Source organism: Loxodonta africana, chromosome 3 (genome assembly GCF_030014295.1).
Source record: "Loxodonta africana isolate mLoxAfr1 chromosome 3, mLoxAfr1.hap2, whole genome shotgun sequence".
In the NCBI taxonomy this organism is placed as follows: Eukaryota; Metazoa; Chordata; class Mammalia; order Proboscidea; family Elephantidae; genus Loxodonta; species Loxodonta africana.
Genome location: NC_087344.1, coordinates 135,542,461 through 135,614,549, shown reverse-complemented (window position 1 = coordinate 135,614,549; position 72,089 = coordinate 135,542,461). Strand labels below are relative to the sequence as shown.

General features: G+C 41.8%; 1 protein-coding gene, 1 non-coding gene and 1 pseudogene across 5 annotated transcripts; 2 read left to right on the top strand and 1 right to left on the bottom strand.

Moving 5' to 3' along the window:
* The first annotated feature begins 19,685 nt into the window (after positions 1–19,685).
* LOC111751013 (U1 spliceosomal RNA) lies at positions 19,686–19,847 on the top strand. The gene has a single exon (XR_002786084.2). It is a non-coding gene; the product is annotated as a U1 spliceosomal RNA (small nuclear RNA).
* Positions 19,848–31,644: 11,797 nt separating this feature from the next.
* On the bottom strand, positions 31,645–71,326 carry LOC135230755 (guanylate-binding protein 1-like). 4 transcript variants are annotated; one of them, XM_064282222.1, is made up of 9 exons: positions 71,044–71,326; positions 70,083–70,112; positions 67,319–67,528; positions 66,673–66,800; positions 65,107–65,216; positions 43,414–62,749; positions 42,082–42,357; positions 36,186–36,260; positions 31,645–33,510 (listed from the first exon to the last, which is right to left on the bottom strand). In XM_064282222.1, the coding sequence occupies exons 3-6, from the start codon at positions 67,488–67,490 to the stop codon at positions 62,725–62,727; spliced, it is 435 nt and encodes a 144-aa protein (XP_064138292.1). In that variant the 5' UTR covers positions 67,491–67,528; positions 70,083–70,112; positions 71,044–71,326; the 3' UTR covers positions 31,645–33,510; positions 36,186–36,260; positions 42,082–42,357; positions 43,414–62,724. The 4 variants fall into 4 exon arrangements, with proteins under 4 accessions (XP_064138292.1, XP_064138291.1, XP_064138293.1 ...); XM_064282221.1 differs by lacking the exon at positions 70,083–70,112 and having other exon boundaries at positions 71,044–71,314; XM_064282223.1 differs by lacking the exons at positions 70,083–70,112; positions 71,044–71,326 and having other exon boundaries at positions 62,532–62,749; positions 67,319–69,077.
* LOC111751014 (U1 spliceosomal RNA) lies at positions 51,569–51,716 on the top strand (annotated as a pseudogene).
* Positions 71,327–72,089: the final 763 nt, after the last annotated feature.

Here is a 72,089-nt window from a genome sequence, read left to right as displayed (position 1 = left end):
GAAGAAAGGCTCCAATCTGGATAAAGCCGATGAGCACCAGAGGCTATTGGGCCATCTTGGTAGGGAAAGGAAAAAGGCTTTACAGAAAGGGCTTGCAAGCATTCTTCTAAAGAGATCAGGGAAAAAAAAGAAATCATCAGAGAGAGAAAAATGGGAATTAGCAGATAAAGAGTGAAGCTTTAATCTTGAACCAATCCGTTTTACCCCATGGAGGCCGATATTCTCTAAAGTGACTTCAACATCAGGTTGTATCTTAGGGGAATTTCTAGGAATATGTTCAATAGATAAACTAACAGAATTTTCAAGTGAAAAACTATTAACTTATTGTTTTTAGGTGGTCTCTGTAATCTGATTCATTTCAAATGAGTTTTTAAGGGAAAAAAATTTTTTTAAAACTGTGGTGATAATATACACAACTAAACATATGCCAATCCCATAATTTCTACATATATATTATTGACATTGATTACATTTTTCAGATTTTGCAACCACTCTCACTATCCTTTTCCAAATTATTCCATCACCATTAACGTAAACTCAGTGTCTCCTAAGCAAAAACTCCCCATTTCCTGCTCCCTTCTACCCCTGGTAACTAATAACTTTTGATTTCTATATACTTCCTTCCCACTCATCTGACCGTCTGTCAGTGGAATGAAGGATGCCATTGCTGATATCAGAGGATCTTGGCTGAAAGCAGAGAATAGCAGAAAGATGTTTACCTGTGTTTTATTGACTACACAAAGGCATTTGACTGTGTGGATCATAACAAGCTATGGATAATATTGCGAAGGCTGGGAATTCCAGAACATGCAGTTGTGCTCATGCAAATTCCGTACCTAGACCAAGGGGCAGTCCCGTGAACAGAACAAGGGGATACTGTGTGGTTTAAAATCAGGAAAGGTGTGCATCAGGGTTGTATCCTTTCACCATACATATTCAACCTGTATGCTGAGTAAATATACCGAGACGCTGGACTGTACAAAGAAGAATGCAGCATCAGGATTAGAGGAAGACTCATTAGCAACCTGCCATATGCAGATGACACAGCCTTGCTTGCTGAAAGTGAAGAGGACTTGAAGCACTTAATGATCAGGATCAAAGACTACAGCCTTCAGTATAGATTACATCTGAACATAAAGAAAAGAAAATTCTCATAACTGGACTAATAAGCAACATCATGATAAACAGAGAAAAGATTGAATTGTCAAGAATTTCATTTTATTATTCATTTCCACAATCAATGTCCATGGAAGCAGCAGTCAAGCAATCAAAGGACTTATCTGCTACAGAAGACCTCTTTAAAGCCTTAAAAAGCAAAGAAGTCATTTTGAGGACTAAAGCGTGTTTGAATAAGCCATAGTATTTTCAATTGCCTCATATGCATGTAAAAGCTGGACAATGAATAAGGAAGACTGAAGAATTGATGCCTTTGAATTATGGTGTTGACGAAGAATAATTGATCACAGAACGAACAAATCTGTCTTGGAATAAGTACTGCCAGAATGCTTCTTAGAAGCAAGGATGGCAAAACTTCGCCTCATGTACTTTGGACATGTTATCAGGAGGGACCAGCCCCTGGAGAAAAATATCACGCTTTGTAAATAGAGGGTCAGCAAAAAAGAGCAAGATCCTCAATGAGATGGACTGACACAGTGGCCACAACAGTGGGCTTGAACATAACAATGATTGTGAGGATAGCACAGGAGCAGGCAGTGTTTCGTTATGTTGGACATAGGGTCACTATGATTAAGAACTGACTTGACAGCACCTAACAACAACAACACATATTTCCTTACTTTGTTTCAGTGAGATCATATGGTATTGGTCCTTTTGCAACTGACTTATTTCACTCATCATAATGTTTTCAAGGTTCATCCATGTTGTGGCATGCATCATGACTTCATTTCTCTTTATGGCTGAGTAATATTCCTTTTTGTCTATCCATCATGTTGATGGACATTTCAGTTGTTTCAACATTTTGGCTGTTGTGAAAGTGCTGCAGTCAACTTTGGTGTGCAAGTTTCTGTTTACTTTCGTGCTTTCACTTCTTCTGGGTATATACCTAGAATTGGGACTGACGGGTCATAGGTCATGTGGTAGTTCTATGATCATTTGTTTTAAAAAAAAAAAAACACTGAACTGTTTTTGTTTGTTTTTTAAGTACTTTATGCCATTGTGTTTTTGTTTTTAGTTGCCGTTGAGTGGATTTCAACTCCTAGTGACTCCATGTGACAGAGTAGAACTGCCCCACAAAGGTTTCTCGGCCGTAATCTTTTCAGAAGCAAATGGTCAGGTCTTTCTCCTGTGGAGCAACTGGGTAAGTTTGGAACCGCCAACCTTCAGGTTATAAACTGAGTGCTTAACTGCTTGCACCTATAGATTTCCTTTTACGCCATTGTAGAGAATGGGAAATGTAAATATGTAATATGTTCCCTGAACGTTTAGGTTTTGTTTTTTTTCCTGTTATAGTCTCTTTGGAGCCCTGGGAGCAAAGTAGTTAAGAGTTCAGGCTGCTAATCAAAAGGGTTAGCAGTTTGAATCTACCAGCCACTCCTTGGAAACCCTGTGGGGCTCATCTACTCCGTCCTACAGGGTTCTCTGAGTCAGAATTGACTTGACGGCAGTCAACAACATAGTCTCTTTAGGTAAGTAAGTCCTAAAAGCTCTTTTTTGGGTTTTGTTTAATAAAAAATATTGGTAAAAAGCAAGTTTTTCAAATTGCAATACTGAACCATGAGTAGGTTGTAAAATCAATGTTGTGACTAATTACAGGTTTTATTTAAAGAATCAGAAAGGACAATACTAGGATCCATTACATGTAGTGACCACAAAAATTTTTAAACATATGCTGGGTCACAAAGAATTATATATTTCTTACTGCATCTTGTGATCAAAAAAAGGTGGAGTGACTCTATTCTACGTAGACAGTTATATTTCTAATGTATCCTCTACTTTTTTCTCTTCTCTTTTTTCGATGTTATATAAAAACAAGACTGTTGAGAAAGGAATGCAAATTTCATCAACAGTTGATGTTCAGCCTTTTCTATGAAGTAGCCACACCATTGGAATACTCCAACGCTAGTGACCTGAGACCCTACTAGACCAATCATCTCTCTCATCTCTATCTGCATATTAGAATCACCCAGGGAGGTTTTTAAGAATACCACACCCACCGCCGAGAATAATGATGCCCAAATCCAACTCCACACCATTTAAATCAGAATCTTTAGGTGTGGAGTCAAAGAATTTGCGTTAGTTCAAAGCTGACCAGGTTCTTCCTAGAATCGCCCAAATTCCCACCATTATCTTTGCTTCTCCACCTCTCTTCCACCATAGGCTTCTTTCCCGTTGGACTTAAAGATTTTACTCTTCCTTCTCACAGTCTCAGGTAAATCATTCTCTCATTTGGACCCCCAAGATAAACATTGTACTGATAGCTCTTGTTTTCCTTCTATTTATCCATCTGAATCTTTACAAAGCTGGCCTTTAGATTCTGTTTTCCCAAAGCCAGTTCACGACAAAGGTCTCCTCAAGTCAGGTAGATGGAATTCATACTCCAGCATCTGTCAGTCAGTGTTAAGTGCTTTTCAGGCAGAGAGCAACTGATTGCTGTGGGACTGACATAAACACCCAGGTAATTTCAGGTCCCTGAGCCATCAGGCAAAGTAGTTCCAGTAGTTTTAGTGTAGTCCTCCTCAGAAGGGTCCTTGAAAGCAAGAGGAAATCGTAAGCATGAGAGTGAGAAAGGGATCCAAGGTGGATGCTGTGCAGGGAGAGATAACGAGGTGGATATTCCACAAAGCAGGAACCCAGTAAATATTAAGTCTGGGGGAATAAAGGCAGTTCCAGGATACTTTACGAGCTTATAAACACTTTTACCAATCAAGATATCCTTGCTTTTTTGTTTGTTTGTTTCTCAGTAATAAGAGTTACACACCATAATGCAACTGGGATGTTATACTTTGAATACAACAAATTCAAACTTTGCAAAGGATCAACATGACCTATACTTTCAGTATTTTATCACTTTTATTTTTTATCAGTTTGAAATCCGGGGCTTTTGCCCTTTTTCAGGTTTATATCACCTTTCTGGTCTTCACAGTTCATCAAAGACTACTGACCTGGAATCTAAATTAAAAACACAGGGGCGTGTCTGTTCAGAGACATAAATACTCTACACGTGTGGTCTGGGTGCTCTGAGAAGTATTCCAGGAGCCCTCAGGTTGGTGTTTAGAGAAGTGGCCTGGCATGCCTTCCTGAGCCCCCCTCGTAGAGTGTTCCTGATGTAATGAATCATTGCCATGTCTGCCACCTGAGCCAGGCAAAAAATTAAAATATTTTTTGTTCCCCAGCTGCTGTCTGAACTTCTCCAGTCTTCATTTCCACCACAGAGCTGGTTGCTAGACCATGGTTGTGTGTCCCACTACTATTTTTACACGGAACCTACTCCAGTCTCTGAGGAGAGAACAAACAACCAGGTCCCACCTGTCCTCCAAAGTCAGAGGACTACAAGGGTGCCTCCATGTCTGCCCCTGTTCTGCTTACTCAGGTGTTCTCAGGGGTAATTTTCTCTATAAAAACTGTTTCAGTATAAATCAACTTTACCATCAGCAGGTTCTACTATAACCAGTGTTTCAACTAACCCCAAAACAGTGAGGGACTTTATTCTTTTTTCAGAAACACTCAGGATCATTACTTCATTTGAGGTCTACAGCATTCACAGATTTACAAATGAGGAAATAGAAATCCAGGAAGGACAAATCCCTTGAAGAAAGCTACTAAAGACCAAGCCCAAGCCGAGCCCATTGCTGTTGAGTTGATTCCAACTCATAGCAACCCTATAGGACAGAGTACAACTGCCCATAGGGTTTCCAAGGAGCAGCTGGTGGGTTCGAACTGCTGACCTACTGGTTAGCTGCCGAGCTCTTAACCACTGTGCAACCAAGGCTCCTTAGTAAAGACTGCACTGATAAAAAACAAACAAGCAAAGAAGATGGGATGGCTGCTGCCTCCTGTACCAAAAGCCTGTGATGAAGAAGCCAGTTATAATAATGTCACCTCCAGTTCTATGTGTTTCCTCGCTGTACTCATGCCTTGCCCATCCTGATATTGTCATGGCCCCTAGAGTGTGAGACGAAAAGCAGGACAACTGGTTAAAAAGTCAGTCATAGAGTTGCGGAGGCATAGAATCTTATGTGAGATTAGGACCTTGGTAGGAGCTAAGGGTCTTCAGAGCCTGTGGTCAACTTACCCATAGTGAGTTTGCTCATGAGGCACTCTGCCAGCTGGCTTCCTTGGGCCAGTTGATCACAAAATCTCTGTCTCTGGTAGTTGGAAATGTTAGCATTCCTGATGAAGTCCTTAAAAGACTTGATTGTATTTTTCACATATTGTGTGAAAAGGTTACATCCACCAATCCCTTCTTATATTTTCTGACATAAATGGATCAGTTCTTGAGCCTGAGCCTGAATTAGGGAGTCGTATTTCCTAAGATGGAAAAGAAGAGGAAAATATAAGAGTGAGCAGAGTGAATGATAGGCTATGAGCGTTTCATCAGAGACATCTCTTCGAATACCCCTAAGAACTCTCCAAGTTTAATTCCTACACAAGGTGTTTGACTTTGCTGTGGCAGAAGGAATGAGGAAAGAGCCTTGGGTATATTTGTTTTACTAACTTTGCTTTCAAACGATGCCCCTTCAGTTCATCACTTCAGCAAGCTGACACACAACCTTAACCATCACAGCCCACCTCTTGTCAAATTGGCACCTGTACACATCTCCTGAAACAATATAAGATCGCTAAATAAAGAAAATTACAAAGTCATACTTGTGCCTAACATGATACATCTAACATGCCTACCACCAAAAACATACTAGCCCTGTGTACATCTTATATTTTATCAGTGAAAAAAACAAAAATATTTGATGCAGACACACAAGGAAGACATACTCGTAACAGTTACAGGCTTCTTTTCTGCAACTTGGCACATGGTCATAGCTGGTATTTAGAACTACCTTCTTCCTCCACCCATTCCATATTCCCTTTCCACTCACCAAGCACCTCAGCTGGTCATTGTTCTTTGCCTGCTGAGGTGACCTAAACCTTCATTCCTGAAGGGTCTGGACTATTAGTAGTCATGTTGGAATTGGGTTGCTGTATTTTTCAGTGACTTTAATAATACTAAGAGACACTTTAAGGTATCTCCGTATCGCAGAAGTACTCTTCTTTACCTTCATTATGCAACATCAATCCAATTTCTCCTTCATTCTCAGGGTCAACCACACCAGCCAATGTGGTAAATCCCTTGGTTGCCCATTGATCCAAAGGAATGAGTAGGCCAAATGGCCAGGTGGTGTTCTTAAATTCCAGTTGAGTGGGATCTTTGGTGTTTCTTCATGTGGGACCATTCCTCCCTTTGGAACTAAGATGTCTAGACCTGCAGAGCATAGGGTCATGGGGACAGGGAGCAAAAATTTTGCAAGTGGGTCAATAGAGGTAACAGTGAATGGTGCCAATCCCTTCTCCACCCCTTGATTCCTGGAGCTGTGAATCCTGCCTATGGGAGAAACAGCACCATGTATTGGATGCTGGTTTAGAACATATATAGCCTCCTGGAGAACATTGCCTCAATCCTACAATGTGGTGCCAGTTAGGTGGCACCATAATTGTGTGTTTAGAAGGCCATTCCATTGTTCCATCAAGCCGGCTGCTTCAGGATAATAAGGAACATGGTAAGACCAGTGAATTCCATGAGCATGGGCCCATTGCTATACTTCATTTGCTGTGAAGTAAGTCCCTTGATCCAAGGTGTTGCTCTATGGGATTTCATGACAGTGGATAAGGCATGTTATGAGTCCACTGATCTTAGTTACGTGTGCAGGGAAGCATAATCTCTATCCAGAGTAAGCATCTACCCCAATAAGAACAAAACTCTGTGCTTTCTATGATGGAAGTAGTCCAATGTAATTAACCTGCCACCAGGTTGCTGGCTGATCACCTCGAGGAATGGTGCCATATCGGAGCCTCAAAGTTGATCTCTATTGCTGGTATATTTGGCATTCAGCATTGGCTGTAGCCAAGTCAGCCTTGATGAGTAGAAGGCCATGTTACTGAGCAATACAGAACCTCCATCAATGCCACCATGACCACTTTTTTCATGAACCCATTGGACAATGATGGGAGTGGCTGGGAAAAGAAGATGACTGGTTTCCACAGAATAAGTCATCCTATTCTCTTGATTTTTTTTTTTTTTATTATTCTCTTGATTATTAAAATCCTCCTCTGCAGAGGTCATCCTTGGTGACCATTCACATAAGACACATAAGACTCTTCATTCCTTTGGTCCATTCAGAGAGATCTATCCACATACCTCTTCTCCATACCTCCTTGTCTCCAATTTTCCAGTCACGTCCCTCCCGAGTCCCTGACCATCCAGCCAACCATCGGCCACAGCCCATGAATCAGTATACAATGGCACACCTAGGCATTTTTCCTTCAAGGCGAAGTGAATAAGGAGGTACACTGTTGAAAGTTCTGCCTGTCGGGAAGATTTCCCTTCACCAGAGTCCTTCAGGGAAGTCCCAGAAATGGCTGCTTTGCTGAGGCTGTCCACTTTTGAGGGGTGCTTGCACTTGATGCAGAACCATCTGTCATGGATTGAATTATATCCCCCCAAAAATGTATGCATCAATTTGGCTGGGCCATGATTCCCAGTATTGTGTGATTTTCCTATATGTTGTAAATCCTGCCTTTGTGATGTTAATGAGGGAGAATGGGTGGAAGTTGTGTTAAGGAGGCAGGACTCCATCTACAAGACTGGATTGTGTCTTGAGGCAATCTCTTGATATTAAAAGAGAGAAGCAACCAGAGGGACAAGGGGACCTCGTACCACAAGGAAAGCAGTGCCAGGAGCAGACTGTGTCCTTTGGACATGGGCTTCCTGTGCAGTGAGGTTCCTAGCCTGGGGGAAGATTGATGAAAAGGCCGACAGAGAAAGAAAGCCTTTCCCTGGAGCTCATGCCCTGAATTTGGACTTTTAGCCTACTTTTTTGTGAGGAAATTAACTTCTTTGTTAAATCTGTCTACTTGTAGCATTTCTGTTATAGCAGCACCAGATGACTAAGACACCATCTATAAACCACGGATAAATTTTCTCTTCCTCACTCAACTGATCACAAGGAACTGTCCGTGAGGCTATAGGTGCAGCCTGGGAGAGGCAGGTAATGTGATACAGGTGGAGACAATAGGCATTAGGACCATTTCCTCATGCAGCTTACTTGTACCTTCAGATCCTGCTCAAGGCCGATTTGTATACACCATTTTCATTTAATGATGTCATGTTATGTCTGAGTTTATGGCTCTGTGGGTCAGACAACATCCAGCTCATGATGGTCAACTCCTGCTGCATGGTGACTTGGTGGCTCATTGTTAAGCAGTCTCTACTGAGGCCCAGTAACAAGCCAAAAGCTGTTCCTCGAAATGAAAGTATTGTCTGCAGAGGATGGCAGGGGTTTGCTCCAAAATCCTAAGGGTCTGCACTGTGGTTCACCAATACAGGCCTGCCAAAGACTCCAAACAGCATTTCTATCTGCTACTGACACTTCAAGCTACATTTTAGCAGCCAGATTATATGGCCCAAGAGGTGGAGTAGCTTGAAGGCAGCCTGAAATTTTGTGGGATTAATTTCCCATCCTCCAGCATGCAAAAGTTTTACCAATAAATTCAGAATCACTGACACTTCTTCCTTAATACATCCATTCAGCATAATGTCGTCAGTGTAATGGACCAGTGTGATGTCTTGTGAAAGGGAAAAGCAATCAAGTTTCCTACAAACTAATTTATGACATAGGGCTGGAGAGTTGATATACCTATAAGGTAGGAAAGCGAAGGTGTATTTCTGGCCTTGCCAGCGGAAGGCAAATTTCTTCTGGTGTTCCATCAAAACCGTAATTAAGAAAAAGGCATTGGCCAGATCAATAGCTACGTACCAGGTAATAAGAGATGTATTAACTTGCTCAAGTACTGAAACCACATCTGGAACAGCAGCTACAATTGGAGTCACCACCTGATGAAGTTTATGATAATCCACTGTCATTGTCCAAGATTCATCTGTTTTTTGCATAGGCCAAGTAGGCGAGATGAGTTGGGATGTCATGGGAATCATCACCCCTGCAGTCTTCAAATCCTTGATGGTGGCAGTGGTCTCTCCAATCACCCTCCAGAAATGTGGTATTGCTTTTTGTTTACTATTTTCTTAGGTAGGGGCAGTTCTAATGGCTTCCACTTGGCTTTTCCTATCATAATGGTACTTACTCCAGTTTTCAGAGATCCAATGTGGGGGCTCTACCAGTTGCTGAGTAAAACCATTCCATTATGCATTCTGGAACCGGGGAAATCACTACAGGATGGGTTTGGGGAACCACTGGACACACTATGTGATGAACCTGAGCTAAGTCTCAAATAATAATCTGGCATCCAGATGGCCCTACTCTGACTCGTGGACCACAGTGAAGTTTTGTGTCTCTTTAAATTAGTGTAATTTTAGAGCCAGTATCCAGTAATCCCTCACAAGTCTCATTATTTCCTTTTTCACAATGAACAGTCACTCTCATAAAAGGTCATAGAACACTTTGGGAAGGCTGGGAGAAAGATTAACTGTATAAATTTTTGGCAGTGTAGTGCTGTCCTTCTTCAAGGAAACCAAGCCTCTGCTATATTCAAGGGATTGTAGATCTATAAACTGGTTCAAGTCTGGGAATTGATTGAGGGACTGTGACTCTCTATTCTGGTGATTCAAGTCAGGCTGCAGCTCACTTGGCCTAGAAATCCTCTGCTTATACAGATGAAGTAAATATTTAGTAGATTTCCCATCTATTTCATTGGTAGGGACACCATGACTAAGCAGCCAATACCATAAGTCCATGCAAGTCAGACTAGGGCTAATTAATGCTTTGGCACCACTGTTCATTACAGTAACCAAGCCCACCTTGTCTTTGTCAATCGGGTGCCAGCATTTAGCCCCTACCACCACAGGGTCCAACCAGCCCCACTGTAGTTAGGTGTCTTAATTCAGTTTGGGACGTTCTTTTCTTGAGTTTCATACGTCCTCCTGGGTCACACTTTGTACTTCACCTTTTGTGGCTTGCTGGGACTTAAGTCTAATCTAGAAGCAGTAAAATGGGTGTTGTGGATATGTTCTGAGAATATTCAGCAAAGTCTTGTAAGGCATCTGCCTCAGATGATGCCACAGGTAATGACCCAGATGCTGCCCCGGTTGATATCTCAGAAAAATGCTCTTCAGACACAGCTGGGCTAATCTCATCAGATGGGAGTGGAGGGGGTAATGGTTTTACTGGGGAGGGTGGTTTGCAGACAAAGATGAAATAGTCTCTTCAGATGGGAGTGAAAAGGCTGGTTCTGTTGAGTGATTCAATGGAATTTAAGGGCTCATTGTCCCCAACTTCCTGATTATCTGCCCACATGTCCCCATCTCAAGTTTCAGAATCCAATTTATTCCCAACCAATGCCCCCACTTTAACTTCAGGCACCATTTGAAGTTGGAAATTCAATTGGCATTGTAATTCAGCCACTCTTACAGTAAGACTGTGGGTTTAGTTTTTCAGCAATATCAGCTCTCTTGCTACAAGAAATAAGGTTTTCTTTCAGAGCCTGTGTGACAAAGTTGAGGTCATTTATGTGGTGCTTGAGCAGTGATTCTGAAGCTCTGTACTCATCTCTTTCTTTCACCACTTTGTCTTGCTAAAGTAGAACTAACCAATCAGCCTCCTTATACTTCTCATTCTGACAAAATCGTAGAAAAGTATGAAACATGTGATCACCTAGAGCCTTGCCTCTCACCAAGACATAATCTATTGGTGGTGATATTTTGCGTATTTCTGTTGCCACCTCACTCCATGGATTAACAGTGCCCTCTTTACTACTGGAAAGAAAATCATCAATATTTTTAAGACTAATAAGACTTGAGAACCAATTTAGAAAACTCATCCTTACAATTTTGTTTCTCCGGAATCACTCTAGTATCAAAAGTCTTAGGCTGGATTCTCTAGAGAAGCAAAACCAGTGAAAAGTGTGTGTGTGTATGTATGTATATGTATGTATATATAAAGAGAAGGAGATAAATAGATTTATCTGAAGGAAATGGCTCACGAAGTTGTAGAAGCTGGCAAGTACCAAGTCTATGGGTCAGGTGTCAGACTGGAGGCTTCTCCTGAATCATGCAGCTGCAAGGGGTGACGAGCCCAAGATTGGCAGATCAAACAGCAGTCAGCTGGCTCACAGACCCCAGATGCTGACAAATCCAAGAGGGGCAGGTAAGACGGCAGGCTTCTGGCTCACAGGCTGTGGGAGTTGATGAATCCTGAGATCAACAGGGATTACAGCAGACTGATGGCTCAAGTACCAGATGTCAGATGATGACAACCTGGATGCACAATTCAGAGTGAGCAAAAGCCAGTGAACTTTACCAGAATATCCATATATACTGGGTGCAGGCTACATCCCCGAGGAAACTCCCCTAACAACTGATTGGCTTATCACATCATATTCCATCATGGAGGTGATTACATTATATCACAAAATAGAGTATATATAAGTTCTTACATAACTGCCAAATTACTTCATTACATAACTGCTAAACTACATCATTAGATAACTGCCATGCCACTGAGAATCATGGCCCAGGCTAGTTGGTGCATAACTTTAACCATCACAGGTCTCTATCTTGAATGGGTGCTCTGTGAGATTAAAGACAGTGCCATGTGTTAAGGAACTCACGGCACCCAGTGGAATATAAACACATAACTAAGCATTCAGTTCATAGTTAGAACTGGGTGCTCCTAAAGCTGGACTAGACATTTATACTCATCTACCCTTTCTGATACCTGAATCTTCCCACTTTTGCACTATGAAGAGGTCATCTATAGATCATCTTTAAAATTCTATTCTCTGAGTTCCAGAGGAAGTAAAGACAGACTAGGGAGAAGCGAGGGCTCCACACTTATGGCGCTGTCATACACTGGGTTCTCTAAAGAAGCAAAATCAGTAAAGCATATAAATATACAGAGAGAGAGAGAGATTTATATCAAGGAAATGGCTCACATGGTTGTAGAGGCTGTAATATCCCAAGACCATGAGTCAGGATAGAGGCTTCTTCTGATTCACATAGCCTCAGGGGCTGGGAAACACAAGATCAGCATGTTGGAGAGCAGGGCTCTTGCTCACAGGCTGTGAAGATCAATGAGTCCCAAGACTGGCAGGCAAGACCACAGGTAAGCTGCTAGCTCAAGTCCCAAGAACTAGAGTTCAGGAAAACAGGAGCCAGCTGCAGGATTTAGAATGAGCAAAAGCCCCTGACCCCTGCCAGAACGTTTGCTTACACTCAGTGCAGGCCACATGCCCAAGGAAAGTCCCCTTCAACTGACTGGCTACAGCAGATCCCATAATGGGGGTGATCACATATCAAATCTCAACAGGGAAGTGACCACAACATCACACAAGTGCCAAAAACTCAGAATCATAGCCCAGCCAAGTTGACCCAAATCTTAACCATCACAGGCCCCTTTTATCAAGTAACTGTGTTTTAGTGTGTCTTACACATTTGAGCCTCTGAGATCTCATTTCAACACTGCATTAAAAAAAAAGTTTTGAATGCCACAGTCTACCTTATGTCTGAAACTTTCTGAGCATAGGAAATGCTGGTCCTCAACAAATTAATAAATCATTTTCCCGGCAATATTTTCTCAATTGTCTGTCCACCCAATGGTCCTACCAGTTAATGCCCTATATACTATAATACTTAGAAAAAAATCAAAGTTGGGGAGGAGAAACCTTTTTATCAGGAAAACTTGAAAATTACCTTTTGTAGCAGAAAATGTTAGTCTATTAATGACAACCACCATTCTGACAAAAAAATAAGAGAAAGCATAATAATTATAGCAAATATTGTTTTGAGAAGTTCATATGTGCTGGATATTGTTCTAACCCCTTTACACTGTAATCATGTATTTAACATTCATAACCCTCTGAGGTAGGTAGCGCTGGTATCTTCATTTTACAGATGAGGTAGCCAAGGTAACTGAGACACAGGAAAGTTAGGTAAATTTGCCCAACATTACAAAGCTAGAAGTTAACATTGCTAGTATTCCAACTCAGGCATCTGTCTGCATTTCATTTATATATTATTTAAGTGAGAACCCCAGAGACCTAAATTCTTCCAGCCACTGGACTAGCATCCAATTCCTATAGCCTTCTGGTTGTCTAGTTTTATGCCTTCCTGTACATTTCTGTCCTCCTCTTTGCACAAATTTGCTCTTCATCCTACCAGTACGGGTTGCCCCACTTCAAGCAGAAATTCAAACTTTGCCATAGCCTGCCCTGCACAGATCCCTCCTTACCCAATCCTTGCAACTGGTCTCTCCTCCTCAAACTGGAGCTCCTCTCTGAGCACGGATTCAATGAGGTCCTTGTATTCTTCACACTCTGAGAACAGACAGACACACCTGCCCCAGTGGAAAGCTGGACCTGACACTGACGATCACTCATAATATTCATAACCCCAAGGCTAATCCCAAGGACAAAAATAACCCCAGTTCCAGGGTCTTGCTGGGTTTCCATAACTTTATGTCTCAGTCTCCAAGCTGCAAGGCATTTAATCACCCCCATTTTAGAGGCAATTAAAGAGAAGCTCAAGGAACCCTGGTGGCACAATGGTTGAGTTCAACTCCTAAACAAAAAGCTGGCCATTCCAAATCTCCCAACCGCTCCACGGGAGAAAGATGTGGCAATCTGTTTCTATAAAGATTATATCCTAGGAACCTCTATGGGTCAGTTCTACTCTGTCACCTGGGCTTGCTATGAGTTAGAATCGACTTGAAGACAATTGGTTTTTTTTAAAGCTCAGAGACAGGTAAAGTAATTGTTCAAGATGATTCAACCGGTATTTGGCAGAATCAGAATTCATATCCCCTAAATTCTGACTCTGATACATGGGCCCCTTTACCAAGCCTTGTGGCCTCTTCGGTAAAACACTCACCTGGGGCATGAAGTAGCTATTTCCTGTAAGCTTGGGAAGGCCCTAAGGACTATAGGACTGATGGTTCTCCTCTGCTGATTGTTTCAATAATACCATAATATTCAAAGATTTAAAAGTTTACCTGGATAAAGCTATGTAAAAAAATACCTGAAAGACTTACCTTCGAATGCTAAGAGGTATTAAGTTAGAACTGGTAGAAAGGAGTGTTTCCCATGTGCCAGGCTTTGTTCTAGCAGATTTTCAAGAATTAACTCATATAATTATGCCTGCTACCTGAAGAGGTAGGTACTACTCTTATTACCGTTATAAATGAAGAAACTGAGGCATAGAGATGATAATTTGGATTTGAGCCCAGGAAGTTTTCATTGAGGTACATGCTCTTAATCACTGCACTGCATTACCTCTATCCTAAGATCTTAGGTGATATCTTCTCTAGCTTCAAAAATTTTGTCCTGCATTTTTATTGGGATTGTCATGAATAATGTGAAGGAAAACAAAAAATAAAAACCTTAACCTCCCATCCCCCAAAGCTTATCTTTTCACTTCTTTAATAAGTAGTCTTTATTTTTACTTTTTGTCTATGACAGTAAGTTGATTAACAAATTTTATCCTCCAATGATTTGTTGAAAAATAATTGTATATATTCAAAAGCCAACATTTTAATGTCAGCAAGAATCTTCCTCTAATATCCCTGACCCTCTTGTTCCCATGTTCCCTTTAGTCAGTATACCTCTATCTCTCTCTCTCATTATTAACAGATTTCCCAGTGGGTTTTCAGATGTGAAAGCTAACTGTGGGGAGGGAGGGGCCAGTCTCTACACCAGCCTCCTGGGACTGGTGGTCTCTTCCACTTGGTCTTGTTCTCATTTTGGCCATGTGTCTCATAGCCCAGATGCTGGAGGTCCACCTGGCCTTGCTTGCAGTCTGCAAGGTTCATATTCAGAGAGAGAGAGTGTCATAATATCTCTGAGTTTCCTGGAGATACCATCACCAGAGTATGAGGACTGGCTTCCTTGAACTTATAGGGGAAAAGAATCTTGCTGCAAACATTTGGACTTCCCTCTGTTTCCTGATGATGTTCCCATCTCTAGCTTCCTGAGGCTAGCTTGGACTCCCCTCTGTTTCCTGTTGATGTTCCCATCTCTAGCTTCCCGAGGCTAGCTTGGGAATACACAGAGTTAAGCTCCTTTGAGGCAGGTATGGTGTACTAGTACTTCTTTCTCCCAGTGCAGCTGACAAAATGCTTTTTCAGTAAAAGTTTGAATTGAATCCTGAAATATTTAGGACAACAGTGATGTTACATGTTTGTACACTCTGAAACGGGTTCCTGAGCAAGAAAAGGCAGTTTTCTGGCTGAACTAGGATTTTAGCCTCTGTTCCTCCCTACACTCTCACTGTGAACTTTGGAAAGTTGCTTTACCCCTTTATGCCTCCATTTTTTCATCTGTTGCAAATTAAGAATAAAATATCCACTTCTACCTCTCTAGTAGTCTGGTCAGGATAAATTTTATTTTGATGAATGAGAGTGAATAGCCTTTAGTTTCTGGAGAGTGTTTTGTTTCTCAGAGAGCAGACAGGCAATCTTTCATCACTTTGGTGGCCTTGACCATGTAGGACTTACTGTATTTCTGCAGTTGGTTGGCCAGGGTGTAGGCAGTAGCTTCAGATAAAAGGAATTTCTCTTTGAGGTCTCTGACCTGCTGTTTGCTTTGTGCTAGCTGGGAGAGCAACTCCTGGTTGATTTCCAGGATATTCCTGTCTGTCCTTTGCCTAGAGCAAGTGGTGAGAGCTAATTCCATGCCGAAGCTTATGGTGGAAGGAGTGGAGCCAGAGCTGGGGAGAAGAAAACCAGACAAATAATAAAGACAAGTTAATAGATTATGCTAATGGGTGCATATCTTGATGAATTTACTAAAAATCATTGAATTGTACAGCTAAAATGGGTAAATTTTGCAGTATAAAATCATATCCCAAGAAAGTTTCTTTTTTTTTTTTTAAGTGAAAAAAGTTATTTAAACTGGTCTAAAAAAAAATTTTTTTTTTTTAATGATGTAGATGTGATTTATAACTTACTTTTGAGATAAACGTTGTCAGCATCCCATAACACTTGACAGTCCTGAATCACCAAAACAAGGAGCAAGGTCCAGAGCTCAGAGCCTAAGTCACTGCCTCTAGGTCAGGCTCCGAGTGGAGTGCCAGAAGGAGGACCCAGAGCACCCGGTAACTGTTTGGAGTTGCAATAACAGAATTGGAAGGAGAGGGCTGCTATGGAATCTTAGGTGCCCCTGCCTTCCAGTTGCCTGATACACTAGGCTGCCTGGTCTCATCTGAAGGAGGGGACCACCCTCAGCATCAATCTTGGTATATGTGTACCCTATTGCTGATACAAAAGCCCTGTCTCTTTCTAAAATTTAAATATGTTTTCCATTGTTTATTTTTGCAAGCACATAGAAAACATCAAGGAGTCCCTATCTCCTCCAAATTCTTTCATTTTCTTAAAGAATGTCACGAAGTCACTTTTTCTTTTTCATGAGAAGCTTAACGGAAAACTTAAAGACTATCTTGGTGTTCTTGTTCAGCTCTTCTCCAGTCCCCTCCCCACCCCCCACCATTTTAATAGTATAAGAACAAAATCCTCAGCAGTTTGTGAACACATTATAAGATTTTTGCCTTGACTATCTAATATTTTTCTTGCTGCATCCCAATGTTACTTTGGCTTCTTTTCCCTCAGCAGGGAAGCATGCTGGCTTTTCATTAAACTTAAAGTCAAGATTCACATCCCTACCTCCTAATCCTACCCTCCTCTAGTGTGTGAGTTACTTTTTTTTTTCATCTCCATATACATGTTCTATGCTTTTCACTAAAGAGTTTCGTTCTAGCTCCACAGGGTCTCTTTCCATCTTGTCAAAGTCATTGAAATATCTCATGCTAGTTGATCACCTCCCACTAGGCTCATGATTCCTTGGATCCCTAAGGTTTACATACACCTTCCTGAATACATGTACTGGGCACCTATTTTGGGATGGCTTGTAAACTGATGCTATTTTTTATGTTCAGGAGTAGTTTCTGTGGGACAGTGATTAGTAGATCTGTTTGGGTTAACCAAAGTCACTGACCTGTGGTTTTCCTGTGTTTGTATTTTCTGTTAGGACGTAGTAAAATCAAGATCACGGATCTGTGGTTGTCTGTGGTGATCCACAGCATTCCTGTGCAATGGGGTTTAGTGACATAGTATCTGAGGTTTTAAGGAGAGGCATGGACAGAAAAAAGAGAAAGTGATTCCCTGACCCTGACACACCTCTTCACTTCCTAAGTATCCATTCCCCCCTTGGTTTTGTGAACCTGAGACTGGGAAGACTGCATGGAATATTTGTTTCTTCCATTTAGCATCCTGGATTGCCTGCCCATTTGGTGGGTGAGGCCTCTGGAGCCCAGAGAAGAGGGAATGATTTCTGGAGGAGGGAAGTTGTGCAGAGGGGCTACAGACTTCCTGTGGTGGTGGGCCCTATGCTCTGCTGGTCTTGGTAGAATTAAGTACATGGATGAGTCATAAGCGGAGAGCACCATGTACAAGAAAATAAGTTCTCACACTCCTGCTTGTTGTACGTTCCACCAGGCAAATCTTCAGGGAATCATTTTTGATGCTCGTGGTTAAATAGCAGTGGGAGCAGTCCATAGCAACCCTTAGCTCTGGAGGTTTGGAAGAGGAGACTCTGGAAAAGGAATGCCTGCGGGCATGTGGTTTGTCCACACTGTTCTCATCAACTCTCTTCTTCAGCAAAGCTTGTGTATTTCCCAGATATTATATCACAGCTACCATACTGGTGGTTTCAGTGCAGGTAATACTTTCTGATGTGGGAGAATTTTGGTCTTCATGACTGGAGTGGGGGGGGGGTTTCTACTGTCATTTAGTTAGCAGTGGCCAAGGATGTTGCTAAACATCCTGCAATACACAGGAGAGCCCCCTTTCCCCCACAAGAAAGAATTATCAGATGGAAAATATCGATAGTGCTGAGTTTGAGAAACTCAGTGCTCATACCTGAGTGACTAGAAAACATGAATTCCTGACTAATTGGATTTGGGGTCGAAGGAAAACTCTGGAGTCAAAGAGAACTCTTAAGTTTCTCACCTCAGTATATAAAAGAATGGAGTTGTCATCAAGTAAGATGGGAAAACTGCGGGTGCAGCAGGTTTTAGCAGGAACATCTAGCCCAGAACCCCGGGTCTTGCTTGGAAGTGTTTTCCATCCAGGCTATCTCCATTCATCCATCTGTATGAGTTCTTTTATTAGGTTGGAGATACCTGGGTCTTGGTGTTCAGCCTCCTCTTATCCTGGGCACCATCTATCCTGCCTCCAGCTGGCAAGCTCATCCACTGCCCTGGTTCCCTCAAACATCTCACCACATGTTTTTTCTGTGCAAAGGTGTCTCTAGGTTAGTTGTGAATGAGGCAACTCATTTCTTGAGTTATGGGCAAGGAGGTAGAGTAGTTCCGTGGTGATCTAGTTGCTAGGATTCTGGGGTGAATGACCCTGGGTCAGTTCAGGGTCAGAATCCTTCTTCCATCTCCACATGAAGCAAGTCTTCTTTTATCCCAGGAGGTCTGGGTGCTCCAAGGACCAGAAGTAGAAGAGGCTCTACACGAAGTCCAAATGCTCCTTGTCAGTGGGGCAAGGGGTGGGGAGAACTTGGGCAAGAGTAATGGCGAGGCTTTTCTCCGGTCACACTGGTCTTGCTTCATGTTCATATTGACATGGGTAGAAGTGGCTTTAGACACCCACTAAGCCTCTTACCCAGGTTTACACAGCCTTGCAGAGATTCAAATTGCTGTTGGACTACACCCAAGTTGCTGCTGCTGCTCCAGGGGTTCACATACTGCTGAGCTCTGAATAGCTGAGTGAGAGGACAAGCCAAGTCATGGAGTTTGTATGTACTCTCCAGGTACGTGGGTCAGCTTAGCATTCTGGACTATGTTTGCAGGTAAATTGTTGGCTAGGCTTTTGGAAGAGGTGACTGGATGTGATAAATGCTATGATGGGAGGGAGGTGAGGTCATAGAGACCTGTCCTGTATTTAGATGAGGTCATTCGTGGAAGGTGATATTCAGTGACCCAAGAAAGGCAGTATGTGAAGCATGTGTGAACAGAAAACTATTACCAGTGCCGGAAGCAGAAAGTATATGTAAAAAAAAAAAAGGGAGTATCAAAACCATGGTATCAGAGCAAGGCCTCACAACTCTACCACTGCTGTGATCATTATCCCCCATAGCCTCTTCCAGGCACTGCATGCATTTTCTCTTTTGCGTTCAGCACTCCCAAGATGGGTTCATATCTGTCTTGTGTCCATTGTAACCCAGGAGGAGAGCGAGCCAGGGAGGCTGAGCGGCCTGAGCCTGCAGAGGCAGCGTGAGAAGTATGGAGAAGAGATGGCGCAGTGGTGGCTGGTCGGGATTCTTTGCTTCAGGGCCGTGTGGTTGGCTATGCTTTGGGTTCCTGTTGGGGTGTGTGGCTTGAATGGTTTCTCCAGGAGTGGATTGCAAGAGTGGCTGCCGGCGGACATGGGAGAATGGAGACTATGAGAGTGCAGTGAAGAGATAGGAGGGTGCATTGTTCGGCAGGAGCTCCATGGTGTCTCCTCTGACTTATTTGTCAGAGGAGACACCATGATCACGAAGGAAGCTTTCCCAGGCGGTGCTCATCCGTTGCACTGCGGATGTGCTGACTCTTGCGATTTCCTCACTTGTGGGAAACTTGGCTGTATGATTTGTGGTAGCGGGTACTGTGTTCTCGCTTTCCCTAACATTCTGCGTTTCACCACAGAGCAATGTTGGGATTGCTACTCTTGTAGGTCTTTTCTAAGTTCCTTCTCTACCTGTTTTTCTTTAAGCCCGTCCATCTTCCTGCTGGATATCTGCATGACCTGCAAAGTTTTTCCATTGCCAGACTGGAACCGCCGACATTGTATTTCAGTCTGTTTGTCTTCTCTTTCTTTCCTTTCCCCCTACCTCTCTCCTTCCATACCCCTTTGGCTCTTAACTGCAGCACCTTCCACTCCTGCCTTGGGGACCCTTCACTTCCACACTCTGATGTAGGCATGTGGGTCGGCTGGCCCACCTGCACTTCCCCCAGCAGTAGCCTTTCCAGCCCTGAGCCACACCCGACCCTCAGCGGGAGAAGCGCACCTGCCTCCTGCTTCCTGGGGACTCTCTGCTCCCACCTGCAGCGAAGAGGCGGCTCTGGATGCGCCCTGGGCCTCAGAAAGGGCAGCGTGGGGTGGCGGTGTGGGGCGGAGTACTGCCGTGGGGAGTCTGTCGTGGGTTTCTTTGGGGTAGGGCCCATGGTGGGGAGCAGGGAAAGTGGGAAGGGGGCCGCGCGCTCCTCCTTTGTGCCATCGTAGGTGTCCGCGTGGGAACACAAAGGCCTGTTGTTCAGGTGTAGCTTTCTGGGCTTCTGCTTGTAGCCCCACCTAGGAACTGGGGTCCGCTCCCTTATCTTTTTGTTATTATGTTACTATTCACAGCAACTCTAGGCAGGACAGCATGAGCCCATTGTTGCAGCCCTTGTGTCAATCCATCTCGTTGAGGGGCTTCCTCTTTTTCACTAACCCTCTACTTCACCTCTTTACCAAGCATGATGTCCTTCTCCAGGGACTGGTCCCTCCTGATAACATGTCCAATGTGGGTGAGAGGAAGTCTTGCCATCCTTGCTTCTAAGGAACATTCAGGCTATACTTCTTCGAAGAGAGATTGATTCATTCTTCTGGCAGTCCGCGATATATTCAATGTTGTTCACCAGTACCACCATTCAAAGGCAATTATTCTTCTTCAGTCTTCTTTACTCATTGTTCAGCTTTCCATGCATACAGGGTGATTGAAAACACCATGGCTTGGATCAGGCACACCTTAGTCCTTAAAGTGACTTCTTGGCTTTTTAACTCTTTTGCAGGAGATTTGCCCAATGCAATGAGTCTTTTGATTTCTTGACTGCTGCTTCCATGGGCATTGTGTTCCAATGACTGCCTCTAGTCTATGTACAGGTTCCACAAGACTACAATTATGTGTTCAAGAATTCCAATTCTTCTTAATATTATCCATAATTTGTTATGTTTCACACAGTTGAATGCCTTTGTGTAGACAATAAAACACAGGTAAACATCTTTCTGGTATTCTGTGTTTTCAGTTAAGAGGCATCTGACATAAGCAATGATATCCCTCATTTCATGTCCTCTTCTGAACACAGCTTGAATTTCTGTCAGTTCCCTGTGGATGTACGCTGAAACCACTTTTGAATGATTGTCAACAAAATTTTACTTGTGTGTGATATTAATGATATTCTTTGGTGATTTCTGCATTCAGTTGGATTACGTTTCTTTGGAATGGGCACAGGTATGGATTTCTTCCAGTCAGTTGACCAAGTGAAGCCTTCCAAATTTCTTGGCATAGATGACTCAGCCCCCCCAGCACTGCATCTGTTTGTTGAAATATTTTAACTGGTATTCCATCAGTTCCTGGAGCCTTGTTTTACACCAATGCCTTAAGTGCAGTTTTAGCTTCTTCCTTCAGTACCATCAGGTCTTGATCATATGCTACCTCCTGAAATGTTTGAAATGTCAACCAATTCTTTTGTTTCAGTGACTGTGTGTATTCTTTTCATCTTCTTTTGATGCTTCCTGTGTCATTTAATATTTTCCCTGTATAATCCTTCAATATTGCAACTCTAAGCTTCAATTTCCTCTTTATTTCTTTCAGCTTAGGAAATGTCGAGAGTGTTCTCTCCCCTTTTAGTTTTCTAACCCTAGGTCTTGCTCCTTTCACTATGTCTTTGTCTTACTGAAAGAATAGTAACTTCATATATTCTTCATGTACATTTATCAATGAACATTTTCCCACATTTGCTTTGTCACTCTCCATATATATGTATTTGCTACACCATTTGAGAGTAACTTGCAGACATTTCAACATGGTTTGGTTACTCTTTTCTTTGGCAGCATCCATCAAAACCAGCCACTTGAGGATCTTTCCCCTTTGTCCTCTCAGTGAGGCCCCTCTTACATCTTCAGCAACTAAATAAACACCCATTCCATTCAGACTGTAGAGAAGCTTCAAGCAGAGCTTTATTTAGCTTTTCCCGACACCACAATGGCTAGGTGGGCAAGTGATTAGTCTGTCTGTCCTCAGCACAGGCTGCCCTTTTGACTCCTCCTAGTTGCTTTGGTGGGCAGCAAGGTCCTGGGTCAGTCTGACCTCTGGAGCCACCTTATAGTGAGAAGGCCTTTTCAGAATCTTCTAGGAAGGAGGCCTGAATCCTTGGATTGCAGGGTTGCTCAGCAAATGGCAATTTCCTCTCTCTACTCAGTTTAACCTGTTGCTTCAGACATGCCACTGCCTCCTTCTCCTCATTCTATCCTGGTGGTTTCTTGAGTGGAGCAGGGAACCTTCCTTCCTGCACCGTAAGTTGCATATATCTTTGGCATAGTGGGGCTGCTAACCAAAAGGTCTGCAGTTCGAATCCACCAGGTGCTCCTTGGAAACTCTGGGGCAGTTGTACTCTGTCCTATAGGGTCGCTATAAGTCGGAATTGATTTGATGGCAATGGGTTGTTTGTTGTTGAGTTGGCCTGAGCTTTAAATAAGGTGATGTATGTAAGAGGTGCCATCAGTGTTCAATAAAGGTTTTCAATTATTTTTTAGGTACTTCCAATGAATAGGCTGTTGCTTATTGATCCAGTTGTGAGAATTTTTGTTTTCATTATGTAGAGGTGTAATCCTGCTGAAGGCTGTAGTCTTTGATCTTCTTCAGCAGTGCTTTAAGTCCTCTTCACTTTCAGTAAGGTACTCAGAAATAAGATGTCAAGAGAATCAATTAGCATCTAGATTCACTCATAAAAAAAAAATGAGAAGAAAATTCCATCTATTTGGAATTATAGAGACACTTCTACTAATCCTTGTTTCAAAGCAGAGATGAAAATGGAAATTAGAACATATTCTGAACTAAATAAAAATGAAAATTCTGCATGTACTGCATAATGCACAGCTAAACCTATCCTTAGCGGACAACACACAGCTTTAAACTTGAATATTAGAATTTTAGTGCTGATCATTAATGAGCTAAGTCTCTGCCATAGATTGAATTGTGTCCCCCCAAAATATCTGTCAACTTGACTAGGTCGTGATTCCCATTATTGTATGATTGTCTACCACTTTATCATCTGATGTGATTTCCCTCTGTGTTGTAAATCCTATCACTGTGATGTAATGAGATGGATTAGTTAGTGACAGTTATATTGGTGGGATCTATAAAATTATGTAGTGTCTTGAGCCAATCTCTTTTGAGATATAAAAGAGAGAATCGAGCAGAGAGACATGGGGGACCTTATACCACCAAAAATGAAAAGCAGGAGTGCACGTCCTTTGGACACGGGGTCCCTGAGGTGAGAAGCTCCTCAACCAGGGGAAGATTGATGACGGGAACAGAGCTGAGAAGAGAGGGCCTTCCCCTGGAGCCAATGCCCTGAATTTGGACTTGTAGCCTACCTGACTCTGAAAGAATAAATTTCTCTTTGCTAAAGCCATCCACTTGTGGTATTTATGTTATAGAAGCACTAGATAAATAAGACACTAATAGGTCCAGTTGTGAAGATTTTTGTTTTTGTGTAGAAATTGTTAAATGAGAACCTAATCTGCTGTGTAAACTTTCACCAAAAACACAAGAAAATATTTTTAAAATTTAAAAACAGAAAAGAATTGCCCTGGAGCCATCAAGCCTGTGGCTGGTACCCTGAGGGGTTAATAGGAACCCCAGAATTTTAGCCAATAAGTCCAAAGTGAATGGCCCCTGGGGACCTCTGAACATGCAACTGGTATCTTGAAGGGGTTGTGGGACAATGTGTCAAATGAGAGCTTGGTGGCCCATAGGCCCTTGCTCAGAGGCCATTTCTTTCTCCTGAAAGTGGGGAACCAGGATTTTCACATCCTGGGTTCAGAATCCCGCATCTCAGTCAGGCTTCCCAATTCCAGAATAAAACACCAATTGAAAGTGCACTGGGGCTCTTGCACAGGTCTGAGGCATAGAGAGTGCTCCCTGCAAGTCAGGAGCTGACCCCAGGACCTTTCTGCCCACCAAAGCCACTAGGTGGAGTCAAGAGGACAGCCTGTGTTGAGGATAGACAGACTAATCATATGCCCACCTACCCATTGTGTGTCAGGAAAAGCTAAATAGAGCTCTGCTCTAAGCTTCTCTACATTCTGAATGGAATGGGTGTTTAGTTGCTGAAGATGTAAGAGGGACCTCATCGAGAGGACAAAATGGAAAAGTCCTCAAGTGCTTGTTTTGGGGGATACTGCCAAAAGAAAAGAGTAACCAAACCATGTTGAAATGTCTGCAAGTTACTCTCAAATGGTGTAGCAAATACATATATATATGGAGAGTAACAAAGCAAATGTGGGAAAATGTTCATTGATAAATGCATGTGAAGAATATACAAAGTTACTATTCTTTAAGTAAGACAAAGTAAATTATTATTGTGAAAGGAGCAAAGACCTAGAGTTAGAAAACTAGAAGGGGAGAAAGAATACTCTCGGCATTTCCCAAGCTGAAAGCAATGAAGAGAAAATTGAAGCCTCAAGTTGCAATATTGAAGAATTGTATGGGGAAAACATTAAACAACTCAGAAAGCATCAAAAGAAGATGGAAGGAATACATAGAGTCACTGTACCAAAAAGAATTGGTTGATGTTCAGCCATTTCAGGAGGTAGCATATGATCAAGAATTGATGGTACTAAAGGAAGAAGCCCAAGCTGCACTGAAGGCACTGGCAAAAAACAAGGCTTCAGGAATTGATGGAATACCAAATGAGATGTTTCACCAAACGGATGCAGCACTGCAGATGCTCACTCGTCTATGCCAGGAAATGTGGAAGAGAGTTTCCTGGCCAACCAACTGGAAGAGATCCATATTTGTGCCCATTCCAAAGAAAGGGGATCTAATAGAATGCAGAAATTATCAAAAATGTCATTAAAATCACACACAAGTAAAATTTTTCTGGAGATCACTCAAAAGCGGTCGCAGCAGTACATGGACAAGGAACTGCTAGAAATTCAACCCAGATTCAGAAGAGGATGTGGAACAAGGGATATCATTGCTGATGTCAGATGAATCTTGGCTGAAAGCAGAGAACACAAAACAAAGATGTTTACCTGTGTTTTATTGACTATGCAAAGGCTTTTGACTGTGTGGATCATAACAAGTTACGGATAACATTGTAAAAATAAGAATTCCATAACACTTAATTGTGCTCATGAGGAACCTGTACATAGACCAAGAGGCAGTCATTCAAACAGAGGAAGGGAATACTGCGTGGTTTAAAATCAGGAAATGTGTGTGTCAGGGTTTTTTTTTTTCATCATATTTATTCAATCTGTATGCTGAGCAAATAATTTGAGAAGTTGGAGTATATGAAGAAGTCAGCATCAGGATTACAGGAAGGCTTATTAACAATCTGCATTATGCAGATGACACAACCTTGCTTGCTGAAAGTGAAGAGGACCTGAAACACTCTTTGATGAAGAACAAAGACTATAGCCTTCAGTATGCATTGCACCTCAACATAAAGAAAACTGAAATCCTCATAACTTTACCAATAAGCAACATCATGATAAATGGAGAAAAGGTTGAAGTTGTCAAGGATTTCCTTTTACTTGGATTCACAATCAACACCCATGGAAGCAGCAGTTAAGAAATCAAACGATACATTGCACTGGGCAAATCTCCTGCAAAAGACCGAAGTCACTTTAAGGACTAAGGTGTGCCTGACTCAATCCATGGTGTTTTCCATCACCTTGTGTGCATGCAAAAGCTGAACAACAAATAAGGAATTGATGCCTTTGAATTATGGTGTTGGTAAAGAATACTGAATATACTATGGACTGCCAGAAGAACAAACAAATTTGTCTTGGAAAAAGTACAGCCAGAACAATCCTAAGAAGCAAGGATGCCAAGACTTATACTCAGGTACTTTGGACTAGTTATTAGGAGGGACCAGTCCCTGGAGAAGAACATGATGCTTGGTAAAGTGGAGAGCTGGTGAAAAAGAGGAAGACCTTCAACAGGATGGATTGACACATTGGCTGCAACACTAGTCTCAAGCATAACAATAATTGAGAGGATGACAGAAGATTGGGTGGTTTTCGTTCTGTTTACATAGCGTAGCCAGGGGTTGGAACTGACTGGAAGGTACCTAACAACAACAACGTTCTTTCAACTTTTTTGTGTTTGAAATTTTTTTTAAAAAAAGGCTGATTGGAACTCTTCCTATATTCTAATTTGTTCTATTGAGATGAAGATTTTGAAAGTGAGAGGTTAGTTTTCTGGTATGAGCAGAGCAGGAGTGCTGGCGATTCCCAGTAGCCCAGTACAGGATGCAGCTCCTTCAGGGGTCCCAGCCTCTGAACAACTGCTCATTGCTCCTCACCTCTCCAAGCCTACATGATGTCTTGGACTCTGAGGCTGGGCTCCGGCAGAGTTTTGGAACTCCAGGGGTGGAGTCTTCTCAATCGAGTGTTTGCGGTGTATCAGGGCACTTACAAAATGTTTCCCTAACTGGGAATCGGAACCAGGCCACAGAGGTGAAAGCATCTTATTCTAGCCACTCGATTACCAAAGAACTGTGCAGTACATCCTTTGCTTTCACCCTCTGACCTTGCGATCTCTTTGTACATAGCTCTGGGAAGACCCAGCCTCCCTACCCTTCCAGGTGTCACCTTCTCCTTCCAAAGACTGGCTGGAAAGCCATTTCCTCTCGGCTTTCTCCAAAAGGTGAGCCTGCATCTGACACACTGAGAGCTCTGTTAGGCCGGTGGTATGCTGAAGAGGCCCACCAGGTTCACAAGACTCACAGCAAGTTGGCTCCTCCTGGTTTCAGCTCAGCCTTGACCTAGAGACACACCTTTGGGAGGCTGCAGCATGTGGAGAGATGCTGGCCTGATTCAAGGCAGTGGACACGGTTGGAGAAGGAAGTGGGAGGGAAGGTGCCTGGATGAGAAGAGGCCTAGCACTCACCCCTGCCTGGATCTTTTTTTTTTTTTAAGGACTAGGTATTCAGAAACAGAGGTAACTGGATGGAAGTCTCTTTGAAACAAGGCCTTGGGGCCCTGAACTGAACTGTGGATGTTTTCCCTAAAATCTTCTGAAACTGCAGTTTTCCTGTATTAATTGATGGAAACTCCATCCTACAATGATCAACCCATAAACTTAGAGTTCTTCTTGACCAGATCTTTCCCTCTGACTCCACGTCTAGTTAGTGACAAATTTGTGTTTTCTTGTCTGTGAAGTGTGGACATTGGTCTACACAATCCTTCCTCTTCGTGATCTCTGAATTGAACAAGACTTTCCTGATAAAGGCAGGAGATCGATTTAACTTTGGACCCTCAGTTCGCTCAGACCTTAGGGTTCCAAGCTCTTAATCTCAGATGGTGGGGTTGGGCTGCCTTTGCCCCTTCTCTTTAGCTCTGTCTCTCAAAATTAGCCTCTTTCTGGACTTTCCCGGAGGGTGAGCAACAGGCCTGAGACCCGTGTACACTACTTTTCTTGCCAGGTCAGGCGCCCCACAACTTCTTAAGTGTTTTGGTTGTGCTACTGTCAGTGTCCTTAATAATTCTTGTGTCCCTAAAACCATCCCCTACAGAATCGTCTAACAGTTGTCGTTCTGTTCTTATATCCTTCCCTTGTTTGCTCAGTTCTCTTAAATGGTTTACTCAGTGTTCTTCTCCTTTTTCTCCACAGAGAGATCTTGTGATTCCTCTGATTCTTGCCACTTCTGCATGCTATTATGTCTGGCCACAAGCTGAAAGCCTTCACCAAATACAAGTCACACTGCTGGACACAACCACACCAACTTCCACCAGATCCAATTTTGAGGTCTGTAGCTCGTGGGAACTTTGATGTGGGATTTCTCATGAGGTAGGGAGTGTGTTCAAGTACAACTAAAGCATTAGTCTAAAATGCAGCTGTCTTTCCTGTGCAAGGGTGTAACTCCCTAGAGAAATTTTTGTCTTCTGCAAAGCCAAGTAGCCTGGTATCACTGTCTCAAGTCAGATAGGTGGAAAGGTTCCACATTGCCACCTTCATCATATGAAAATTCCCACCCCCCGAAAAAAAAGAATTTCCCTGATGAATGTTGGATTGTCTAAGCCGAATCCTTCACCTATTTTCTGGTTCTTGTCCCACTGAAATTTGAACACTTTTCTGAATTTCAGATCCAGAGCTTTGACCCCTGGACCTTAACACAACCTTGGGATGCAGTAACTCATAAGCTATGAAGAAACAATTAGCTGTCAGAGAAAGACATGGAGTATGGATTCATTCTGTAGACTTGAGAAGGTAACAGTGTCCAGTGAATGTTCTCAATCTAAAAGTGCTAAAATTTCTTCTCCACAGACCTGTCTGTAAGTTCAAAGCCCTGACAGTGTAACACATCCCTCTTGGAGTTGATTCCAACTGATCGAATCATAGGATTCTTGAATCTTTCAGGAAGAGCTAAGCTCTGCCTTAAGAAAAGAAACCCAATATAAAACGGTGTAGCTTCCAACTAGGACCCTCTGCTCATTGAACTTGACCCGGAAACCTCCACTGGCTTTTACGTTTGATATATGAACCCTCACGGTTTCAACCAGGACTTTGAACCACGTCTTCCTGGTTCCGTCATGTCTGAGAAGGTGACACCAGAAGAGATCTGAATTTTTCAAATTTGGGTGACCCAGAATTGTAACAGAAATGGGAAAGATTACTGGTGGGAGCCCTGCCAGAAACTTCATCTCCACCTTGGAGAACAAGGGAGATGTTCATTACGCATAGCAACCAAATCTCATGCCTGTGGGATTCTGAGTGGGATTCTGGTGGCCAGTCGTGCTGCTTTGAATGTGTGTGGCTCCCCTCAATTTTAGCAATAATCCAAGCTCATGCTTCAGGCTCCTGAAAGGGCTCACTATGCTGTTCCCGGGTATCCCATTTCAGAGCTTTGACCCATAATTTTTCCCGTTCTCCTTATGGTTATGGATCACCCAAATTTTAAAAATTTGGTTCTCTTCCTATTTCGCTTTGTCAGCCATGACTGAACTGATTTGAACTGGATTGACGCTGTAGTTTCAACAGGTGGTGAATGAGAGGTAAAGAATACATTGTTAATTATGAAAAGATACTTCAACGCAGCAGGGTCTGAATTTCATTTCTCTCTTCTCCTCTCCTTTCCATACATATCCCATAAATCCACCTCTTATTCCCAAATCCAAAGATCCATTTAGAACTCATTTACTACCTTACATATGAGCAAAATCTTATTATTGCTCAAGTTGTTCCCAGTTGGTCTGCTGCAATTTTTCTCCTTTGTAGACTAATCATGGCCCTACCCTTCTTGCTAAATCCCTTTTCTTGTGTATCTATCTATATGTGTGTGTGTGTGAAAGAGAGAGAGAGACACAGAGACAGGGGAAAGATAGAAAGATTCTTTCATTCATTCATATCTTAGTTATCTAGTGCTGATGTAACACAAATACTACAAGTAGATGGCTTTAACAAACAGAAATTTATTCTCTCACAGTCTAGGAGGCTAGACGTTCGAACTCAGGGAGCCAGCTCTAATGGAAGGCTTTCTCTTTCTGTCGGCTCTGGGGGAAGGTTCTTATTGTCAATCTTCTGTTGGGTCTGGGAGTTTCTCAGCATAGGGATCCCAGGTCCAAAGGAGGAGCTCTACTCTTGGCTCCTCTTTCTTGGTGGTATGTGGTTCTCCTCACTCTGCCTTCTTCTCTCTTTTATGTATCAAAAGAGATTGACTCAAGATAAAACCTAATCCTCTAGATTGTATCCTGCCTCGTTAAAATAATTGCCTCTAATCTTGCCTCATTAACATCAAACCTGTTGCTATGGAGTGGATTCTAACTCACAACAACCTTAGAGACAGAGTAGAACTGCCCCATATGTCTTCCAAGGGATGGCTGGTGGATTTGAACTGCCAAGCTTTTGGTTAGCAGCTGTAGCTCTTAACCACTGTGCCACCAGAGTCCCAGTCTTTAACATCATAAAGGTTAGGACTTACAACAAGTGGGATAATTACATCAGATCACAAAATGGAGGACAACCACATAATACTGGGAATCATGGCCTAACCAGCTTGACTGACATTTTGGGGCAACAGAATTCAATCCATAGTAATTAACAAATATAGATTGAACTATGCTAGAGACTTTGCTAGCTCCTGAGAATATATTGTGTACATATACACCTTTGGCTTCCTGGGAATCATCAATATTTTGGAAGATGAAGACAAGTAAAGCGTGATTACATCAGAGCATGATTGATGCCACAGTATAAATGGACTCATCAGCAGGCATTTAACTCTATCTTTCCAAAGAAAATGATTTCTGAGCTGACACCTAAGGATGAGAATGAATCAAAAGAAGGTAGAGGGGATGGTGAGAGACAATTCCCTGTAGAAGGAAGCAAGTGTCTGGAAGTGAGAGAGTTCCTGACATGTCAAATACTTCATTGTTGCTGGATTTGAGAATTGGCAGGAGATATTCATATGATGAGCATGAAGGGAAGCAGGGTACAGATCAGAAGGTATTAAGACATTTTATTAAATTAAAGAAATATGAGAACACTAGGTGGATTTAGGATGCAAGTATGTCCAGATTTAGGCTGTGGAAGGGTCACTCAGGATAAAGAATGGAAACGAAATGAGTAGGCTAGACTGGCTGTAGGAAGCCAGCTTTTTACCTGGTTTTATTAAAGAAGGTAAGAATTGATGTATGGAAGAGTGCAGTAATAAAGTGAAATTTAGCTTATGGAGTGCCAATAAATTTAAGAAATATTTATTAATTCAAGTGGAAATAAATTGTTGCAAAAGTATTTACCCAAAAGAGAATAAAAGTTTATCCAAAGAAGATAGCAAGATCCAGTTTAGGTAAAAGATTAGGGGTAGTAAGAGTCAGTGTACTAGGCAGGGGTAGGAACGGGTTTAAAGTATTATTTTATCAATAGATTGAAACTCTCAGGACAGTGCACTCCTCTTTGGGAGACGTTGTGCTTAGGTCTTAGGTTTCAGGCAGAGAGTGGTGTGTGATGCTGACAGGGAGCTCACTGGAGCATTGAGTTTTTGCATCTGTGACTCTGAGATGCATGTGAGGCATTGACTTGTAAATTGGGAGTTGTGAGTTGGAATTGCAAGTTGTAATTAAGAAAAGGAGATGTGAGAAGAAATGTATATCTGGTTGATGTAGGTGGTAAAGGAGTGTTGGCAGAGCTGGTCTGTGTCTTGTGTATTGGCAAAAGGCAGATAGAACTAAAGCTCTGCAAGGTCAACCTGGCAGTTGATTTCCTTGTTGAGCTCAAGTTTATGACTTGGCTTTGACCTAGCTTGGGTTCTCAGAAAGAAAAGCATGATTACATGTCTGCAGCTCCTGTTTTTCAAAAAGTCATAATGACCTCTAGTTTCAACATGTTGGAGAGTTCTCCAGGTTCCTTTCTTCAGTTTAATTTCCCCAGGGAAATGGGGTGGAAAGAAGTATCTCTATATTTCACTTTTATCAAAGGATCAATACATTAATATTTCAGCCATCAATATTTATTTAAAATAGTCTACTCCTTATATAACTAATACATCAATGTATATTAATTCAGAAAATTGAATTCTCCCAATTAACCATTGATTGCCAAATTAATGTTAATTATTTTTTTTATAATAGTGACATTTCCATTCAAATGCTCAAATACCTTAAAAAACAGACACACACTATTATCATAATGATTACAAGAGTGATCATTATTCTTGCACAAAAACAGTTACAAAGGATTAACTTGGTGGACCAAAATTTGTTTCTTCATTGTCTCTATTTTGAGTCTAGCCCTTTTCTTCTTCTAATTCTTATTTTTTCTCTGAATTTTAACCTAACAAGTGGAAACCCTGGGGGCATAGTGGTTAAGTGCTACAGCTGCTAACCAAGAGGTAAACACTTTGAATCCACCAGACACTCCTTGGAAACTCTGTTAGGCAGTTCTACTCTGTCCTAGAGGGTCACTATGAGTTGGAATCGACTCGACGGCAATGGGTTGGTTTTTGTTTTGTTTTGTTTTTTTTAACCTAACAAGTTAGGTTACCTTCTCAGACCTTCTAAAGTAAGTTTGTGGCTGACAGTTGAAGATTCAGGGACACAAACAAGGGTCCTGGATGAATTATTGATGTTTTTCTATGGGGGTGTGTCACTCAGTTGAAAAAAGCCTTTTTCGGAGGTGTAATTTAAGCTGACAAAACAGCTCAATTTGATATTTTAATTTGAATACCATCACTTTATACTGTTGCCTGATGTAAGTCTCCTTTTAAGCCTTAGCTTTTGGTGTCTGTTCGTTTGTTAGCACTGTCTTCCAAAGACAACACCATGTGAAGTCTATTTTGGAACTTTTTCAGTGGTTCAAGTACTTCTTTCTTGCTACCTTCCTGCTACAAAAACAAGGTGAAGCATTGGTGGCTCAATGGTAGAATTCTCACCTCCCATGCAAGAGACCTGGGTTCAGTTCCTGGCCAATGTATTTCAAGATTTATTTCATTTACCCAGGGGTTTCATACCTCCTTCCTACTACGCAGGATTATCTATTGCACAGGCATGTCTGGCCATGTGGTGGTTCTGGCAGCCAGGAGCAGAAGACCTTAAAGAGTTGTTCTAAACTAGGACTTCCCAGGGCCTATCACAAAGGAGGATATTTTCATCCTAGGGCCGGAGAGGTACCCACAAATAGCATTTCAGGAGAATCAAGTAACATCTAGAATTCATTTACAAAAAATAAGAAGGAATTCCCATATATTTGGAATTTTAGAGACACTTCTATTAAACCTTGTATCAAAGCAGAGATGAAAATGGAAATTAGGAAACATTCTGAAGAGAATAAAAAGGAGAATCCTGCATATGTTGCATTTGTTATCGTCAGTTGCTGTGAAGTCAGTTCTGACTTGTGGTGACCGTATGTACAACAGAAGGAAACGTTGCCCGATCCTGTGCTATCTTCCTGGTTGTTGCTGTTTGAGTCCATTGTTGTGGCTATTGTGTCAGTCCATCTCATTGAGGGTTTTCCTTGTTTTCACTGACCCTCTGCGTTACCAACCACGATGTCCTTTTCTAGTGATGACTTGTCCAAAGTAAGCGAGCCAAAGTCTGGCCATCCTCACTTCCAAGGAGCATTCTGGCTGTATTTAAGACTGATTTGTTTGTTCTCTTGGCAGTTCATGGTATATTCAATATTCTTCTGCAAGAACACAATTCAAATGCATTAATTTTTCTTCTATCTTCCTTTTTCACTGTTCAGCTTTCCCATGCGTATGAGGTAATTTAAAAAGCCATGGCTTGGGTCAGGCACACCTTAGTCATCAAAGCGGCATCTGTACCTAAACCAATCCTCAGAGGACAACACACAGCTTTAAACCTGAATATTAGAAAATTAGTGCTGATTATTGGTGAGCTAAGTCTCTATCTAAAAAGTTACAAAAAGAACAACAATAAAAGCAGATAGGAGTACAACTTAAATATAAAAATTGGAAATAAATATACAGAAGAAAATATTAAGTAGTTAGTTCTTTATAAACACTACTAAAATTAACAGAACTAGGGTAAACGGGAGATAGAAAAAAGAAAGACGGAACAAATAAGGAACACGGGGAATAAAACAGAAGTCATTACCACTGTATTTGTAGATATAAACAGATAATGAATATCATGAACAGATATGTGGCAATAATTTTTTTAATTAGATAAAATGAACAAATTCCTAGAAAAATTATCTCCACTAATGATTTTGAAAAAAATTAAAAATAGAAGTCCTACAAACATTAAATAAATCAGAATTCATGAATCTTGCAAAGAAGGACCAAATGGTTCACTAGAAGAAATTACTCCCATTGCAAACTAACTCTAAAAAAATTAAAATTTGGTCTATTTCTCAAGTGTACTTTATGGATTAGATTGAAACTAAACACCTGAAAAAGGCCATAGGAAAAACAGAAGATACAAACCTACCTCATTGACTAATATAGATGCAGAAATCATTTAAAATATTTTACTAAACTGAATTTAAAACATTTATATACATATGTTCATATATATCCCCACACGTCTGTCAGTTTGTTGGTACTGTGGTGGTTTGCGTGTTGCTGTGATGCTGGAAGCTGTATCACCGGTATTTCAAATACCAACACGGTCACCCATGACAGATAGGTTTCAGCAGAGCTTCCAGACAAAGACAAACTAGGCAGAAAGACTTGGTGGTCTACTTCTGAAAAAACTGGCCGGTGAAAACCTTATGAATAGCAGTGGAACTTTGTCAGATATAGTGCCAGAAGGTGAGGCCTTCAGGTTGGAAGGCACTCAAAATATGACTGGGGAAGAGCTGCCTCCTCAAAATAGGGTCAACCTTAATGACATGGATGGAATCGAGCTTTTTGGGACCTACATTTGCAGATGTGACATGACTCAAAATAACAAGAAACAGCTGTGCACATCCATTAGTGTGTGTGTATATATATATATATATATATATGTATGTATGTATATATAAGCCTTGGTGGCACAATGGTTAAGCATTTGGCTGCCAACTGAAAGGCCAGCAGTTTGAACCCACCAGATTCTCCGAAGGAGAACGATGTGGCAGTCCGCTTCCATAAAGATTTACAGCCTTTGAAATCCTGTGGGGCAGTTCTACTCTGTCCTATAGGGCCTCTATGAGTCAGAATCTGCTTGATGGCTATAGGTTTATATGTATCAAATCGACTTGTCAGCAATGGGTTATGTGTATATATATATACATGTATGTGGTTTTGGTATGGGTTTTATATGTATATGTATACATGTATGTATATATGTATATGTACATATATATATATATATATTTGTATATATTTAAACCCTGGTGGCATAGTGGTTAAGAGCTATGGCTGCTAACCAAAAGGTTGGCAGTTCAAATCCACCAGGCACTCCTTGGAAACTCTATGGGAAAGTTATACTCTGTCCTGTAGTGTCACTATGAGTTGGAATCATGCTGACGTTGGTTTCATTCTGGGAAAACAGTTTTCATTAGAAAATGAAGTAATTCTTTTCATCTCATTAACAACTTAAAGAAGGAAAATAATAATAACTAAAACAGGGAACGAGGACAGCTATGGAGTGGAGATTACCAACCAGCTAACATAGCATGAACTCACCATCTTGAATCCCTCAGCCACCAAGAACCAAAGACAGGAGTACAGGAAGGCAACTTCACCAAGCTCCCAGCAGGAGACAGAGTACTTGGTAACCAGGAATACAATGCTTCCCCACCCTTCACCCTTCTTCCCTCTGTGTGGCCTCCACCACCCTCCACTGTTTGAAAAAAAAATTCATCATCGAACAAACAAAAAAACAACCTTAAAGTCCCTGCAGGCCAGAAACGGACAAGGGCTGGACTGCTACTTGAGAGGTTGACGTTTCGAACCAATGCAAAAACCCACGGCCATGGAGTTGATTCTGACTCATAGCGACCCTATAGGACAGAATAGAACTGCCCCATAGGGTTTCCAAGGCTATAAATCTTTATGGAACCTCAGCAGCTGGCAGGTCGGAGCAGATCTTTTGGTTAGCAGGCAAGTGCTTAGCCACTGCGCCACCAAGAGCCATCCCGAAAGACAGGTCTGGCTGGCAATCTGCTTTCAAAAGGTCACAGCCTTGAAAACCCTATGGAGCAGTTCTACTCTGCCCACGTGGGGTCACTATGAGTCAGAACTGACTCAATGGCAACTAACAGCACACTGGCTACTGTAAAAATTACCACCAACTTGGTGACTTAAAAAAAAAAAAAACCCTTAGCAAAATAGGAATAGAAGACAAAAGTATAATCTCATAAAAGATAGCTCCCCCCCCCCCAAAAAAAAAACCTACAGCAAACATTATACTTGTTGATAAAATACTGACCTTTCCCTCCCATCAGTCAGGAATCAGCAGGAATCAGACAGCTATGCTTACTTTGACCACTTCACATTTATGATGGAGATCTTAGCCAGTGTGGAAAGGGGGAGAGAGGAGGAAAGGTAAAAGAAAGGAAAATGAAAAATGAATACTATATTTACTTACAGACCTCGCCTTATGAATCCTTTTTGCTATAATAAAACTAATAATAAGTACAGTGTTTTTCTGAGTTCCATGAATCTGTAAAATAAAATTACAAGTTTTGCTTTAGGAAGACAAAGAGTTCTCTTACATACAACACTATGAAGTCATTTTGTTAAACGTTGTTCAAAACCTACATAGTATAAAAAACAAACAAAAAAACTTTAATGCTTATAGCTATGCTTTAAACTATTAACTAACCTTTAGAAGTAGCTTATCTTTTTCGCATAATTGTATCTTATGTGAGCAGGATCAATGAAACAGTTGAAACTTAGTATTTCTGAAAACAATAGATTAATGAAAATGTCTTGTTTCTTCACTAATCTTGTCATTGTCTTGGCAAGGTTTCTAATTAAGCTTTGATAGCGTTTGAGCACATACTGCTCGCATAAGATCTATGTGTTCTAACATAATCGTCAACCAATCAAAAATTTTTTGTTCAGAGTTCCCGATAAAATTGCACATAAGCACTTTGGAAATCTTGATTAATCAGAGAACTGATTTATTCTGATTTGTGCTGCCCAATTTGCAAATTGACTATAAAACCTGCATGTTGTTGTTGTCAGGTACCTTCGAGTTGGTTCTGACTCATAGAGACCCTATGTACTACAGAACAAAACACTGCCTGGTCCTGCACCCTGCTCATAATTGTTATTATGCTGGAGCCCATTGTTGCAACTACTGTGTCAATCCATCTCCTTGAGGGTCTTCCTCTTTTTCGCTCACCCTGTACTTTTCCAAGCATGATGTCCTTCTCCAGGGACTGATCCCTCCTGTTAACAAGTCCAAATTATGTAACACACAGTCTCACCATCCTTGCTTCTAAAGAGCGTTCTGGTAGTTCCTCTTCCAAGACAGATTTATTCATTCCTTTGGCAGTCTATGGTATAGTCAATATTCTTTGCCAACACCACAATTCAAAGGCATCAATCCTTCTTTGGTCTTCCTTATTCATTGTCCAGCTTTCACACGCATATGATGTGATTGAAAATACCATGGCTTGGTCAGGCGCACCTTAGTCTTCAAGGAGCCATCTTTGCTTTTCAACACTTTAAAGATGTCCTTTGCAGCAGACTTGCCCAACACCATGCATCATTTTTGATTTCTTGACTGCTGCTTCCATGGGTGTTGACTGGGGAGCCATGTAAAATAAAATCCTTGACAACTTCAATCTTTTTTCCATTTATCATGCTGTTGCTTATTAGTCCGGTTGTGAGAGTTTTTTTTTTTTTCCTTTATGTTGAGGTGTAACCCACACTGAAGGCTGTGGTCTTTGATTTTCATCAGTAAGTACTTCAAGTACTCTTCACTTTAAGCAAACAAAGTTGTGTCAAGTGCATAACGCAGGTTGTTAATTAGTCTTCCTCCAATCCTGGGACCCATTTTTCTTCATACAATCCAGCTTCTCGAATTATTTGCTCAGCATACAGATTGAATAGGTATGATGAAAGGATACAACCTGGACACACATCTTTCCTGGCTTTAAACCATGCAGTATCCCCTTGTTCTGTTCAAGCAACTGCCTCTTGATCTATGTACAGGCTCCTCATGAGCACAATTAAGTGTTCTGGAATTCCCATTCTTCGCAATGTTATCCATAACTTGTTATGATCCACACGGTCGAATGCCTTTGCATAGTCAATAAAACACAGATAAACATCTTCCTGGTATTCTCTGCTTTCAGCCAGGATCCATCTGACATCAGCAATTATATCCCTGGTTCCACGTCCTCTTCTGAATTGAACCTGAATTTCTGGCAGTTCCCTGTTCATATGCTGCTGCAACTGCTTTTGAATACTGTTTAGCAAAATTTTACTTGATTGTGGTATTAATGATATTGTTTGGTAATTTCCGCATTCAGCTGGATCACCTTTCTTGGGAATAGGCATAAATATGGATCTCTTCCAGTTGGTTGGCCAGGTAGCTGTCTTCCAAATTTCTTGGCATGGCCGAGTGAGCACTTCCAGAGCTGCATCTGTTTGTTGAAACATTTCAACTGATATTCCATCAGTTGCTGGAGCCTTGTTTTTTGCCAGTGCCTTCGGTGCATCAGTTCCTGATTATGTGCTACCTCTTGAAACGGTTGAACATCAACCAATTCTTTTTGGTATAATGACTCTGTTTATTCCTTCCATCTTCTTTGATGCTTCCTGCATCGTTTAACATTTTCCCCATAGAATCCTTCACTATTGCAACTCGAGGCTTGAATTTTTTCTTCAGTTCTTTCAGGTTGAGAAATGCCAAGCTGTTTTCCTCTTTTGGTTTTCTATCTCCAGCTCTTTACACATGTCATATTACAATATTTTACTTTGTCTTCTCAAGCCGCCCTTTGAAATCTTCTGTTCAGTTCTTTTACTTCATTATTTCTTCCTTTTGCTTTGGCTACTTGACATTCAAGAGCAAGTGTCAAAGTCTCTTCTGACATTCATTTTGGTCTTTCCTTTCTTTCCTGATTTTTTAATGACCACTTGTTTTCTTCATGTATGATGTCCTTGATGTCATTCCACAACTTGTGTGGTCTTCGGTCATTACCGTTCAACGCCTCAAGTCTGTTCTTGAGATGGTTTCTAAATTCATGTGGGATATATTCAAGGTCGTACATTGGCTCTCGTGGACTTGTTCTAATTTTCTTCAGCTTCTACTTGAACTTGCGTATGAGCCCTTGACGGTCTGTTCCACAGTCGGCCCCTGGCCTAGTACTGACTGATGATATTGAGCTTTTCCACCGTCTCTTCCCACAGATGTAATCAGTTCAATTCCTGTGTATTCTATCTCATGAGGGCCATGTGTATAGTCACCATTTGTGTTGGTGAAAAAAGGTCTTTGCAATGAAGAAGTCATTGGTCTTGCAAAAGTCTATCATGTGATCTCCAGCATCTTTTCTATCACCAAGGTCATATTTTCCAACTAATGATCCTTCTTAACTTTGTTTCCAGCTTTCAAATTCCAATCACCAGTAATTATCAATGCATCCTGATTACATGTTCAATCAACTTCAGACTGCAGGAGCTTGTAAAAATCTTTGGTTTCTTCATCTGTGGCCTTAGGGGTTGGTGCTTAAATTTAAATAATAGTCGTATTAACTGGTCTTCCTTGTAGGCTATGGGTATTATCCTGTGACCACCAGCGTTGTACTTCAGAATAGATCTTGAAATGTGTTTTTGACTATGAATGCAACACCATTCCTCTTCAAGTTGTCATTCCTGGCAATGTAGACCATATGATTGTCTGATTGAAAATGGCCAATACCAGTTCATTTCAGCTCACTAACGGGTAGAATGTCGATGTTTATGCATTCCATTTCATTTTTGAAGATTTCCAATTTTCTTAGATTCGTACTTCATAGATTCCATATTCTGATTATTAATGGATGTTTGCAGCTGTTTCTTCTCATTTTGAACCATGCACATCAGCAAATGAAGGCCCTGAAAGCTTGACTCCATCCACATTATTAAGGTCAACTCCACTTTGAGGGGGCAGCTTTTCCCCAGTGGTCTTTTGAGTGCCTTCAAACCTGAGGGGCTCATCTTTCAGCACTATATCAGACAATGTTCCACTGCTATTCATAAGGTTTTCACTGGCTAATTCTTTTCAGAAGTAGAGTGCTGGGTCCTTCTTCCTAGTCTGTCTTAGTCTGGAATTCAGCTGAAACCTGTCCTCTATGGGTGACCCTGCTGGTGTCTGAATACCGGTGCCGTAGCTTCCAGCATCACAGCAACACCTAAGGCCCCATAGTAGGACAAACTGACAGACATGTGGGGGAAAAACCTGCATAGCAGTCTGATAATGGAGTTCTTAGTGCTTATTTTTGACAAATCGTCCCAGTTATTTATGGAATTCGAGGGCAGCGGTAGTGGGACACTCGAAATTCTGAAAGTGAAAGGCTAGGTTTTTTGATATCAGGAGTGGTGGTGGTTCCCAGTGGCCAGAGCAGGATGCAGCAGTTCAGGACTCCAAGCCTCTGAGCAACTGCTCATCTCTCCAAGCCTTGGCGATGCCTCGAGCTCTGTCTTACCCTTGACAAAATACCTCCCTAACTGGAAATTGAACCCAAGTTACATCGCTGAAAGCGCTGAATACTATCCACTACACTACTAGAGAACTGCGCTGTGGGTCCCTTTCTTCTACCCTCAGGCCGTAGGTTCCTTGGCATGCAATTCTGGAAAGCTCCCGCCCTCTTACCCTCCTGGGTGCAGCCTTCCCATCTAGGTATCATCCTGAAAGCTGTTGCCTCCCTGCTTTCTCCAAAGGCCGAGCCAGCTTGCAATGCATCAAGCGCGGTCAGACAAGTGGGACATCAGCAAGGCCTGCCATGTCCACAAGTCGTGGAGCAAGTGGTTCGTCTGGGCTACAGCTCAGGACTGACCTCTCTAGAGATACGCCTTTGCTAGGTGGCAGGGGCAGCGGTAGCACGTGGAGAGATGGTGGCCCGATCCATAGCAGAGGCCGAGGTTATGGGAGAATGTAGGACGGGAGATGCCTAGGGCAAGACCGGACCTAGCACTGACCCCTCTCCCTTGATCTAAAGAAAGAAAAAAAAAGACTCATATGCAGAAGCGGAGATACCTGGATGGAAATCTTTTTCAAGTAAGGCTTCGAACTGAACTATGATGCTCCCATAAAATCTTCTGCACCTATAGTTTTTCCATATCAGTTGATGGCAACTCCATCCTTCAAATGCTGAGCAAAAACTTCTTCCTGACAGCAAACTTCTCCTCCAATTTCACATCTAGTTAGTGAGTAATTCATGTCTTTTTGTCAGTGAAGTATGGACATTGGTTTACACAATCCTTCTCTTTTGCCTCTCCGAATTTGAGCAAACGACTCTCTTGATAAAGGCCAGGAGATCAATTTAACTCACCATCCTCACACTCTCAGACCTTAGAGTCCTAGACCCTAAATCTAGGGATCGTTGAGTTGGGCTGTCTTGTGTCCCTTTCCTTTGGTTATGCCCTCAAAATTAGCCTCTTCCTGGATTGTCCTCCAGGCCCAGAGATGTGTCTGAAACCTCTCAGTGCAGCTAGTCCCTCCAGGTCAGGAACAGCACACCCTTCCAGTTCAACCTACAGAGAAGCTTCAGGAGGCACTTTTTTTCCTCCAGTTTCTGAACCCATCAGACTGCAGGTGTGCTATGCGCAGGGGCTCACGGGTGAGCATGCGGTTGCCCAGGAGCTGGCTGCCCTCCCAGCCTCTAGAAAAGGGCAACTGCCCCCTTTGTCCTGTCCAGGAGGGACCCAAAGGGTCCTGAGGCTACAGAAAGGCAATGAATCCTCTCCTCTGAATGGATGGGGGAACAGGGAAATAGAACATGGAGGGAAGAAAAGGGGGGACGGATCTAATGAAATTTCCTGATCTAAAGTTACCTTAAGGAGTTTCAAGAATAAAATTCTTAGTCTGTTAGGAGTAGACAAGAAATTAGTTTTATTGAGGAATAGTGCAACTTGAACTGGGAGCACAAAGCCAAAGCACGAAGTGCTCCGAAGTACCGAAGCTAAAGAGGGCTTTTTATACATAAGAGTTCAGAGAAACAGTAATACAAGTCATACTTGACTTAATGCTGGAGCCAGCCTGCCCACAAGCATTTTATGAAAATAGTCCCACTTGTCTTTCAAGGCTAGGGGCAGCTTGCACAAAAGCATTCTTTTTGAGAACGGCCACAGTTTTGCCCTCTTCTCTTGTGCTCTCAAGAGACTGAGCCGATTAACCCATTACTTTGAGTTCAGCCCAAACACCTCTCATTTTAGGGGTCAGCTAACTCAGGAGCCCTGGTAGTGCAGTGGGTAAGCAATCAGCTGTTAACCAAAAGGTTAACAAAGTTAACCTTGTTAAGCAATGTTTTTTTGTTTGTTTTTAAAGTTACCTCAAAGTCTGCCTCTTCTGAAACTGGGTCTTCTAGTCTTGATGAGGGTGATGCAGTCCAGTCACACACCTTTCTCCAATTTGAGTCTAAGAACAAGACTGAGCGCTGCATCTTGATTTCCAGCTAGCAGACAAGTCCATTCCTTCCCCAAGGTGGGAACACTTGAACTTTGGACTTCGAGGCACCAGGGTAAGCACTTCACTAAGAACGCAGCTTCAGGAGGAAAGGGCACATTCTTCCCGAGATTTCTTTTCAACTTCATTTCTAAAGGAAATCCTAGGGAGAATAATATGAAAGTCTTTCACCAAAGAAAACTCTTTGCTTATTGGTGCTTGCCGGGAGGCAAAGGTAAAAACCTGTCCAGACACTATGGCGCTATGCAAACTGCCTTTCCCTCTTTGTCCTGGGCTAGAATTTGCACTCCATGACCTACTGAGCAGCAAAATAAAAAGGCAAATAAAAATGAGTTTTAGTGGTTGAAATACAACTGCCCTACAAAAAGAATCTCAAGAGTGAGGAGGGAGAAATCGGTTGATCTATTAGCTGATAGAAGTAAGACTGATGCCATACCACCAGCTGCAAGGGAAATGGAAAGTGGAGATTTACTGTTTGTGCAAACAAGGAGCAATGTGGGGCCTAGCAGCTGAAAGACCACATGCTGCCACCCCTAGGGGAGCTTGGATCTTTTATGCCCCCAGGAGGCAGGGTTGGTGCCCAAAATCTGATATCCCGATCCCTCCCATGTCCATACTTAGAGACCCAGGTGCTGAGTCATTTGTAAAGGAAAGGAACTTTTGCTTTTCAAATGGGCTCGGATGCAGCTGTGTGCTGGGGAACATCTTCCTCTCAGGCGAAGTGCACCTCTGGGATCAAGTTCGGGGCCACAGCTCTTTAGGTCCTGTGCATGCACTAAGATCTTGGTTTGCACACGTGCAGGATTCTAGCACCAAATTCAAACCACAGTAAGAGCCTGCTGCGCAGTCTGGCCAAACGACAGTTAGAAACCACGGTTTGGCGGGCTTCGAGGGGGTGGAAATTGCAGCAGAGCGCGGGAAGCCTCAGCAGCTTCACTATGATGGAAAAATGAAAAGGGGGGGGAGGATGGAGAAGGGCGATAGCTCCATCTTTGACTTTCAAGACATAGGAAAGGATTGCCATTACTGTCCAACCTGACTTTCACATGGCAAAACAAACCTCATTTCTCTGTTTCTCGTCAGAGATGACCAAAATTATCACCAGCTTCTGGGGTGGAGTGGGATTATAGGACAGTGCTGACTTTATGTAAGATTTTAGATCAGGAAATTCTTTAAAGTTCTTTTCTCTTCTACTTACTGAATTTTCTCCACAAGCTGACACTGAAACTAAGTGCCCATGACAATGGCAGCCAGCACAAAAAGTATTTCCTGAGGGTCCCACTTGGCTTTCCTCCACTCCAGAGTATGGTTACAGAATAGGTTGACTTCCTTAAGAGAAAATGAATCTAAATCTGCATCTGGGTCTCGAGACAACGACAGGCAGTTTTAATATTCCATATTTCTACCAGATAAATATGTATATAGTTCTATTAACATTTATACACACATACCTCTACCCCAAATAACCCTTCTCAGAAAACTATAAAGGCCTAAACCACCAAATGGAGGTTTAAAGAGTTGAGAGCTTTAATAAATACAACTAACCATGTATAGCAAACAGATCCTGGAAGGCTGTTGCCCCCTTGCCCAACCTCTTCTGCTTTGTCCCTGCATTCTCTCAGCTCTGCCTTGATGGGTTGCAGGCCACTGCCCCAGTATTTACTTCACCTTTGCTCTATTCTTGGATGCACTTTTGCTGTCTGGCACCAGATGAAAGCATGTGCCTGGGAGTGAAAGAGCTCGTGACATGGGAAGTGATTCACTGCTGATGGATTTGGGAAATGTCAAGAGATATTCGGATGATGAGCATGGAGGGCACCAGGGTACAGATAATAAATGTATTAAGACATTTCCCTAAAGAAATGTAAGGACAGTAAGTGGATTAGCCTTCAGGTACATCCAGATACAGGCTGTGGAAGAGTCACTCAGGATGCAGTGTGGCAAATGGATTGGACTATATTGGATGTAAACACTGGGTGTAGGAAGGCCCACTTTATATCTGGTTGTATTACAGGAGGTAAGGGTTGATGGATAAAAGAATGCAGTCATAAATGCACAGTTTCCTTTCCCCAGTGTGTTTATGCAGGCATAATCAAGGAAAGGAATGCACTTCACCACGTGACCTTGTCAAAGGACCAATATATTAATGTTTCAACCAACAAAATTTCTTTAAAATAATTTGTACTCCTTATACAACTTTTTTTTTTTTTTTTTATACAACTAGTACATCAAAACATATCGAGTTAGGAAATTGGAGTCTCCTAATTTTTTTAAACAATTAAACATTTATTTCATACTTTAAATAAAATATCCATACAATAGGATGAGCCTACAGCTGAAGAATTGTTATATCTTTGGCCCCAGACTTTAATGGAGGTGGTGACTGCCCATGGAGCCCTGGTGATGCAGTGATTATGTGTTTGACTGCTAACCAAATGGTCAGAAGGTCGAATCCACCAGCTACTCCTTGGAAACCTGATGTGGCCAGTTCTACTCTGTCCTATAGGGTTGCGGTGGGTCAGAATTGACTCAGTGGCAATGGGTTTGGGGTTTGGGTTTGACTGACTGCAGGTCATATTGAAGACGGGGCTGGAATGGTGAGGGGTTAGACACTGGAGAGAGCTGAAGATACTGAGAATTTTAAGACTGGAGAACAAAACAGCAACGTATAGTGGAATGACATCTGTGATGGTTAAGGTTGTGTGTCAACTTGCCTGGGCCGTAATACTCAGTGGTTTGGCAGTTATCATGTAGTTTGGCAATTATGTAATGATGTAATCACCTCCATGATGAAATCTGGTAAAAATTGCCAGTCAGTTGAAAGGGAGTTTCTTTGGGGGTATGACCTACATCCATTATATGTAGACTTTCTGGCAGTTTGTTGGTCTTGACTCACTCCAGATCCTGCAGCTGGCTCCTCATCTCAGTTCCAGTTCTTTGTACCTGAGCTAGCAGCTTACCCGCTAATCTTGGGATTCATCAGCCTCCACAGCCTCTGAGCCAGAGGTCTGCTCCTGACCTGCAGATCTTGGGTTCACCAGCCCATGCAGCTAAGTGAGGCAGGAGAGGCCACCAACCTAACTCACAGATTTGGGACTTTTCAGCCTCTACAACCCCATGAGCCATTTCCTTGATATAAATCTCTAAGACAACATCCAACATGAAATATCTGAAGGACTTCTGAGAGAAGAAGGAGTGTTTTGTGACAGGAGTGTTCTGTGACACTCATGGAGCTGAATAGGGAACGATGGTGAGGAGTACAGGACGACAGGTATGGGCCATAATACAGGCGCTTTCCTGACCACCAGAGCTATCTAATGATATAATGGCTGATTGTGAGTGAGCTTCCCTCACAAGACATTTTAGGAGAAACTGCACGACATGAAAAGCATCAGTTGCTGCTTTCAATGCTTTCAACTCTAAGATCTGTTCTTCTGTTTGACAATTCTTTCACCAGGCAGGTTTGGTGGTTTAAGATGTTTTGCTATTCATATCAATATGCATTATCATTAATCCTTTCCTTCTTCCCAGTGCCGTCTAAGTGTCCTAAGTTACTGAGGACTTTTGGGTAATGAAATTGGTGAGACATTTGATAGAATGGAGACGGGAGAATCAGAGAAAGCCGTTGGCAGGAGATTGCAAGAATGCAGGCATCAATGATGAAAGTCTGATAAAGGCATTATCAGGAAAACTAAGTGGTAAAAGGCATATGAAAAACATTAAAAAAAAAAAAACCTGATTAAGATTGAGGATGTTTGGAGGGAAGGACAGAGAAAAACCCCTACTGGAGTGTGGAACAGATCCAAGGGCCTTGTCTCCCTCACCTGAACTGACATGAAGCTGTTTGATTTCCTTGGTTAGCCTACTTTGTGAAAATCTACATTCATTTCATAGTAGAAATATAAGTACGTTTAATTATGGAATATTGCCCAGACACCACTGCAGAGATGTGTGATGTAAGGATTGTGTGTTGTATTAACTCCCTAATGAACCACAAGTGCTTATGCTGAAACACTTCTGGCCCCTAAGGTCCTGATACAAGTTTGAACTTTTACTGCATTATTTACAGGTGTTAGTACCCACCATGTAGAAATAAAATAAATGTATGTATGTATGAGTTAATGGATGGAGAAATGCTTAAAAAAATAAATAAATAATACAAATAATAAGTTTAAAAGGTTCTAGAACCCTGAAAATTTCACATAAATTTGTTCTTTGTCTATAGTTGTCCAACTTCTTATTTTCATGGTTCTCAGAAGCTTTGAGGCCCTGCTTCTATTTCCGCTCTTACCCTTTTATCTCTCCCTGTGGGTAGAGATCAATAACTTTCTCTCCCACCCTCTTTTGTCTCTCTAGAAACTTCTTTTTAGGCTGGAGGATTAAGGATAGCAGTAATCAAAGAGTATGTGTGGCCTCATCTGCCAACCCAAAGCCTTCTAGTCTCAAGTGGATTATTTTCAATCCAGGAAAACTCCTGCCTGGGTACCTGCCATCTCAGTATCCCCAGGCACAAATACAAATGGTGCCACCTTCTGGGTCTCTGGGATCAGGGTGATATCACTGACAGGCAGGGCTCAGCATTTGGCTGCTGATGGTGGCAAAGCCAGGCTTGGCCCTTCCTCAACCACCTGGAAACCAGTGGCCACTTTTCAAGGCGGTTGCTGTTGTTAGGTGCCGTCACGTGGGTTCTGAATCATAGCAGCCCTACATGCAACAGAATGAAACACTGCCCAGGGCTGCACCATCCTCAGAATCATTGTTATGCTTGAGCCCATTGTTGCAGCCACTGTGTTCATCCATCTCATTGAGGGTCTTCCTCTTTCTCTCCAACCCTCAACTTTACCAAGCTGGATGTCCTTTTCCAGGGTCTCGCTCCTGAGGACATGTCCAAAGTAGATGAGACAAAGTCTTGCTGTCTTTGTTTCTAGGGAGCATTCTGGCTGTACTTCTTCTACGACAGATTTGTTTATTCTCCTGGCAGTCCAGGGTATATTCAATATTCTGTGCCAACACCGTAATTCAAAGGTGTCAATTTATCTTCAGTCTTCCTTATTCATTGCCCAGCTTTTGCATGCATACTAGATGATTGAAAACACCGTGGTTTGGGTCAGGCGCACCTTAGTCCTTAAAGTGACATTTTTCCTTTTTAACACTTTAAAGAGGTCTTTTGCAGCAGATTGGCCCAATGCAATGCATCATTTGATTTCTTGACTGCTGTTTCCATGCATATTGATTGTGGATTCAAGTAAAATGAAAACCTTGATGACTTCAGTCGTTTCTCCGTTTATCCTGATGTTGCTTATTGGTCCAGTTGTGAGGATTTTTGTTTTCTTTATGTTCAGGTGTAATCCATACTGAAGGCTGTAGTCTTTGTTCTTTATCAGTAAGTGTTTCAAGCCCTCTTCACTTTCAGCAAGCAGGGTTGCATCATCTGCTTATCCCAGATTGTTAAGGAATCTTCCTCCAATCCTGACGTCGTGTTCTCTTCATATTGTCCAGCTTTTCAGTTTATTTGCTCAGCATACAGATTGGATAAAGTTTTTATTACATAAACCACCCAGTATTCCCTTGTTCTGTTCGATCGACTGCCTCTTGGTCTAGGTACAGATTCCTCATGAGCACAATTAAGTGTTCTGGGAATTCCCATTCTATGAAATGTTATTCATAACTTGTTATCATCCACACAGTTGAATGCTTTTGCATAGTCAATAAAACACAGGTAAACATCTTTCTGGTATTCCCTGCTTTGAGCCAAGATCCATCTGACATCAGCAATGATATCCCTCATTCCACGTCCTCTTCTGAATCCAGCTTGAATTTCTGGCAGTTCCCTGTGGATGTACTGCTGCAATTGATTTTGAATGATCTTCAGCAAAATTTTACTTGGTTGTGATATTAATGATGTTGTTCAATAATTTCCACATTCAGTTGAATCACCTTTCTTTGGAATGGGTACAAATATGGATCTCTTCCAGTTAGTTGACCAGGTAGCTGTCTTCCAAATTTCTTAAACAGTGAGTGCTTCCAGTATCGCATCTGTTTGTTGAAACATCTCAACTGGCATTCCATCAATTCCTGAAGCCTTGTTTTTCACCAATGCCTTCAATGCAGCTTGGACCTCTTTCTTCAGAACCATTGGTTCTTGATCATATGCTACTTCCTGAAATGGTTGAATGTCAATGTTTGATACAGTGTCTCTGTGTATTACTTCCATCTTCTCTTGATGCTTCCTGTGTTGTTTAATATTTTCCCTCTAGAATCTTTCATTATTGCAATTGGAGACTTGAACCTTCCAAGGTAGGAAAGTAAAATGGGACAGGGGTCTTTGGTTTGTGTGTAGGTCAGCAAGGTGATGTGGTTGGAAGAGACAATGGGGCCACGTCAGGATCCTCTGAGAGCTCAGTCTGGCTCATAGAATGTCAGAAGACCAAAACCAAAACAAAACTTGTTGCCACCGAGTTGATTCCGACTCATAGTGACCCTATAGGACAGAATTGAACTGCCCCGGTTTCCAAGGAGCAGATGGTGGATTCAAGCTGCCAACCTTTTAGTTAGCAGTTGAGCTCTTAACCACCATGCAACCAGGGCTCCAGAATATCAGAACCTAGTGTATTTTCACTGGAGATTCAAGCTTTAATAGCTCACTCATTTTGTGGTTCCCCTCCCCCCTTATTATTAAAGAAAACAATACACATGCTTTCAGATTGACAAATGCTTACAAACTTACAAAAGGTTCTCAGCTAACCCCTGTTCCACACTTAACATTTATTGAGTGCCCTCTGTGCGTAGTGCCCATCTCAATGTCCATTCCTGTATAGGATTGCTCCCAGGCTGCACCTATGTCTCATGGTGAGTTCCCTATGATCAGTTGACTGAGGGAGAGGAAACTTGGACCTGATTTACAGATGGCCGTGATACACAGGCACCACCTGCAAGTTGACAGCTGTAACACTACAACCCCTTTCTGGGACATCGGTGAGAGACAAGGATGAAGGGAAATCCTCCCAGTGGGCACAACTTTGAGTAATGCACCTGGTTGTCGTTATTGCTTGGAATAAGAAATGACCAGATGTGCAGTTGTATAAAGATTCATGCAATTGTACACAATGATTTGTTGGGTTGTCAAGGATTTGAAAGTATATGATTGGAAATTGATGACAACGGAGCCTGGGGAAGAGGTATGTGGACAGACCTCTCTGAATGGGCAAAAAAATTTAAGATATTTATGTCCCATGTGAATGCTCACAAAAAAATGGCCTCAGCAGAAGGGGATTTTAATATTCAAGTGGATAGGATGACTTGTTCTATGGATACTCGTCAGCATTTTTCTCCAGTCAATCCTTTCATTGCCCAGAGAGCTCTTAAACAAAGTGTCCATGATGGCAGGGATGAAAATTATGCATGGGCTCAGCAACATGGACTTCCACTGACCAAGGCCAACTTGGCTACAGTCACTACTGAGTACCCACTCTTCCAGAAGCAGAGACAAACACTGAGTCCCAGATACAGCACCATTTCCCAGAGTGATCAGTCAGCAACCTGGTGAAGGGTTGTTTATACCACTTCCGTGATGGAAGGGGCAGTGTTTCTTTCTTCTGGAATAGACAGTTACGCTGGTTATCAATTTGTCTTCCCTGAGTCCAAAGCTACGGCCACAACTGCCAGCTGTGGACTTTCAAAATGTGTTATCAGCAATGATGGTATTCCACACAGCGTTGTGTCTGATGAAGGAACTCACTTCATGGCAAATGAAGTGTGCAATACACCAATACACTATTTAGCATCCTGTCCTTGCAGCTGACACCAATCGAGGTGAAGAGCTCATAGGAGCCATTGAACACTACTCCATCCATTTCAGGGACTGTTTGTGGGGAGAGTGAGTTGTGGCATGTGAAGGTAGAAATTCACCCATGACAAAAATACCTGTGGTGCTCTCCCAGGAAAAGTTCTAAGTGCTTTCTGTGCCTTAACAGCTTTGACCTTCATAACAACCCCGAAGGATGTATTTCTATTCCTGTCATCATCATAGAGTCCCTGGGTGGTACTGTGGAAGAAAGACCTGGCAGTCTGCTTTTGAAAAAATCAGCCATTGAAAATGCTATGGAGTACCATTCTACTTTGAATCACATGGGGTCATCATGAGTCGAAACAGGCTTCATGGAAACTGGCTTATGCTTTTATTAGTAGTTTCATTATTTGTTTTTATCATTATCACTACTGCACAGATGAATACTTTAAGCTCCAGAGAGGATTAGTGACTTGCCAAAGGGTCTGGCCTCAGAGCCCTTGCCTTCTACCGCCATACTCAGATTTCATTCCCATTTGCAGCCCCTCTCCCCATGAACCTCTCTTCTTTACATCTCTTCATCCCCTAACAACCCAGGAAGTTTATATGTCAGGAACCCAGTGACCCTCAGAAGTCAATAAATAAAAGAAAAGGAGGAAGAAGAGGGAGAAGCAGGAGAAGGTATGAGGAGGAGAGAAGGAGGCCTCAAAACTATTTGAGTTTCTCCAGGGAAACTCCACCAGGCTCCTGCACAGATGACATGGCTCTGACTCCCATTCTAATTGATGGTCTGATCCAGGGAGATCCTTGGATGGGCCTCCCAGGAAAAGAAAACAAGGTCATTTGGTCTTCGAGGGGCAGGTGGGGCCTCCTGAGAGGGCCCTCTCCCAGACTGAGACCCAGACTCAGGATTTTCTACAGAACGCATGAAGATCCAATGAATCCCACAGCAGCCAGGAGCTCGCCCTGCCCCCTATCCTTTTGTCCGGTCCATGTACTCCTCAGTCAAGTACTAAATATACTTTTTAAATGTCCTTTTTAAGCACATTCATTTTCTTTTTCTCATGTCATCTGACTTTTCAACTCTGCTGGCTCCCGCCAATGAAAGCAGGTATCAGTTCCATAAGCAGAAGGTAAGCATACAAACACCAGAATATCAATATGATGGTACTACAGTAAAGCCCCATAATTCCACCATTGCTATGATATTTAATCCCCATGGACTCTCCCAGGCACGTCACGTTTTCTCTTTTGCATTCAATACTCCCAAGAAATGTTCACATCTGTCTTGTGTCCAAGAGGGAAGCAACAGTGAAGGAGGTGGAGTTGCTTGAGCCCATGGAGGCAGCCTGGTAAGTATGCAGATGAGACAATGCAGTGGCAGCTGGTCAGGGTCTGTGCTTCAAGGCAGTGTGGTTGGCCAGGCTGTGGGTTCCAGTTGGCGCCTGAATGTTTTTACGGAGAATGGTTTGCAAGAATGGTGGTGGGTGGATCGAGAGGAGGGTAGTAACATTGAATGTACAGTGCAAATGTTGGAGGTTGCACTGTACTCATAGAAAATGTAGTCATACTTAGCCAGCAGGGGAGATACCATGATCACAAACGTGGCTTTCCCAGGGTGAGGTTCATACATTACACTCAGGTTTTGCTGACTGCTGTGATTTCCCCACACATGGGAAACTGGACTCCATAATTTGTGGTAGTGGGAATTCCCCTGATCTTCCATTTAAAACAGACTTTGCTAACCTTGGCTGCCACGCCCAGTAAAGCTGCTGTCTCATCACCTTTTCTTACCCGTGACTCAATTCTCTACTCTTCCCTATGTCTCTCTCTTCAAACTCTCATTTTTGACTTCTTTGACAGAAGTGCCATCTGTGCTTCTGCTGCCTGCTCAGAGGCTCTTTACTCTCCCTGAGACACTCCAGAATCTGCAACTTCACCCACCAGTCTCATATGCACTAAGGACCAACTGTTCCCACCTGCAGCTAAGACACTGACTCTGGCTGTGCATTGGGCCTACCATCAAGGGCACTGCTGGAGGTGGGGAAGCAGGTTGAGAGGAGGACTCTTGTGGGAGAAGCACCTTTGGCTGTGGAGTGGGGAGGGACCAGTAAGAGGTGGTAGTGAGAGATGAGATTCTGGTATGAAGCCTTCTGGGGTAGATGGGAATCGAGTCAGTGGATGAAAACGTCCAGGTGTGGCTCTCCCAATATCGATTTTAGCCCTACCTTGGAAATGGATGTGCACCCTCATCTTAAAGTCTTCTCATATCGTGAGTAAAGTGTCTAAATGAGCTCTGGTTCTTGCTTTATTGTCCAGTGGAAAGGTTCTCTTTCCTCCAGGTCTGCTGTAGGCTCCTGACACAGATAACACAGCTCTTTGCTGGGGAACAGCCCTGTGTGGGGGCAGCTGTAACTTCTCTAGCCTGGTTGGCTGTCACCAGCAGGAGAAAGGGCATAGTGCATGCCTCGTTGGAAAGCATGGAAGACTTTGCCTTTCTGCTTTCCACTGCGCGAAAAGGCCTCTCTAGAGCCTCAATGGGGACTGGAGTGAAGGAGGCACCTCTTTCAGGAAGGCTCCCTCTCCCCTCTCCGACGATCCAGTTACTTCTGAAATCTCACCCAGCATCCTCCCTCTTCCTTCCTTTGGTCTTCCTCTTTCCCAGATGACCTCTGCACTTATAGACTCAGAGCTGGTGGACAAGACTGAGCTTCATCTCCATGGTTGGGGAGGGAGTTGGGTGAACATTTTCTAACAATACGAAGAAGCAACAGAGACTCCTGCGTGAACTCTTCCCCTTGCCTCCTCTCTTGGCACAGCCTGTTGAGGGCCCTGGGGGAGTGTCTGGGAATGGCTCAGTATGCAAACCTTGATGGTGATGGCAGAATCTCTCCATTGCACCTTAGGGAATGGGTGGATTAGCCTGTGGGGCCAGCTGTTACTGATAAGGGAAGCCTGGGGGAAATTCCAGCAGAAGCCTTGACTCTGCACTGAGTTGCTATGGAATGCTGCTTCCATAGCTCATTCTTTCCTAGGAGCATCTTGGAGAGAGGAGAAGAAATCAAGGATGACGCTATCCTCACTGCCCCTTGTGCTCTCACAAAGGCCTTTTTCTCCACCAGGAGATTCACAGGACCACCATATAAGCTCCTGGGCCCTACAGCATTAGTGAACTCCCTGCAGAAATTGTCCTTCGAACCCATCCAATGCTTCTCAAAGTACAGCCTTTGAGGGTTTCCTAACGGCAAATCTTCACTGCAGTGGTGGTTGCTTTCTGGATCTGATAAATGCTTGTATGAAAGCCTCCACAAATATTTTCCAACTTTGATTTCTCCCAGTGGGTGTTCAGTCTTGGCGTCCATGAGATGGCATGTGGCAAAGTCCTTGCTGGTAGCTTGTCACACACTTGCCCCATTCACATTCTTACCTTGCTCAGCTTCCCAACACACCCCACACCCATGGCACGCCCAGAAAGCCACTGGAGGTGGTGCCAGCCTCCTAGGGGCTATCTCCAATTCCTATTACGTAACCACCCAACCCTCTTGAGAATAACCTTTGTACATGGATACTTTGTACATGAGCCCATTGAGCAATGATGGAAACAGTTGGGGAAAGATGATGACAGGTTTCCACATAATGTATCCTCCTATCCACTTGAGTATTAAAATCTTCCTCTGCTCCTGTCATCCTTGGGCGAACATTTACATGAGATACAAATATCGTCACTTCTTTGGCCAATTCAGAGAGATGTATCCACATACCTCCTTGTCTCCAATTTTCCAATGATGTTCCTTCCAAGTCCCTGACCATCCAGCCAAACCATTGGCCACAACCCATGAATCAGTATACAGTCCCACATCTAGCCATTTCTCCTTCCAATCAAAGTGAACAAGCAGGTGCACTGCTTGAAGTTCTGCCCATTGGGAGGATTTCCCTTCACTGCTGTCCTTCAGGGAGTTCCCAGAAAGGGGATGTAGTGCTGCCGCTGTCCACTTTCCAGTGGTGCTTGCATATCACACACAGCTATCTGTAAACCAGGCACAAGCTTTCTCATCCTCAGCGAATTGATCATAAGGAACTCCCCATGAGGTTATAGGTGCAGACTGGGAGATTGTAGGTAATGTGACAGAAGTGGAGACCATGGGCATTTGGGCCACTTCCTCACGCAACTTACTTGTGCCTTCAGATCCTATTCAGGCCCAATCTCGTATATACTACTTCCATTTAATGATAGAGTGCTGCTGTGAACATCCAAATGTATGACTCTGTGGGTCAGACAACACCCAGTTCATGATGGGCAGCTCAGGCTGCATGGCTACTTGGTGTCCCATGCTTAAGTGTTCAGTCTCTACTTGGGTCCAGTAACAAGCTAAAAGCTGTTTTTCAAAAGGAGAGTAGTTATCGACAGATGGTGGCAGGGATTTGCTCCAAAATCCTAAGGGTCCGCACTGTAATTCATCAATAGGGGCCTGCCAAAGACTTAAAAAAATCTCTATCTGCCCCTGATACTTCAAGCACCATAGTATCAGCTGCATCATATGGCCCAAGTGGCAAAGCCACTTGCACTGCAGCCTGAACCTGTTGCAGATCCTTCTCTTGGTTTGTGTCCCACTCAAACCTAGCAGCTTTTCGAGTCACTTGATAAATAGGCCCAAGTAGCACACCCAAATAAGCGGTATGTTGCTTCCAAAATTCAAAGATGTCTGCTAGGTATTATGACTCCTTTTCTGTTGTGGGACTGGCCAGATACAGTAACTTATCCTTCATTTTACAAGATCTATCTCAACATGGCCCATGCCACTGGACCCCTAGAAATTTTACTGAGGTGGAAGGTGCCTGAATTTTTGTGGATTTAATTTCCCACCCTATAGCATGCAATTGTTTTGCCAGTAAGTCCAGAGTCATTGACACTTCTTCTTTACTAGGTCAAATCAGCATAATGTCATCAATGTAGTAGACCTGCCTGACGTCTTGTGGAAGGGAAAGGTGATCAATGTCCCTGCGGACAAAATTATGACACTGGTCTAGAGAGTTGATATAGTTCTGAGGTAGGCAACTGAAGGTGTATTGCTGGCGTTGCCAGGCGAAGACAAACTGCTTCTGATGGTTCTTCGAAAGAGAAATGAAGAAAAAGGCATTAGCCAGATCAATAGCTGCATACCAGGTACCAGGAGATGTATCAATTTCTTTAAGCAATGAAACCACATCTAGAAGAGCAGTTACAATTGGAGTCACCACCTGGTTAAGTTTTCGAGAAGCCACTGTCATTCTTTAAGATCCATCTGTGTTTTGCACAGGCTAAATAGGTGAGTTGAATGTGAATGTGGTGGGAATCATTACCCCTGCATCCTTGAAATCCTTGATGGTGGCAGTAAGTTCTGCAGCCCCTGCAGGGATGAAGTATTGCCTTTGATTTACTATTTTCTCATGTAGGGGCAATTTTAATGGCTTCTACTTGGCTTCTCCTACCATAATAGCCCTTACTTCATTTGTCAGGGATCCAATGTGGGTAGGGGTTCTGCCAGTTGCTGAATATATCACAATAATGCATTCCTGAACTGGGGAAATCACTACAGGATGGGTTTGGAGACCCACTGGACACACTGTGAGATGAACATGAGCTAAGGCTCCATTAATAACCTGACCTCCATATGCCCCCCTCTGACTGGTGGTTCTCAGTGATACTTTGGGTCTCCTGGAATTAGTGTGAGTTGAGAGCCAGTAATCCTGGAAAAGTCTCATTATTTCCTTTTCCCCAAAGAACAGTCACTTCTGAATGGCCCTAGATCCATTTGGGGAAGGCTGGGAGAAAGATTAACAGTAAAAATTTTTGGCAGAGTACTGGAATCCTTCCTCAAGGGGACCCTGCCACCCCTTCATTCAAAGTGTTGTGGGTCTTTAAACTCACTCAAGTCTGGAAATTGGTTGAGGGGCCATGAGTCTATTCTGGTAATTTAGTTAGACTGCTGTTCACTTGACCTAGAATTCAACTGCTTGTACGGATCAAGTAAATATTTAGTAGATTTCCTATGTATTTCACTTCCAGAGACACAATGACTAAGTAGCCAATGTCATAAGTCTACATGAGTCAGACTATTCTGATTACCACTTCGACTCCACTGTCCATTACAGTAACCATCCCCACCTTATCTTTGTTGACTGAGTGCTGCTAATTGGCTCCTACTACTACAGGATCCAATCAGCCCCATTGTATTTGTGTCTAAATTCAGTTCCCAATGTCAAATCTGAGTTACATAAAATAGCAATCACAGCAGTCTTCAAGGATGTTGAGGCTCCCTTGACAAATTTGTTCCTCATAGTGTGGTAAAATTTGCATCCTCTGGATACTTTCAGATATCTCAAGATTCTTGGTTACTCCTTTCCTTTGGCAATATCCTTCTAGACAAGCCTCTTGAGGACCTCCCCCTTTGTCCTCTCAAAGAGGCCCCTCTTGGCCCTTCAGCATAAACTCTCAGGTATGACCCGGAGCCACTCCGTGAATTACAAAAACTCTAGTCACTGGGGAAATCTCAAGAGTTTACAGATTACCTTCTAGGAACCAGGACAAAAGACCAAATCCTTTGAGTAAAATTAATTGTACACTCCACAGACATGCTTGTTTATCCCTATTTTTATCCACTGGAAAGGTCAAGAAGGCACTATCTTTGCCAAGGCTGTGAGAAATACATCCAAGAAAACTGTTTCCACATCCTTAAAGAACTCTGTGGTAGCTGTTTTATAAAGAACAGTGGAAACTGCTGCCATTGAACTGGGATCTTTGAAATGCATGGGGATGATGGGAAGATGGGATTGGAAGGGTAAAGTGACAACATTTAATCTTAAAACACAAGGTGACCACAGTTACTACAATGAGTAACAGAGCTGAAACAATAATCAGAATGACCTGATCCTCAAAGCCCTTTGACATTAACTCATTGATCAGTGTCCCTAGAAATGAAATAGATGGGCAGCCTATTAAATTTTTACTTGATTCAGATAAGCAGAAACACTCGAGGTCTGGTGAACATAGTCTGACTTGAATCACAGCAATAGACAGTCACAGACCCTCAACAAATTCACAAGCACAGAGTTCTCTGAATGAGAGATAAATCTCCCCAAGGAATGACCTGTGTATACAGCTAGAAATTAATTCTCTTAGGCCTCTAGCCAAATGCAATATTCTCACCAGTTATCTGAGTAGAATGACCTATTAGTAAAAGATTATTTTATACCATAATATTTGGATTTTATACCATATTAGTAGAAATGTTCCCTTGCCATAGCTGTATTGTTAAATTTAATAACCAAAGAATATTTCATAAGGATTGTCATCCAGATTGATCACAGTGAAGCTAGAATGAGGCCAGTTTAGAATGTGAACATCTGTTTGACAGTCATGAGATTTACCTTTCCTAGGAAGCAAAAGTAGAGTAGGTAAATGTTTACATAAGCAGAATTTAACATTTTTAGAGTAGATAAAATTACTTATAGGTTGTTTAAGTTACTAGTGGAGAGAAATATTAAGGTAATAAATGGGCTTATTCTGTGTGATGGTTAAGGTTCTGTGTCAACTTGGCTGAGCTATGATTCTCAGTGGTTTGGCAGTTGCATAATAATGTAGTTTGACAGTTAAGTAATGATGTAATCTGGTGGTTATATACTGATGTAGTCATCCTCCATGATGTGATCTGATGCGATCAGCCGATCAGTTGTAAGTGGAGTTCCCTTAGGGGTGTGGCCTACATCAAATATACTTACAGATGTTCTGGCAAAGCTTGCTTGCTTACTCTGGATCCTGCATCTGGCTTGCCATCATCTGACCTCCAGTTATTGGTACTTGATCCAGGGAGAGAGAACTTCTCTAGAGAACCCAACCTAAGACATCTGGTACTAAGAGTGGTTCCACAGAAACAGAATTGTAAGGACGAGTTTTTTAAATTGGATCTCAAGAATGACTAGTCATTAAGGTGCTCATGACTCTACTTTCAGTAGTAAGGAGGATGCTGCTCATCCATGACATGAGATGGCAATATTAATATGCAAAATATCACCACCAATAGATCGAGTATTGGTGAGAAATGAGGCTCTGAGTTATTTCATGTTTCATACTTTTCTACAATTACGTCAGAATGAGAAGTATAGGGAAGCTGGTTGGTTGGCCCTACTTTTACTAGACAAAGTAGTGAAAGAAAGAGCTCAGGACTTCAGAGTCACAGCTCAAGTGTCTCTTGACCTCAAAGTTGCCACTTGTGCCCTGAAGGAAAGCCTTATTTCTTGTAGTAACAGAGCTGATATTGCCAAAAACCTAACCCATAATCTTATCGTAAGACTGGATGAATTATAAAGCCAGTTGTTTTCCCAAACTTGAGTGGACTCTAAAGTTAAAATGAGGACATTGATTGGGAAGAACAGGGATTCTGAAACGTGGGATGGAGACACATGAGAAGATAGTTAGGAAGATGGGGACACCGATCCCCTCAATTCCATTAAATCATTTCTGCCAGCAGAACCAGCCCTCTTACTCTCATCTATAGAGATCACTCCATCTTTATCTGCTTAGCCACCCTCCCCAGTAAAACCATTATACCTTCCATCCCCAAATGATGACATTAACCCACCAGTGCCTGAAGAGTCTTTGTCTGAAACATCATTTGAGCTGGCACCTGTGGCACTGCCTGGGGCATCACCTGAAATAGATGTCTTACAAGACATTCCTGAATATTCCCAGAATTCAACCCCACTACCCATTTTTGATTCTAGATCTATAACCAGAGAGCCCCAAAAGGTGAAGTACAAAATGTGACCCAGGGGGCCAAGATGGCTGACTAGGTAGAAGCTACCTCAGATCGCTCTTGCAACAAAGACTTGGAAAAACAAGTGAATCAATCACATACATGACAATCTACGAACCCTGACCATCAAACACAGATCTAAAGAGTTGACCTGAGTGACAGAGACTCAGCCAGCACAAGCAGGCTGCACAGTGATGCAGCTAATGAGAGAACGAGCAACCATGGGGAAGCAGCGACTGTTTTCGGAGCCTGGAGCCAGCATCCCAGTCAGAAAACCTTGGCGCCGGGCTTTGGACTGGGTGCAGGGGAGCTGAGACAACACAAACACGGGACGCTGCCCTAGCCCCCAGAAGTGACCTTGGGGGAAGCCCAGAAAGTGCACGTAAGCAGCGCAGTGATGCGGCTAACACTAGGAGAAGTCAGTGGGAGGCAGCGACTGCTTTTGGAGCCTGGAGTGCAGAGTCCCAGCTGGGGAACCTGGGTGCTGGGCTTTGGACTAGGAGCAGAGGAACTGACCATGGCTTCTGAGACAGCACAAGACAAGGGCCTGATCCTCTGGGGCAATCTTGACCCAGCTACACGCCCCTCGCCCCTCAGGAATCTCAGATAAAACAGTCATCAACAAGCAAGATAAGTAACTTTGTCTATATTCCTCGGTGCTATTTTTTTTCACTCTCTCCTATCTATCTGATCCCTCCCCTCCCCTTCCCAGGTGGCTTCCTTAACATTGGAATTTCCTGGGCCAGAGAGTGAAGTGCTCTGCGTTTTTTTTTTTTTTTTGTCTTTTCCTAACCCATTCTCCTGGCCTGGGAGAAGCAGCTACAAAAAACCCAGGGACCAAAAATCCTTCCCTGACTTCCCAAAATTGGAATAAAAATACAGAACCAGCTCCAGCCAAGCATATGAGATCCACACTCTTGGGCTTTCATCCCTACAGGCAACAAGGTGGCTATTACAATGCAAAGGCAATTCTGATAGTGATCTGACTGTAATTGTTTTAGTGGATTACTGGAAAGACAAGTTTCCCAGGTCTGATATCTCTACCTATTAAACAGAGCCCTCACTGACCCACAACTGGAACTGAGGGCTGAAGCTCCACCCAAACCACCTAGCCTCCTGCCACAGGGGTCTAAGGATAGTGACACCTAACAATCTGTAGAGGTACATGCATTGGGTGCCTAAGGTACTGCTGCAAAGCCCACCCACCAAAGTGCTTTAGGAATAGAGACACACCTACATCACTGGCACTTGGGGGAAGCCTGTCAGCATCCTGCCCCCCCTGGAGTGTGACCCCCTGCTGCTACTAGAATCTGGTGCACACAACTATCACCACTGCTCCTCTAAGTGAATAGGTGACAGTCTACACTACACACCTGGTGGCCGAAAATCAGATTCTACTCAAGAATAGTGAATAGACTCTTAGGCTTATATATCTGGTAGCAGCCCAAACCAGCTGGTAATAGGACATAAGTGATTCAAAGGCTACAACAATCAAGACAGAGCAATCTAGTAGCCCATCTATGTATATTGAAAGAAAACAAAACAAGACTCAGTGAGCAAATATAAAATAAATCATTACAATATCTTATAGATGGCTTGGAGACAGCAGTCGATATCAAACCACATAAAGAAGCAGAGCATGATTGCTTCTACAATTCCCCAAATTAAAGAATCGAAAGCTTTCCCAAATGAAGATACAATCCTGGAATTGCCAGATGCAGAATATAAAAAACTAATTTAAAGAATGCTTCAAGACATCAGGGATGACCTCAAAAATGAGATAAGGCAATCTACAGAAAAAGCCAAGGAACACATTGATAAAGCAGTTGAAGAAATCAAAAAGATTATTCAAGAACATAGTGGAAAAATTATTAAGCTGCAAGAATCCGTTGAGAGACAGCATTCAGAAATCCAAAAGATTGACAGTAAAATTACAGAATTAGACAACTCAATAGAAACTCAGAGGAGCAGAATGGAGCAATTGGAATGCAGAGTGGCGGAGCTGGAGGATAAAGCAATTGACACCAATATAAAAATAGTTGAAGAAAAATCATATAAAAGAATTTTAAAAAAATGAAGAAACCCTAAGAATCATGTGGGACTCTATCAAGAAGAATAACTTGCGTGTGATTGGGGTTCCAGAACAGGGAGGGATAACAAAAAATACAGAGAGAATACTTGAAGATCTGTTGGCAGAAAACTTCCAAGACATCATGAAAGACGAAAGGATATCTATCCAAGATGCTCATCGAACCCCATATAAGATTGATTCAAAAAGAAAATCACCAAGACATACTATCATCAAACTTGCCAAAACCAAAGATAAAGAGAAAATTTTAAAAGCAGCCAGGAATAAAAGAAAGGTCTCCTACAAAAGAGAATCAATAAGAATAAGTTCAGACTACTCAGCAGAAACCATGCAGTCAAGAAGGCAATGGGATGACATATATAGAGCACTGAAGGAGAAAAACTGCCAGCCAAGGATCATGTATCCAGCAAAACTCTCTCTCAAATATGAAAGTGAAATTAAAACATTTACAGATACATACAAGCTTAGAGAATTTGCAAAAACCAAACAATAAATACTAAAGGAAATTGGTCAGAAAATCAATAATATCAGATAACAACACAACACAAGGCCAGAGAACAGAACATCCTGATATCAACTCAAATAGGGGAATCACAAAAACAAATTAAGATTAATTAAAAAAAAAATGCTCAAAACAGGGAATCATTGAAGTCATTCTGTAAAAGATCACGATAATCAATAAGAGGGACTAAATACAGGAGGCATAGAACTGCCATATGGAGATGAAAACAAGGTGATACAGGATGATACAAGTTAGGTTTTTACTTAGAAAAATAGGGGTAAATATTAAGGTAACCACAAAGAGGTCTAACAATTCCATAACTCAAAATCAAAACCAAGAAAAACATAACAACTCAGCAGACATAAATTTGACTACTATGAAAATGAGGAACACAAAATTTACAAAGAAAAACGTCTGAGCACAAAAAAGTAAGTGGAAAAATGAAATTGTCAACAACACACACAAAAAGGCATCAAAATGACAGCACAAAACACACACTTATCAATAATTACGCTGAATGGAAATGGACTGAATGCACCAATAAAGAGACAGAGAGTCTCAGACTGGATAAAGAAACACGATCCGTCTATATGCTGCCTCCAAGAGACACACCTTAGACTTAGAGACACAAACGAAAACTCAAGGGATGGAAAATATATCAAGCAAACAACAATCAAAAAAGAGCAGGAGTAGCAATATTAATTTCTGACAAAATAGACTTCAAAGTTAAATCCACCACAAAGGATAAAGAGAGACACTACATAGTGAATAAAGGGACAATTGATCAGGAAGATATAACCATATTAAATATTTTATGCACCCAATGACAGAGCTGCAAGATACATAAAACAAACTTTAACAACTTCAAGCTAATTACTACAAATAATTGATTCCTCAATGTCATAACTTTCACAAGCCTACGTAAGGAAATAAAATTCAGCTAACTATGGAACAGAAATTAAAAAAAAGGAATGGGGGTAGAGAACGAAAAGTCCTTCTCCAAGGAGAGAAATATGATCTAATTAACTTAGCCAAGTGATGTTTTCCCACTATCTAGCACAACTGCCAGGGAAGCATGGTTAAGAAAATCTAACTTTCAGCATCTATACAGAAATGGTCATTTTTGATATTATTATCTGTTTGTTACCCAAACATCAGTTCCAGGAACCTTTTTTTAGCTTCAGTGAAAGCTCCAGGTACTCATCAGCAGTGATGGGTTGTCCATCTGCTTCCAGCTCCAGGGAGAAATCTCTCTGAGTCCACACGAAGGCTGGAAAGAAGCTCACAAAGTCAGCTGAGTCATCAACCTCACTATTTTCAGGTGAGGATTTTGCTCTGATTCAATCTGTCAGCTCAGTCACATAGCTCAGATGTTAACTTAGGAAAAGTGCAGAAAATCAGTGGCATTTTAAGGCTATATTTACTTCCAATGCTTATCTGAAACAACTTGTTTCCTCTTCATTATCTTATTCATTCAGTCCACAAACATTTTTTGAGCACCTTTATGAACCAGGCACTGTTCCGGGGACTAAAAATATTGCAGTGCATGAGTCAATGCTACCATCATAGAGCTTACACTCTAATGAGGAAGACAGGCAATAAGCAAGTAAATAAAAATGTAATAAAAATCAGATGTTGATACCAACTGTCTTGAAGAAAAACAAACCAGGCTGAAGGGTTAGAGGATAACTATGTGTGCATCTGCATTTGGTGTTGGTTTATGTAGTCGTCCAGATATTCCTCTCTGAGCTGATGTTTGCACAGAGATCTAAGTGAATGGAGTGACGCATGCACACAGAAACCCACTGAAGGAGCATCCCAGGCAGAGGTAAAAGCACTTGCAAACTGTGAGATAGGAAATAACTTAGCATGTTCAATGTATAGCAAGAAGACCAGTGAGGCTAAGACAGATTCTAAAAAGAGACAGCAGACAGACCATGTAAGACCTGGAAGCCATAGTAAGGGATTTAAATTTTAATTTAAATTTAATGGGAAACCCTTTGGGGGAGTGGGTTAAGAGAGCATATAGTCTGATATATTATTTTAAAAGATCATTATGGCTGGTGTAGCATCTATAAGAAGTAGGAGTATAAACAGGGAGAGCAATTAGGCAATTTAGGAGGCAATCCAGATGAGAGATGATAGATGGCTTAGCTTAGGGTTATCATAGAGGAGGTTGTGAGAATTGGCCTGGGGAAATTTTTTTGAAAGTGCTGCTTACAAGACTTGCCAATTGATAGTTTCTAGGGTATAAAGAAAGGCACCATTCAGGATGATTCCAAAATTTTGATCATCACCCAGGTGATGATGTGGGAACCTACTGTGATGAGGAAAACTGGGAAAGAATGGGCTTGTACAGGAAAAGTAAGAATTCTGTTTTGTATATATTTAGGTTGACATCTAATGGATCTAAATGAGGTAATGAGAAGTTGCTGTATATACAAGTTTAAATCTCGTTTTAATTGAGAGCAGGGGTTATGACTGGAGATATAAATTTCATGGTTATTGACATTTAATTGATACTGAGCACCTTGGGACTGGAAGAGTTGAGAAGAAGCCCCAAAACTGAAGAGCTATAATACTTAGAGACCAAGAAAAGGAAGAGGATGAAAGGGTATAGCTAATGAAGAAGGTGGAAAATTAGAGAAATTTGCTATTCTACTGCAACAATGGTCTCAAACACAGCAACGATTATGAGAATGGTGCAGGACTGGATGGTGTTTTGTTCTGTTGTACATGGGGTCGCAGTGAGTCAGAACCAACTGGACGGCACCTAACAACAAAAACAATATGGTATTCTAGACGACAAAACAATCAAGCATTTTAGAAGGGAAGAAGAGATCATTTTTTCAAATGATGTTGAAAAAGCAAATAAGATGAGGACTGAGACCTGCTCATTCGATATGGAAACATGAAGGTAACCTCGACAAAAAAGCTAATTTCATGGAATGCTTGAAAGTGAGTTTGTGGAAATGGGTGAAATTGTTGTTAATGACTAAGACTAGGTAATACAGGGAGGTGAAAGGAAAGGTAGTGTGGAAATAATGGAACTGAGAGATCAAAATGTTGGATGAGTGTATATTGGCTGCTGAAGTCTCTAGAAAGACATTGAACTAGGAGCTAAAACTCTTTAACAAATGAGGGGTATGTTTATTGAGATGACCGCAACAAAGAAGGGTCATATAATCTGGGGGCATGTGCTTCAAAGTAGCTTTTCTTTTTCTTTGGGAGTAGAAAGAGAAATTATATGAAAGCTGTAATAAGGAGTACATATGACACCTAACTCATTTTTGGGACCTGTGAAATGCAAGATACAGAGAAAAAAATCAGCATTTGAGGCCCCTTGATGGGCCGGCAAGGGAAACAATGTTGGCAGGGGACAGCCAGGTAACAGTTAAAAGGAAACATTTAGAGAAAATGATAAGGATATAGTGATTTTGTTGAACTGAGAACATAAGTTCTAGAGGACTTTGAGTGTTTGGAGTTAGAGGGGAGATTAAATCATACAGGGGATGTACAGACTGTTGTATAGATGAGGATAATGTGTGACCAGGTAGGTTTGGATTTCTTAGGGTGATTGAGGTATACTGGAATGTTGAGAATAATGTGATTCATTATGGAAAGAACTTATGAATTCTGTAGTTGTCCACCTCTATAGCTGGTGAAAAAATGAAGCCACTCCTTTCTAGATTTAGTGCTATTCAGGAGCACAAAAAGGATACTGCAGCTGGTCCATGGCCTGCTGGTTGATGGTTCCCATGCTATTGTACACAACGGTGCTGCTCAGTAGTATCGCCAAAGCAAAGATCCAGGAGTCATTTTGGTTGTCTCCCTAGAAGTCAGTGCAGAGACCACATAGAAGAGTGGCTAAGAGCATGTTCTTTCAATTTAGATAGACCAAGTTTGAACTCCAGCTATTCCTCACATTACATGTGAAAACTTAGGTAAATCATTCCCCTATGTATTATTTATTTTCCATCTGTACAATGAGTTCTTAACATTCAATTTACAGTATTGAGAAATTTAAATAATGTATTGTATATAATTCTTATTGTATATAATTCATTGTCCAGCTTGAATTAAATGAATTATATACAATACATTATTTAAATGAACAATGAATAAGGAAGACCGAAGAAGAGTTGACGCCTTTGAATTGTGGTGTTTTTGAAGAATACTGAATATACCATGGACTGCCGAAAGAATGAATAAATCTGTCTTAGAAGAAGTACAGCAAGAATGCTCCTTAGAGGCAAGGATGGTGAGACTGTGTCTTACATACTTTGGATATGTTGTCAGGAGGGATCAGTCCCTGGAGGAGGACATCATGCTTGGCAGAGTAGAGGGTCAGCGGAAAAGAGGAGGACCCTCAATGAGGTGGATTGACACAGTAGCTACAACAATGAGCTCAAGCATAACAACGATTGTAAGGATGGCTCAGGACCGGGCAGTGTTTCGTTCTGTTGTGCATAGGGTCGCTATGAGTCGGGACCGACTCGATGGCACCTAACAACAACATTGTATATAAAGGCATACCGGTGTGTTAAGAACATAAGTACTTAAAAGTGGTGGCTATTATCATCAGCTACTATTAAAACATGTCTCCTGAATTTCGATGTCACCCTATTCCATTCCAATGACACATCATAGTAAAGAACTTTTTAGACAATTGTTAAAACATGCTATTTGAGCGATATTTTTTTAGCCCAAGACTTGTAAGAGTCATAATGTATCTTCCTTCATAAACTAAGATGTTGTCATCAGAACTTACACTTTGACTTGTTTTCTTACTAATAGTTCTGCTATGGATAAAACTGCTCTTACCATTTCTCTGTGTCCCCGTGGTGAAACGTCAGGCATGTTTATAAAATGTCTAATCAGGTTTAGTGGTGCTTTCAGCAGGCTCAACAAAACATTTTGCTATGATATATGTGAAAGACACATGGCTAAAAATGTCATTAGTCATTAGTTTATGGACGGGATAACCTAATTAATTGACCTTATTATCCTCTCCTCATATTTGTGCTGTGGGGTTCAGGGTACATGGCATGCACTGACTCCCAAAGGAGTACTTTATGCTGAGAGGTTATGTTTACTTTTCTCACACATAGCTGGCTTTAGTTGGCTAATGAATTAGATCCTAGGTCAAACTTTCACTGCTACCAAGTAAAGGAAAAGAATAATATATTGATATGATCAACTGAAACCATAAATCAACATTCGGGGAGTGATAGTGCAGGGAGGGCTACATACCTGCCATATGTGGAATTTAAAAGATTTGTGTTTACCTTCTCTACATCTCCCAGGCCCTCAGTGTCAAGCAGAACTAGGGTGTGGTTTGGCATACTGGGATGAGGCACACACCACATCCAAATTCCCTTGGTGTGAGACTGCACTGTGGAGCCCAGGGAGAAGCCTGCAAAGGGGAAATGAGGTATTTTGGAATGGAGTTTTAATAGAAGGTGGTTCTGGATATTGACATAAAACTTAATGTAGTGAAGGTTAGAAGATACAACTGAAACCACAACCAATATTGATCTTAATTGCAGAGAATAGTGAAATTAGGATACTCAATACAGGTTGAAACACATTACCTTAAAGATCAGTGCAAGCTTCCTGTTACTACATGAAAATGTTAGCAAATACCTTAGAGTTCATTTTCATGTACATTAATTTTTTTTATTACTGCTTTATTCTATCCAGGAAAGGTATATTTATATTGTTAAAAAGGGGAAACAAAAGCAATGCATGAAGCAAGAATGAGCTGACTCATCCTCCCAAACAGAGTGAAGATAAAAATTTCAACTGTGGACCTAAAGTTAGCTTTCAATATTCATTCCACCTCTAAACTTTCTCCCTTACATCCCAGTATTCAACGTTGGGTAGCGTAAGTGATCAGAAAGTACTAGGAAGAGATTTGGTGGTGCCACTTACCTTTTTTCTTCCCAGCCAGCTTGTTCATCAGGTAGGATTTACCTGTGCGGTAGAGGCCCACAATAGCCACCACCACAACGGGCTGCATAACTGCAGACAGGATCTTCAAAGCTTCCTGATCAGCCGTCAGTTTCCCATTAATGTTCTCAATGAGGCACACTGGGCCTGGCATGTGGATCTCTGAGGCCACGTCCACGGTGTTACCTTTGTCTTCAAGGCAAGAGATGGAATGGAATACAGTTTCTAGACAGTTAGCTGAGCTAAAACATTACAATATGGACAAAATTTTTGTTTTCTGTTCTTGAATTTTGTTCCCTGTTCCAGTTTTAAAACTCCTTGTGGCACACCTGGGTGAGGTTTCATATTATATTGATGTAAAGTGTGTATCATTTCAAATTAGATTGTTATAAATTTAGGATGTTAAATGTAATCTCCATGGTAACCAAAAATAAATTATCTCAAATATATACATAGACAGAAATGAGAAGGGAATCAAAATAGTGCCTTGCAAAAATCAAATGTCTACAAAAGGAGGTAATGAAAGAAATCAAGAACAGAAAAGGTATATGACCCACAGAAAACAAATAGCTAAATGGCAAAAACTTTCTTATTATTACTTTAAATGTAAATGGATTAAACTCTCCAATCAAAAGGCAGCAATTAGCAAAAATGATTAAAAAACAAATAATCCAATTATACACTATCTTTTTTTATAAGAGGCTCATTTTAGGTATGAGACACAGATAAGCTGAAAGTGAAAGGATGAAAAAAAAAAATTCTGTGTAAATAGTAACCAAAAGAAAGCTGGGTGGCTATAAGACAAAATGACTTTAAGTCAAAAACTTTTCCAAGAGACAACAAGAAGTATTATGTATTGATAGAAGGGTCAATTCATCAAGAAGATATAACAGTTATAAATATATGTTTACCTAATACTAGAGCCCCCAAATATATGAAGAAAGCAGTGGCAGAATTGAAGGGAGAAATAGATGACGGTTCCACCATAATAGCTGGAAACTTCAATACACCACTTTTGCTAATGGACAGAACATCTAGAATAAAGGTCAATAAGGATGTGGAGGATTTGAAAAACACTAGAGACCAACCAGACCTAACAGACATATATAGAACACTACATTCAACAATAGCATAGTAGACCTTTTTCTCCAGTGCATATGGATCATTCTCTAGGACAGCCCATATGTTAGCAACAAATCAAGGCATCATCAATTTAAAAAGATTGAAATCATAGAAAGAATTTTTCTGATCACAATGGAATGAACTTTGAACTCAATTACAGAAGAGAAACTGGAAAATTCACAAATATGTGAATATTAAGGATACTCTTAAACAACAACAAACCAACAGGTCAAAGAAGAAATCACAAGGGAAGTTGGAAAATACTGAGATAAGAACGAAAATGAAAGCAGGACATATAAAAATACACGGGTAGTGCAACAAGTATGCAACAAGGAGTCTATAGCTATAAACACCTACATTAAAAAAAGAAGATCACAAATCAGTAATCAGAGTTTACACATTGAGAAACGAGAAAAAGAGTAGGAAACTAAGCCCAAAGCTAGCAGAAGGAAGGAAATAAGAAATATTAAAGCATAGATAGAGAATAGAAAAATAATAGACTCAATGAAACCAAAATTTGGTTCTTTGAAAAGATAAATAAAATTGACAAATCTTTAGCTAGACTAACAAAGAAGAGAGAAGATGCAAATAACTAAAATTAGAAATGAAAGTGGGGACATTATTACCAACTTAAGAAATAAATATGATTGTTAGAGAATTCTAGGACCGCTGTACACCAACAAATGAGATAATCCTCATGAAATGGACAAATCCCTAGAAACACACAAATTATCCAAAATGGCTCAAGAAGAAATAGAAAATCTCAACAGACCTACAATAAGTAAAGAGATTGAATCAGTAATCAAACACGTCCCAACAAAGAAAAGGCCAGGACCAGATGACTTCGCTGGTGAAATCTACTAAACATTTAAAAAAAATTCAAACCAATCCTTCCGAAACCCTTCCAGAGTAGGAAACACTTTCTAATGCATTCCACCAGGCTGGGAGAACCCTGAAACCAAAAGCCAGATAAAGACACCACAAGAGAAGAAAATTACAGACCAATATCCCTTAAAAATATAGATGAAAAATTCTCAACAAAATACTAGCAAACCAAATCCAAAGTCATATAAAAGAAGTGTACGCCATGGCCAAATTGGATTTATTGTAGGAAAGCAATGGTGTTTGAACACACCCAAATCATCCTAATACACCACATTACTAGAACAAAGAGAAGAGCGGATCATGAAAATTGATGCAGAAAATGCATTTGACAAAATCCAATACCCTTTCATGATAACAGCACTCAGAAAACTAAGAATAGAAGAAGAATTTCTCAACATGTTAAAAGCATTTATGAAAAACCTACACCCGAAAGCATTACAGAAAAGAATTAAAGACCTAAATTAATGGAAAAGATCCTTGGGCCCACACATCCCGCCGGGCTCGGAGCCGAAGGCCCTACGGCCGCGGAACCGGGGTCGACCGGGCACGGCGACCGGGAGGCGGTGGATTTTTTCCTCCCAACACCACCCCCCCACCCCCGCCCGGCCCCATTCCTTCTTTCTGTTTCTTTCTTTCTTTCTTGCCCCCACCTCTCGGCCGCCACCGCCACCCCATCATCCTCCCTCCTCTTCGCGGACTCCACTGGCTGGTAACTAAACGGTTGGTGGTTGAAACCTACCAGTGGCTCTGAGGGAGAAAAGACCTTCTCCTGTAAAGATAATTTGAAATTTTTGATCGTTTTATTGATTTAGAAAGGAGTGAAAAGACTTCTGTTAGTTACGCATTGTCTTTGTGTTTTTATCTTGTGTCTCAACCCATTTTAACCTGAAGCGATCATGATATAACATTCGTTAGCTCTTTGAGATACAAACAAATACAGACTACAAGCACCCCAGTGTTTATCCTATGGAAAAAGAGCAAGTTGCTTCCAATAGAAAGTTGATTTTTACTGTCAGTAAAAACTCAATAACTACCTGACATGCTTTCACTTGAGGGCTTATATGCAAAAGAATGCCAGTGCTGCCCCAACTGGGCTTCTTATCTATTCACTGGAAGATGGCAAGAGGCTTTTTTTTTTTTTTTTTTAGAGTTATCAAGACCCATTTCCTATTTCAACAATGGCCCACAGGGACTGCTGGAAATGTAATGGCCTATTTGATTTTATAGCATGAGGCAAACCACCATTAAATGGGAATCAATCAATTACTGACTCAAAAAAAGCAACTGCTTAAAGGTTTTATAAGCTCTCAAATCACAATAACTTTTCAAATTATTATATAATGTTGCCTCTTTTTTGCAGATCCCAAGTGGCCTAACTTCTGTTTACCTAGAGCTATAAAATTTGGTAATAAAGGGAGAGATGGAACCTGAGCTTTACTGAGTAGGTTCTGTCAGAAACAGAGGCAATTTACAAAGGTGTCTAGAAAGAAATGACAGTCTTGAAACATTCACGAATCTCAGTGTAGGCCATATCTCTGCCCGTGGCTAATACAACAGAAAGCACGGCAGTGGACACTTAACAGACATGCCACCTGCCTGGTGTTCCACATCCAGCTCAGCTGCAGCACATTTTGGGGGCCATCGTTTTAGAGAAATCTAACTGACCTTTACAAATTTCTCCCCACCCTGCCCAGCCTTACCTGGATAAGAGATTCTTTAGAGCTGGAAACCAAGCTGCCTTAATGAGAAAGTCCTAAGTGTGCTTTCCTTCTTTCCCTTTCTTCTGAGTTTAGCTGCAGTGGTTTTCTGTCACTTTTCTCTTTCACTGGAAATTTGGGCTTTTATCTTACTCTTCCAATGTCCCAGGGCTTTCCAGATTTTCTTCTGAGCTCAGATGACTAAAAATAGACACAAAAGAGCCAGCTCAGCAAAGAAATCAGTTAACAGGAAACTGAAAGTACACAGTGAAAGGCGGTGACTCAACAACCATAAAAGGAATTGTGGGAACCCAGGGCGTGGGTCAGTACATGGTTTTGACACTATTTCTCAGCTGTTATGGTTATTGCTGTTAGTTGCCTTCGAGTCTGTTCTCAAACTGATCCATAGGGTTTTCAAGGCCGTGACCTTTCAGAAGCAGTTCATCAGGCCCGTCTTCCAAGCTGCCTCTGGGTGGGTTCCAACTGCCAACCTTCTGTCTAGTAGTTGATTGTTTAATTGTTTTCGCTACCCAGGGACTCCATGTCTCAAATAGCACCTTCAAATTTTAATACTGGAAGAGAGCTTAGAAGCTGTTTGCAATTAAAAACAAAAGTCCATTGGATTGTTTTAAACATAATGACGTTTTTTCAGGTTTGGGGGCCAGTTGGAGAAAACTGGATGAGAAAGCCTCATATAATATTCTTCTAGATCCAGTTTCCTGGAAGATTAGACCAATTCACAATGGACCTACTTAACCATGTATAATGAGGGCTGTAAGTGTCCCAAGGGAATGGCCGTGTCTTATACATTTATGAATCCCCAGCCCTAGCCCAGGTCTTGGCACTGAGCGCTTAACAAATAAAATAACAAGGATAGCTCGTATTTATGGCACACTTAACTCAAGCTAGTGATAATTCCTCTGTGTAGATTATCTCATCTAATTCTCATCACAAATACTTTCAACGCAATGTTACAGAGAGATAAGATCACAGAGCTACCAGGTAAGATTTGAAACCAAGCAGTCTTGCTTCAGAACCTACGCTATCAA

Excerpts from the sequence above, each read along its gene's own strand:
- LOC135230755 (XM_064282222.1), bottom strand. The coding sequence starts at position 67,490 with ATGCCAGGCCCAGTGTGCCTCATTGAGAACATTAATGGGAAACTGACG. Across the intron at positions 66,801-67,318 it reads GCTGGCTGGGAAGAAAAAAG|GCTTCTCCCTGGGCTCCACA; the intron begins GTAAGTGGCACC and ends TCCCCTTTGCAG. Across the intron at positions 65,217-66,672 it reads GCCTGGGAGATGTAGAGAAG|GGAGACAACCAAAATGACTC; the intron begins GTAAACACAAAT and ends ACTGACTTCTAG.